Source organism: Telmatherina bonti (genome assembly GCF_933228915.1).
Source record: "Telmatherina bonti genome assembly, chromosome: 3".
Classification (NCBI taxonomy): domain Eukaryota; kingdom Metazoa; phylum Chordata; class Actinopteri; order Atheriniformes; family Telmatherinidae; genus Telmatherina; species Telmatherina bonti.
Genome location: NC_136621.1, coordinates 18054917 through 18127005, shown reverse-complemented (window position 1 = coordinate 18127005; position 72089 = coordinate 18054917). Strand labels below are relative to the sequence as shown.

General features: G+C 37.9%; 3 protein-coding genes across 3 annotated transcripts in view; all 3 read right to left on the bottom strand.

Moving 5' to 3' along the window:
* Window positions 1–15917: 15917 nt before the first annotated feature.
* On the bottom strand, window positions 15918–28574 carry dennd1c (DENN domain containing 1C). The gene is made up of 23 exons (XM_079238155.1): window positions 28434–28574; window positions 27443–27507; window positions 26792–26835; window positions 24553–24602; window positions 24310–24429; window positions 24154–24223; window positions 23986–24066; window positions 23827–23892; window positions 21737–21790; window positions 21510–21620; window positions 20907–21007; window positions 20770–20815; window positions 20563–20664; window positions 19620–19745; window positions 19421–19522; window positions 19028–19118; window positions 18897–18937; window positions 18765–18815; window positions 18630–18677; window positions 18437–18544; window positions 18137–18210; window positions 17290–17503; window positions 15918–17215 (listed from the first exon to the last, which is right to left on the bottom strand). Exons 1-23 carry the CDS (start codon window positions 28448–28450, stop codon window positions 16310–16312), a joined length of 2688 nt encoding a protein of 895 aa, XP_079094281.1. The 5' UTR covers window positions 28451–28574; the 3' UTR covers window positions 15918–16309.
* Window positions 28575–30813: 2239 nt separating this feature from the next.
* On the bottom strand, window positions 30814–33647 carry LOC306774452 (tubulin beta-4B chain-like). Its single transcript, XM_079264489.1, has 5 exons — window positions 33472–33647; window positions 32661–32769; window positions 32467–32577; window positions 32038–32282; window positions 30814–31952 (listed from the first exon to the last, which is right to left on the bottom strand). Exons 1-5 carry the CDS (start codon window positions 33526–33528, stop codon window positions 31140–31142), a joined length of 1335 nt encoding a protein of 444 aa, XP_079120615.1. The 5' UTR covers window positions 33529–33647; the 3' UTR covers window positions 30814–31139.
* A 33287-nt stretch (window positions 33648–66934) lies between these two features.
* The window catches only part of gcgrb (glucagon receptor b), a 23585-nt gene continuing 18430 nt past the window's right edge, over window positions 66935–72089 (bottom strand). Inside the window, exons 12-13 of the mRNA XM_079264622.1 lie at window positions 69910–69951; window positions 66935–69551 (exon numbers count right to left, since the gene is read on the bottom strand). Of these exons, the coding sequence (XP_079120748.1) occupies window positions 69138–69551; window positions 69910–69951 (456 nt within the window). The 3' untranslated portion in view covers window positions 66935–69137. The remainder of the gene's footprint in view (window positions 69552–69909; window positions 69952–72089) is intronic.

The following is a 72089-nucleotide window of genomic DNA, read 5'->3' as shown; positions in this document are numbered from 1 at the left end:
ATCTTTCGGGAGAATAACAAAACCAAAACGCTGTCAGATGCAACACGAAGACAGATGGTCAATATTCTGGTTGCAGAAATGACAGACTCATATGGGTAAGGTATAACTTACAATGACCAATGGAAACACATGGATTGGGTACTAATGTAATAAAATTTTGTTTTAAAAGGAGAATTCCGCCCATAAGTGTTCGAATCAGCTATGCACTGGAAATTGTGACCATTTTTCCCTATCTCCAAGATCCATACTCAAAAAATGGATTTGTAAGTCCAACTTTCTCGATCTGAATAGGAGACATAGCTTTAATACTTTTTTGTCAGTGTCAAATTTTTGTTCTTTTTAAAAAAAATATTTTTATGAATGTGTGTATATGTGTGTGTGTGTGTGTGTATGACTAGGAACATTATTACGATCCAGAAGCCAATACTGGCTATCTTGCTTGGAGACTCAAGACAGTCCAACGAAACACCACAGATGGCACTTGTTTGCGTTCCAGGCCTGATTACCTGGAAAGTCCAAGAACCCGACGAGATTCTCTCCTAATTGGTGAACAGCTCTCTGGTGAGGAGTGCAGAGAAGCTCTCTCTATAATTAGACACTCAAAAAAATCAACGATTAAAGAGAAGATGAGAGCCACTTTTGAGTACAGACAGAAGCTGGTTCATGACCAGGTTGCAGCGTCGTCAATCTTTGATGTCTTCCTTCGTTTCCTGGACACACCTGAATTGGTGAGGAAATGTGTAGAGTATTCCAAAATGTTACTGAAAAACTTAAATGATTCCAAGGAGCATAATTAAGTTGCTTATGGGCTTTGTTTATGTTCAAAGATTGACCAGGATTTTTCTATTATGTTTGGAGAAGAAGTATCTGGAAGGTTTCTTGCAAAGTGGCCATCCTATTTCAAGAACAAAGTCATTGCTGAAAGCCAGAATCTTCCATCAAGTCCCTATGTAGAAGAGTTGCATGCATCCATTGACCCTGAAGCTGAGGATTACTTGGGTAAATATGGACAGTTTTTTCATATCTATAACACCTTCAGTTTCATATCTAACCCCCTTTCCCCTGTTTTTTTGAAGGGTGGGATAGTGATCTATCAGCTCTCCTGCTGCTGTTGCATCTCCTGCCCCCTACATCAAAAGGCCATAAAAAGTCAGCCAAGATTAGCTCAGCACAGGCGGCAAACCGTCTTGTAAGATTTGTGAAGGTTTGTCAAGTTATTATTCTTCTTACCAAAATAATGCTGTTTGTGTGTTACTCTTGTATGTCAATACTTGTGTGTTAAAAGCAAAAAATGGGAACGTAATTAAGCATTTTTATCTTTGTCAAACTACAGGAAGGAGTCAGCCTGAGTACATTCTTGAAAAAAGTTGATGCAAGGCAACCCTTCCTTCTCTGTGTTGGCGACCAAAGGAAGGAAATCCAACGGTTCTTCATAGTGGTGGACCAGAAACCTGTCCCGTGCAGTGCTTTGACTTCAGTGGCTGCTTTTGATGGTCTATTCAAAGCACACTTTGTCTTTAGCCTCTCTTATGATGAAGCCCTCTCCAGTTTCTACACTTTCATCCAAACCACTGTGTATAACATCGATGTTGGAAACACAAAGGAAAGCCCACGAGTCAAGGAACTGAGAGCAAGACTTCTGCAAGACCACTAGCATGTCATCCTTTTCTAAGGTCAGAACTCGGTTAACAAAAACTGTCTAATGTTCTTATGTTTTGTTTGTAAAAAGCACCACAAAACATGTTCAGATGTTTGGAAACATTTAAAATTTCATCATGGTTTAGATCCACCAAAAAACTTGCGTTTAAAATGTGGAGAGGTAGGATGCGTTTCCTCTTTTTGTACTTACAGTGGCTTTAGAAGACATCTTATTACTGTTCATAGTAATCAGTTTAATGAAAATACAGAGACTAATCAGAAAGTAGCAACACAAAGTCCTTCTGGAGAAGATTTTTTGGTTGATCAGCCAACAACTTCAGCCTCTATGTTTTTGGCTCCCCCTGCTGTCACACAAAACCCTCTTGTTGGAATGTGTGGCTCAATTGTTGCTCATTTACAAGCTTCTGGTCTTCATGAAAATACAGTCCAAACAATTGTTTCTTCAATGGAGGAAGTTGTCAATGATGGGCATATGCAAGCATGTGAAGCAACACTCCAAACATTTTCTCCTGAAGCCAAGGAATCAGACATTTACAAGAAAATTGAGCTCACTTTAAACCAGTTTGATAATCCCTTTTCAGCATTTAACACAAAGAGACAGAAATATTATGATGAAAAGTGGGAAATTGTTGAGCCTAAAGCATTTGTTCTTGGTGTGAGAATGGATACACGTAGAGGTAGAACTTCAGGAGTTTATAGTCAAATTCCTGTCACTGACAAATACATGTATGTACCAATTTTAGGCACATTAAATTCAATTTTCAAAAATAATGACATAAGACAGGAATTCTTGCAAGAGAAATACAGAAAAAAGGAGACATACAGTGACATAAGTGATGGGTTATATTTCAAAAACCATCCCCTATTTCAAAACAGAAGTATGCTCTACAGATTTTGCTTTATTATGATGGTCTTGAAATGGCAAATCCATTAGGGTCAAAAAAGGGGGTCCACAAACTTGGCTGTGTTTATTTTACTTTAAAAAATGTTCCACCAAAGATTAACTCGTTGTTAATGAATGTACATTTAGCTGTTCTTTTCTACACAGAAGATTTAAAAAAGTATGGTTTTGAGGACATATTAATGCCTCTAATTGATGATTTAAAAAGTTTAGAAACAAAAGGAATCCAACTTCCATTCATTGAAGAACCATTGTTTGGCACTGTCATTCAGGTAACAGGTGAAAACCTCGCTTTAAATATTATTGTTAGGTTTTGTTGAATCATTTAGTGCAACACACTGGTGTAGGTTTTGTCTTACAAATAAGGAAGATATTCAGTCTGTTTTCACTGAGGATAATCCTAGCCTTGTTCTGTGTTCCAAAGAACTTATTGTTGAACATTGTGATGCTTTAAAAGAAGATCCTGCTCTTCCCTCCATTTATGGTGTCAAAAAATATTGTGTGCTCAATTCATTAGAATATTTTCATAGCAGTGACAATTATGCTGTTGATATAATGCACGATTTGTTGGAGGGGGTCGTACAGTATGAGCTTAAACTAGTTTTTCAGTACCTTATTAAAAATGGCTACATCTCCATGAACACATTACTAGACAGAATAAATCGTTTTAATTATGGTTACTTAGAACGTAAAAACAAACCAAGTGGGTTAAAAATTGATGACAACAACAAACACTTAGGTTTAAATGCCATTCAGTCTTGGTGTATTCTCCATAATACCCCCCCCCCCTTATCTTTGGTGACATAGTTGAAAGGGACAATAAGTACTGGAACATCTTGCTTCTTTTGTTGCAGATTGTTGATATTGTGTTTTATGTAACCCTTACAGATGGCATATGTTATTTGAAACATCTAATCTTAGACCACCATCATATGTTCAAAATCTTATTCCCTGATAGAAAATTAATTCCAAAGCACCACTTAATGATCCACTATCCCAGATGAATGAAAAAGATTGGCCCACTTATCCATATGTGGTGTATGTGATTTGAAGCAAAACACAATTTTTTTTTTTAAAAATCTGTAAAAAATTTCAAAAATCTTACAAAATCTCTGGTAAAACAACACCAGCGTCAATTGGCCTTTTACTATGAAAACTATTATTTTAAAAGATTTGAATTTGGTCCTTTGAAAACAAAGACTCTTGATAACCTAGAGGGGGGGAAATTTACTGTGTCATTTGTTAGATTTACATTCATCTTCAAATGTCTCAACAACAAATTGGGTAAAAAACTATGGTACTGAATACCAGCTTGGTCTTTTTATCTGTACTGGACCATCCCACGACCTACCACAGTTTAAAAAGATCTGTAATATTGTGATACATGAACAGCAGGCTTTTATAATAGGTTGTGCTGTCAACACATTGTACTTTGATGAGCACTTTCATGCATATTGTATAGAAGAGCTGAGTAATGAACATGCTGTGATTTGTATTGACCAGCTTACTTATTTTAGACCTTTCGATAAGCAATATTCTAATGAGAGTGAAAAAACATACATTGTCCCATACTCTTACATATATTAAACAATGTTTTGGAAATATTTGTGGTGCAGTTGAAATAAAAGTTTTTCAACAGAACATGGCCTCCTAATTTTAGTTTAGTGTTTTCTAAGTAATTTGTAGGAATTGTGCAAATTGGACAAGAGTTACTATACAATCTAGGGTTGATGATTATGTGTTCATGTACAAAGTATCCAGGATACTAAAAAGGAGTTATTTTACAGTTTTGTGTGGATTCATATGGACACTTCAGAAGTGTTAAAATCAACTCTGACAAAAATAATATGGGGGTGTTCATTTTATGGTATGAAACTCACTGAAGAGTTTAATAAACAACACTGACAGTGCTAACTTTTAACACTTTGCTCAAGTGTTGAGAAAGTTCAACACTGATCAGTGTTGGTAAGTGTTGGATTTTAACTACGGACAGAGTAAAATGCAACTCCATCTTGGTGTTAAGTGCTCAACAATGTCATAAGTGTTGTTTTGACACTTTGTGGTCTGGACACATATAGACACTTCTTAAGTGTTGAATTTGACTCCCATGGAGTTGGATTAACCCTGTTGAATTTGCTGTGTGGAAAACCATGAATCGGATTTCTTACTCTAAATCACCTGGTAACACTACGGTGGAAATTATTGTTAGAACATATAAAGGTCTTAGGAGACTTAAGTTGCTGTCGTTACACAAGCGCTGGTAACACTTAAGTGATCACAATCATTGACGAAAAATCAAAAGCATTTTCTTTTACACTTAAGAGGGAGATATGAAAATAGTAAGTGGTAAACTATTAAAAAATCTCAGTATTATTTCAAAAATAGATTTTTGCAAATGTAATGTTTTGTGCTTCATGTGTAAGTCATGTATATAAACACATGCATTTATACTTTTAGAGCTATGAATATTTCAGTATAAATTTTCAAGTACAGGAATAGGCTTTGGAGCGTCCCCAGTGTTGAACTCACTACTATGCCCTTGATACATAACAACACCGATTATTGAACAAATACATGGATTATCTACTTAAAATACTAGAACTGCAGTTCTTTCAGACAGCCTGACAGGAAGAAAATCAAGTTTATTTAGAAAGAGAACTGGGATTACAGGCAGTGGAACATAAAAATGATAATAGTGGGTAGACTACAACATAGCCACCCCCCCCCCCCCCCCCCCCCCCCCAGTCTTTGCAATAGGCAATGTCAAGACATGGAAATGAGCTTCTTAATTAAGGAGTAGGAAGAAGACACTTCTTTTCTCCTTCTCCTTCCTACTTCAGTCAGCAGTCTCGGAGGCAAACATCATGGGAAGCACACAGAAGAGGCAAACAACTGGACATATAGTTGTCAACCTTTATTTTCCATACTCAAAGAACCAACCCGACTGATTAAAACTGCCTGCTTATATAACCAAGCTTAACTGGACCATACCATTCCCCCAGGTTCCCAAAACAGCTATATACACATAAAACACAAATATATTTACATTAACATTTTAACAGAAACTATACATATATTTACATAGCCCTAACCACCCCAACAGTCATACTTAAATCCCCCTTCATTTACTCCACTGCTTCAGTTCTCTCCCCCTGGAACCATTAAAAGGTGCCTGAACACCTGTGGTGTCTTTTCTCCATTCCTCAGCCCTGGAAAGCAGAGACAATCAGAGGTAAGTAAAACATCAGTTTCTTGCACATCCTTCAGGAGCCTTAAATCTACTTTACCCATTACTCCTGTCCTATCTTTAAAGGGAAGCCTAATATGGATGACTCCAGGTTTCTTCACACAAACACCATGAACCAATAAAACAATACTATAAACTCTGTGTACTCATTTTACCACTTGTCTTACCAGTATAAAACATATTAAACCAATTTAACCAGTTACCCAAATGTTTGCTGTCGTTAATCCATAAGCCACAGTAGAGTCACAACATCTCATTGTGACAGTATGTATGTATATATATATATATATATATATATATATATATATATATATATGTGTGTGTCTATGTATGTATATAACATGTCATGTATAAAGTCATGTATACTTGTGTGTGTGACATCAGTCTTTACTGTGGCTGTTAGATGGACAGAAAGGTGATGATAAGTCAAGTCAAGGGTGTATTATGGGCAAAAGACCATAAAAACCGATGAGGCGCTGTGAAGAACCAAGCTGGCAAAGGAAGAGGAACACAGGTGGCTTCAAAAGAAAAGGGTTTTATTTGCATGACTCCACCTCTGTCCCTGATTGAAAATTGATCATTGAACACACACACACATATATATATATCATTCATTCATTCATTTTCCGAACCGCTTATTCCAATTCAGGGTCGCGGGGAAGCTGGAGCCTATCCCAGCTGGCTTTGGGCTATATATATATATATATATATATATATATATATATATATATATATATATATATATATATATATATATATATAATGCATGTAAATGTGTGTGTGTGATAGTTTAGTTTACATTGTAGTTGGTTTCATGTAATATTTACTGAATGTTTCGTGTGTTTTATGTGTGGTAATAAATTAATCATTACAAATATTTAATTATATTTGAAAAATGTAAAGAAAAAAGTTCGTTGTAGATCTTCATTATAAAGAGACACACACAATTTGTTTCCCATTCGCCAAATTATTTATTGTTTAGATATAAATGCAATCATGATCTGGGGAGTAACACATCATTGCCATCTTCTGCCTCTCATCAGCCTCACAGATGGTTCCTGGAGATGCTGCTGGTGGTTCTCCTTCTGGTTGTTCCCCAGCTGCCCTCCTGACATCTTCATCATCATCTGGCTCCTGTAGATCACCGCTGCTCATGCAGATGTTGTGGAGGACGGTGGATGTACTTCACCTCCTTCCAGAGCCTTTAGGAAGACGGACCTCCACCTGGTCTCTAGGATCCTGAAAGACCTCTCCACACACACCTGGCTTCTGACAGGCAGCAGTTGAAGCGAGCTTGCAGGTGGTTTCAGACAGGCTGCCTGAGGAGAGTCATGAGGAAGATGGACTGCAACAAGCAGGGGAGATTCAATAAAGGATTCAATAAAATGTTTTCTATAACAACTTTGCTGCATCACTGTGTCTGAGCATCTTCTTTACAGCATTACATTCCCTACATTATCATTTATAATCCGTTTCCTGTTGCCAAATGTGCACAGTATCAGAGTAAACACCAGTTAAAACACATGTTTAATGTAAAAGACATTTTTATACTGACAATATCTTTGCATATTTAAAAGCTGTTTTATTAGTGTTTTGATTTGCACTTTATTATACTAATAAGCATGAGGGAGACATGCAGAGACACATGACAGTCTGATGTTGCTTTGTATAGTTAAAAACTGAGCTAGATTACTCTTGTAGGCCATAATATATGATGATATGATACATAAAGTTATGTTTGCTGGATTTGTTCATTTATCTGTTACAAATATCTAAAAAGAATTTAGTGGGACGAACTGTGTCTGAAACGATAAGCCAATAATGAAGCGAGGCTGGCAAGGGGTACGCACTCTGGGCACGTATGCAGGCGGGTCATACATGTTAAAAATACATAAATATACCTACCAACTCATGTTCAGCCAATCAGAGGAGGATCCTTCGTCACCTTTAATGCGATGTAGTTTCATGAGAGAAGCGAATTCATTCTCGTAATTTAGTGCTTTGTTTTACTTTTGGCGGCAGAGGAATTGTGGTCAAATGTGAGTTTGTCACTACCGGTTAGTGCTAAACGTCCAGTGTTCCATTTGGGACAGCACTTACCCACCGTAGTACGCACTACAGAGAAAAGTGCGTAGTGCACACTACGCACTGCATTCCAGTGCACTAACGAATTGAGACACAGCCAGAACCTAAGTGTTAGCTTAATTATTCTTAACAAAACTACTAACAAAAGGTAAACCCAAACTTCTCAAAAATGGAAAAGAAAATGAACAAACATTTAAAGAAACTAAACTAAACTTTTAATCTCCCCCTCTGAAGCTGAGGTCTTCCCAAAGGCCTGTGGCAATTCCTGTTCACCGGCTTCCCTCCTGTACACACTCCTGCCCCCCAATGCCCATGCTAATCCTTCAGCAGCAGTAAAAAAATAGAAACAAGGTTAAACAAAACACAAAAAGTTGAAAATACAATGACTACTTAAATGTGCGTGCTAACAAAAAGAAACCAAAGCATTTAAACTAAGTTTAAATATAAAGAAAACTAAGTAACTGATAATGTGGTGCTTTTACCGCCTTTTTACACGTGTGGCCATTGGTCTGGCCATCACAGGTGCCCAGTTTAGAAAAGAAAGGAGAAGAGATAAACACTGAAAAGATAAAAGTGTGCATGTCTCTATGAGTGACGTTATTGTGCATGTAATGAAACAGTAACCTGTACACTATTTATCATCTTTTTGCTAAAATGTTGCTACTTTGCCACATAAGACGACTGTATTTGGTTTTTAGCTTTGCTGCAGCAAATCTTTAAATTTGAGGCATGAAGTCATGCAGGTTATTTCACCAAAAGGCTTGTTTGTGTTTGCAACACAAGAAGTGCAAGTTCACATGGGCCTATTAGTCTGGGAATTTAGTAAGCAATAATATGTCCTGACTGTAGAACTTTTAAGGATATACGTGGGTCTATGCTAACTTAAATAACTAATATAACATACATGTGATGTTAATATACATTGACATGACATCTTGTAAGCTTTATGTGATGCTAAAAGAAATTTTAGTGTGTTATGTTTAGTTTATAGGATGTTAATAAATGATCATTTGTTCATTATTATTGTTTTATTTTAATTGGGTAACTGATGCATGTTCAGTGTGACCTGATTTACATATTGTAACCTAATTGTAAATTCAGGGGTACTTCTGAAATATTTCAGAGCAGCTCCCACTGGGCAAATATGTCCAATATGTCACAGGAGTGTCTCTCTGGACTTGCAATCATCAATCATACAATTCCACAACAGATATCATATGATGATGTATGATGATTTTGCATCAAAGAAGGCCAGAAAAGTCAGCACTTTACACCTACCATTACATGTGGTCAAGCACTGCCTGATAGCAATCCAGTCACCCAAAACACATTTTAATGCCAGGTGTAAACAGTGTGAAAGACCCAGGCTGAAAAATCTGCTACAGTCTAAGTACTGAATTCAGAATATGTTAATTATTATTACAATTTTTTATTAGTTTATATTTGTGTGATGGTGGATTTGTGCATTTTATATTGGCAGTTACATCCTCTTTTTCATTTACCTATGTTATATAGCTATCTGTTAACTTTTGTATTTAACATATAACTTTTGTATCTCAAACAACATAAATAATATAAAATCCTTGTCTTGTGTTTGAGTTCGCCAATAAATGGTTCACTCAGGGCGCAAAACTAGGCAGGACCGCCTCTCTCAAATACAGAGATTAGCTCCTTAAAATACTAGAAGTGCCGTTCTTTCAGACAGACTGACGGAAAGAATATAAAGTTATTTTTAAAGAGAACTGGGAATGCAGGACTTAACAAAATTACAAATGTGACCAGATGCATTTTGAGTTCTGTGTCTAAATCTGTTTATATTTACTGTCTTGTAGAACCAGTGATGTTGCATCTAACACAGGCATCGGATCATTTTATAACAAAAATGTTTTTCCTTTAAGAAATTTATAAAATTAATGGAATGGAATGTTATGTTATGTCATTTTAAACTGTTTTTATGTGAACATTGTATTAATACTTATTTTAATTTACATTTTAATGCAATTTTCAGTTTCTTTATAATTAACTTTTATAAAGAAATAGTCTTGCCTTTTTATGACCTACTAGACTCTGTCCAATCCGCTGAATCCTTATCTACTTTCAAGAGCAAGCTAAAACCTCAGCACTTTAAGAAGCACTTAGTTTGACTCTTCGATTTGTCAGACTGAGTTGGAGAGATTTGTCCAGCTCTTTGTGGCAATTCAACACAGAATAAGATCACCCAAAACAATTTTATGGAATCAATTGTTTATCATATTTTAACAAAGGGAGAGAAAGGAACCTAAATGAATACATTTTAAATAAAAAATCACCACCTTTAGCACTACATGGCAACATCTGTGTCCAATTGGACTTGGAGCAGTCTAAATAGCACTTATCTACAATGTTCCCTCCGTTCTTTTATTTCTTGCTTGTGTTGCTCTCACTCTCCAGATGTAAGTCTCTTTGGAGAACAGCATCTGCTAAATGACATAGTTATTCTCATATGTATTCATACCCTTTCATTAAAGAAAAGGCTGAATTTACAACAGTCGCTTTAATAACTGGAGACTTAAAAAGGGAACAATAACTAAAAATTTGCAAAAATATAATTTAGTAATATAAGACACTGTTTTTTCATTTAATTGAGTTGAAGAAAGAAAAAAAACAAACAAACTACTTGGTCCTGGACAAATAAGAGCACTTTTCTGTTGAACAGTGGGACAAAATACCTGTCAACAGGTGCAGAAGTCTGACTGAGAGGAACAGAAAACACCTGACTTTATACTAAAGGATTGTTCAACAAAATATTACTTTTTGAGTGATGTAATATGTAATAAACAATTTTATTTGTTTGCTTTAAAAAAAAAAAAAAAAAAAAAAAATATATATATATATATATATATATATATATATATATTTTTTTTTTTTTTTTCTTTCTATTGAACCAGAATTAGAAAATAATGTAATGATTTTCATAAATGTTTTATTTATTATTACTTCAGTCATTTTCAGTATATATTTCAGGCAGCTGTTTTTTTTTTTGTTTGTTTTTTTTCCTTTTTTAATGAAACAGTATGAATAAATATGAGCACAACTGTATGATATCTTATCTGTGAGTATTTGTGTGCACAGAAGTGGGGGGAAAAAAACAATTACAGCAATCTTGATTATTTGATGGCACAAAAATAGAACATAAATAATTTCAGAGAGAGAGAGAGATAGAGAGAGAAAGCGAAGGGGTGGGAGGGGGTTTTGATTGGTGCAGAGAGGACACGTGATCTCTGTGAGTTCAGCCAGGTAAGCGCGAGAGCTACCAAATGAGCTGACACCTGGTTCACGGATTACAATCGTTTTGGTTCTTCCGAAGCGTTTCACCTTGAAGCAGGACTTCCCGCCTCGCCAGCCGTCTTACCTGAATGTCCAGCCGCCGACCTGCAACCCTAGCTGCCTCTCTTCGCCATTTTTTTTTTGTTTTGTTTTGTTTGTTTTGTTTTACCTGTGAGCGGTTTCACCTGTCAGTCCGCAGCAGCTGCAGTCTACTCACCTGTACTGACAACACACCGGTCTAACAGGTGAAGCAGGATCCGTGGCATTCCGCCGTGAGCGGAGACACGCATCCGCCTCCGGCAGTAGAAAACTGCGGTGGCGTTTGAGTGTCGATGTTTTGGTTGGATTTAGGAGAAAATCAGCCCTTTTTAGTCTGACGGCGTAAACAAACGCTTTGAGAAAAGGAATTTTCTTCATCATGTGAGCATATTTATGGTGAGTTCCTTTATGCCAAGCTGCTTTTCTTTCCAGGAACAACTTTATTTATTCCCTGTTGGTGTGAGATCAGAGTATGAAAGTCATTGTTAGCACTGGGGAATAATGTTTCATTCTAACATTTCTGATATTTGAGTTGCCTTCATTTTAGGACCAAATAACACATTGACTCCTTTGTGTTCAGAATACATTTTAAAAAAAAAAAAAAAAGCAAAATGCTTACTTTTTAAATTATTCATTCACAAAAAATTGACATTATTGATCTCCAATAATCTATGAATGTTATTTTGTACTGACTAGAATGCTAAAAGTGATAATTTACTCCACAATGACACAATGTTTAGAACTAAATTATCTAAACTCATCATTGTCATCTGTGCAGGACAGCTGTTACAAATATTTAGGTTTTTAAAAAGTTGGGTAGATGTCCAAGATGTATTCCACTTGTAAAGGCAGCTTGTGATCCACTACCTATTTGTTTAGAAAATCTAAATTCCTATGTTTTTTTAATCTCCCACTACTACTGCTGTCAGTATCTGAAGTTAACTAGTTGTTTGGCATTAATGCCCTGAAGTGCAAACTAACCAAACACACTCTGGTAAATGCATCATTTAGTGCAACACTTTATATTTATTTTAGTGTGTTTTGTCAAACAAGTAAAAACTTATTTTTGCTTCCCTTTCTGAACGTTTTGCCTTGTAGTATTTCTGTGTGAGCTGTTTTATATTGAGAGGTGTTTTGTGAAACAACAAAATGCTGAAGAGCAACCTGGCTTTTTCAAGTGTCTTTGTTGTTATTTTAACTAAGTCAAGGCCAAGACATAATGGCTCAGCATTTCAGCTGATAGTATCTTTATTTTGCTCGCACTGACCTGAAACCAGCACACCGGCATTGATGGTTATGTTGGTCTTGGCATTTGTGTCTCATCTCATCGCTCGCTTCTGGATTCAGTTTCAAATTTTTTGCAACTATTTCCTTTTTTATATCAGCATCACCTCCATTTTTTTTTTTTTTTTTTTTTTTAAAGAATACAATAATTCTTGATTTAAAACACAAACAAAAGAAATTTTGCTCTTTTTTTTTTTTCTTTTTTTTTTTTTTTTTTAAATTCACACCATGAAGGGCAGAACCTGTTCATAGGGGGAGGGGGCAGCTGACTATGCACACACTACCAATGCCATGGAGACACTAAGCGGCTTTAATCTATCTATTCTTTAGTGTTTCTCAGTTCAGTTTCAGGACATCAGCTTAAGACTTTTTAACGTCCCTTGCTGATACTTCATGGGCTGTTAATGTTAATGAAGCTTTTTATCAGCCTACAAACTGTAATGGCATCAATAAATTTCTCGTTTCTTCTGGCCCTTTTCTCAGATGCTGAACCACTACGTGCCTCAGTGATGCAGTTTTGTTTCAGGTGTAAGAAAACAGGTGTGATCGATACTTTCTGTTATCCACTCTGGTGAGTGCAGGGAGGGGGGGTGGGGGGCACAGGCAGACATTATAAACTCGCGCTGTTCAGTAAACTGCATGCTCACCATGAGAAGATATACCGAGTCATTTTCTCAGTTCAAACAGGACAAACACGTTTTTAGTCCCAGCAAGTCAAAAATTACAGTATACTCTTCACCATTCCAGCATTATGAGTAATTTTTTTTTAACTTTTTTTTTTTATTTTTATTTTTTTTAAATAGGTTTTAATTTTGTATTCATTTCCTGCAACATGATCAGATTCTGTGAAAGCTGCTGGCAGTAAAGTGTATTTAAGAAATGATTTGTGGCCAGATAATATGCATACTTACAGACTCATAACAAACTTATGTGTCAAAAGGATCCAGTCCAAACAAAAGTCTGCTTTAGTGAGCAACTCTGAGTCTTTTTCAAGTCAAGGTGATGTGATTTGAGTCCACGACTGTGGAAGTTACCTGAAACCTGTTTAGAGTGAAACTATTTCACTCTTTAACCTTTTTGTTTGATCAGCAGTTACACATTCACCGAGCCTTCGCGAACACCTGTCCAGTGTGTAATTTTTTGTTTTTTTTTTCCTCCCCTCGTCAGCCTTTTGTCACTATGACGATACAAGTGTTGAGTCCCCCCCTGGTGTCTGCGGTTTTCCCGACCCTGCTTTCCCTGCTCACCTTGGCGCTGCTGCTGTTGCTGTGTGTCATCCGAAAGAAAAGAAGGATGGAGGGGAAGTACAGGCCCAGTGCAGAAGAGAAGAAGCAGACGAGAACAGCAGCACCTGAAAAGCCCGGCCTGCGCCTCCCGCTACCCAAAGAAGAACGCCTCATATAGTAGGAGAGGATTGATGACTCGTCATCTTTGGTTTCCTTATTGCCCATCACTGGGATCATTTGTGGGTGTTTTTTTTTTTTTTTTGTTTTTTTGTTTTTTTTTTATTTGGTTTTTGCACCAGAAATGTTGAAGTCCGATGAACACTGTGCTGTTACTTTGGGTGGACGAAGGGACAACAGATGGATGAGACAGTTTCACACTGGAAGGTCTGCTGTCCTCCTTAAACAAGACGAGGAACATGAGCTGAAGTGCATTTTGTATTTGCATTTGAATAGATACATATATATATATATATATATATATTTTGCTATACTGTGTTTTGTTTTGTTTTTTGCATATTTATATCTGAAATTTATTTTTATATGCCCCACCAATAGTAAAAAAAAAAAAAAAAAAAAAAAAAAAAATTACTTAAAAAAATGAAATGCACTTATTCATGATGTTCTAAGGGACTGTTTCATCAGGTATGTATATATGATACACAGTGTTCTGTTGTTGAAACAAGATGCATGCAAAGCACTGCTCATCTCTTTCCCTTGTCTGAGTGTTGCAGCTTTAGAAGGAAAAGGCCTCAATGTGCAAAATATTTTAAATTTCATGAAAATGTTTCATTTTTGCCTTCAAAAACATGAATCTAAATAAAGTAACGGGCACAGATTATGTTAACTCACAGGTTAATTATTCATGTACAAGAAGTCTTAAACAGGTTGGATGAAACATGAGATGTGCATCATGAAGACGTCGTCGATTGTGTTGACTGGACGAATGAAGCTGTGAGGTCAGCTCAGTGAAAGGGATCTGGGTTATCGTCTACATAGTTAAGGAAAAGTGGAATAGTTTGCAAAAACAGTTGACAAGGTTAAATCCTCACCTTACAAATGTAGTGAGTTGAACGTACAGAAAGACTGAAGTGGAATTAATCAAATTAATGACATTAATATTAAATAAAAATGAATCTTTTTTTTTTTTAAATGCACAGTTGTCCATGACTTTGTTCTGGAGGGAGGGTGATGGCTGCTGGCAGGAATGGCTTCCTCTAGTTATGTCTTGCAGCTACTTAAAGAAGCTTCTCTCTGAACTGTTGTGTCCTCACCATGCTGAGTTGAGGGTCTGAAGGAATGCACGTATGTCCAGCATTCTTCTCCGTACGGCCATCTCCAGCAGATCAGGATCAGCACATAGCGCCGCCCCCCCCATTTGATCTGAATATGTATTTTATCTGAAGACCTTTTGAAATGACTGGAGTTTGGTTCTGAACGGCATTTAGCTTGAGTCAAAACTGAGATGTAGAAGTCTTTGTATCTTTCAGTATTTCTTTCTTTGGCGATGTTTTCCCTTTAAATAAAATCTTTTTTTTAAGTGATATGTACTTTTATTTTCTCAGTTGTCACCTTAGGCTGACTTAAGCTCGAGTCATCTGTGTTTGACTTGTGTCTTGATTTAATTGGTGGAAGTTTTCCTCTTTTGTGTTCTGTTATTTACTTCCAGCTTCCCTGTCATCTATCTATCCATCTATCCATCCATCCATCATCCATCCATCCATCCAAAAACAAGCAAAAATCCTTGTGTTCTTTTTGGATAAGCAGTGATAACAGATGGATCAGACAAATGGAAAATGCCCTTTTGAATACACATAAAATGTGCTTCATGCTCTTTGATTGTGAAAGAAGTTTACTTAAACTTCTTCTGAAACACAATACACTTAAAATATCAAGCTCTGAGAGACTCGGTTTTATAGTATATATAAATAATTGACACATGAAGTGTTGTGCACTTCAGTAATAAATGAAAACAAAAATAGGCCCAGTGTTGCAGCTTTTTCTGTCTCGTCTTGGAGTGTGAAGGTTGATAGAAAAAAGTCTCAGTGTGAAAGACGTTTAATATATCATAAAGGAAGCTGTTTATTCAAATTCTGGGAATATTTTCTGAAATCCCAACAGAATGTGTCAGTTTTTTTGGCAGGGGGGGGGGGACACTTGCTTGACAGTATATCACCAACACATTTACACTTGACAAGATATTCTCATCAATGGCAAACAGGATGTAGAGAAAAACACCTTCCTGCTGGTCCTGAATCTTTGTCAGTCATGCTGCTTACCGTAGACTAACTTCAAACGCAGTCGCCAAATTAATCTTGTACAACAAATTAAAATAAAGCTGTGAGATATTTTTCCTGTGATCATAGACATCCTGCTGCCATGGAAACAACAGCAAGCCTGAGAGCAAAGCAACCGGGCCAAGAGGTTTACCTCAATCTGCGATGCAGCGGTCAGTCAATCGGTTTTTTGATAAGCTTCTAACAATCGTGACGAATACGATTTAAATTTGGAGGCACAGATGAGATAAACTTCTTTTTTTAATGGTAGGAAAAGCTGCAAATTCGTTTAAGCTTCAAATCTCTTCTTCAGTTCAGACACTTTGCGTGGAGGGCAGTCGTCTTCCTGAGGCGTCTCCGAGCATTTCTTTCTCTCTGAGTCGTGTGGCGGGTGAGGTTGTGTCGCCAAGATCTTGGCCATGGGCCTGATCTGGAAGCCCTTGCTGGATGGTTCAGACTGGAATCGTTCTGCAGCAGATCGTACTTTAGGAGACGGTGAAGTGTGTCGTACCTCTTGCTCTTGTCTTTTCGCTGTGTTTTCACTGTTTTTCTCCTGACCTGCTGGTGGTTTAACATCAACTGCAAGCCTGTCAGGCTGCTGGAGAATGGCTGCAATTTCCCCTTGATCCTGCTGCTCAACCACAGACTTTGGATGATGGATATCCGGTTTTATGAATTTGATTAACAGGTTGTCAACCTCTTTACTTTTGTCTGCTTGGGTCTCTTGTGTCTCCTGTCCTGCAGACGCCTCTTCACTCTGACACTGTTTATCCTTACTATGGTCTTTCAAGCCTTCCTCCTCTCTCTGTTCCATCATGTCGTTCCCAGGAGCCTCCTCTAAGCTCGAGTTCCTTTCCTCATTTTCTGTAATTCTGCCCTCTTCTGGTTTTACTTCTTCCAATGTATCTCCATCATACATTTCTTTTCCTTCCTGCTTTCCATTTACTGCTACATTTACCTCTTGTTGAATTTCTCTGTCCTCTTTTTGTTCCCTGTCCTGTTGTCTTATTTCCCATGACGCATGCAGATCATCCATCCCCTCCTCTTCTGCCAGGCTTGTGTCCAAACACAGCGCGTCCGAGTCCTCTATCAGGTCTGACTGCTCCTCGGTGGTCTCCAGATTCCAGCTGTGGAGGCTGTCACTGCCGCTGATGGACAGTGACAGGCTTTCCTGGCTAGGGTTGCCGGGACAACGCTGAAAAGCAGCAAATTCACAGTTAACCCTTGGATTTGCATTTGTTAGTGTGTGTCTGTTTATCTGTGTCATACTTTTGTGATATAGTCGTGACTGTCCGGTCCAAACAGATCCAGACTGCGGGTGCCATACAGCAGGCCTCGTTCGTGGGAGCTACGCAAGCTCAGGGTGTCAAAGATCTCCCCAAGGAGATCCATCTCCTCTGGGTCACACAGAGGTGAATCATCTCTCTCCTCTTCATCCTTCTGGAGCTCAGAATCAGTTTGGGACACAGACTCGGACACTGTGCTGTTAACAAATGAGTAACAGAGAGGCTGATAATACCTTTATTTCTCTTTGCCTTTCCTATCTTCCATTTTATACAAAATGGTGACAAGGCTGATCAGATTCAGTAAATGAAGAGGATAATAGCAAAGTAGTTCAACTTGATTTAAGCAAACATAAGATTGTATAACAAGATTAAATTTAACCCATAAAGACCGAACCCATGAGAAAATGTTAAGATAGGTCCAACTTTTTAAATATGTGGTCTTTATTTGTCCCTTTGACAAAATGTAAAATAAAAAAGTTTTTACAATGTGATTTGGCAAATATTTTATGGTGTAATCTTCTTTCTTGGTGTCCATTAAGGGACAGAAGACAAAATTCAGACTGTGTTTCACAGGATTTTGAGAAAAGTTTGCGCAACAAAGTGATGCCAAATGTCTCAGAAACTGCGTGTAACGTAGATGTCATGCTGGGTTCTTATGGGTTAAGTCACATTTTATCCCGTATGCTATATATTGGTAGCTTCATTCGCTACAGTTTAGATTTCCATAGCAAAAAAAAACAACAAACAAAACCTCCCTGAATATTAAACACGTATACAAAATTGTAGATATTTCAGGAAAAATTAAAATGTAATTTTTCATCTCAGCTTACCTGTCCCATGGATCTTCAGGGTCTCTGGTGTTATCTGTGTCTCTGAGTCTCTGAACAGGTCGGCGGGGTCGTGACTGACACGAGGAAACACAGTGGAGAAAAGCAAAGACTTTAGGTTTTAAACGGTCAAGTGATACACAATTAATTAAAGAAGTTGAGCAATAGAAGGTACAAAAAGGGAACAAATTGCAGAATAAGAAGAACAGAATGGAAATGAACTTAGATTGCTTTTTTTTTTAAAAAACAAAAAACATTTAAGGTCAATCAGATGCACATTTTGCATGCGAATTAGGACTTTACCATCCCAAAGTGCTGCATGATTGGCAGGCGGTTCTGCAAGCTGTCAGATTGGGCTCGTCGGTGTGATACCGACCCACCTCTCTGGAGAGAGTATTCTTCATTTTGGTCCTGCATTAGTGCACAAAACAAAGTATTAAAGCCACTGCAGAATGTCCAACAATCACAGCTCTGACCCTCCAAAAAATGTGCCCACCTTGTTAATCAGCAGGTACTTCAAACCTGACTTGGTCAGACCTTTAGCCTTTAAAGACACAAGAGCATGTAAGTTACATCAAAACCATCTTGTGACATCCCAGTGACAACACCACAGTCTTTATTCTTTACTCACCCTTATGTTTGCTCTGGTTTTCATGTTATTGATTAAAGCTCCGCCCCCTTTCTGTCAAATAGGCAAATCCTTTGAGTTGGATTCTTCAGCATGACAGGAACAAATCCAACTGCTTGTCACAAAGAAACTTACCTTTAAATTACCAACTAATTGATGGTAGGACTTGCTTTTTCCTGAAAAAAAAAATGGTAAAGGAAAAATTAAAGAAAAGAGGACAATCTGTCAGTCAGCAAAAACAAGTCAACACATGTACAGATACAAACCTGCTGCAGAGTCACACAGTATTATCTCTTCCTCAAAAAGGTCATCTGGTTCCTTCCCTTTGTTTAAAATATCCAAGCGATCATCGATGAACTAAAACAGGTAGAGAAAAAAGTCCTTTTCACTCTCATGTAAGTCGCTTTGGATAAAAGTGTCTGCTAAATTACTGGAATAGAATAGAATAGTAGTTTTACTGAGATCATTAGATTAACCAGCAAGCGAGTGTAGTTTCAATCACAGAAAATCTTCAATACCACGTCTGAAATAACCAACATTTAGAATAATTGTGTACTAAACTGTGTACTTCAGTTGGAATCAGCAGCAACTATATTTCAGTCCATTTTTCACTTCTCTAGAGCAGTTGCAGCTTTTGTCCAGCAGAGGTCAGTGTTTACCTGTTTGAAAAACTGTAAATGAACGGCACTCTGCAGGAACTGCCTCATACTGGATGATTTGTGGTCAAGAAACAGCTCTTTACAGAAATATATTTCACCTTCCTGCAAAGAGAAACGAAGATAAATGAGCATCGGGCACATTTAGAATAAACAGTTATGTATTTCTCTTCTGCAGTAGGGGTTTCTATGAGTGACAGACCTTATGGCCCTGTAGTGCATCTCTGTAGCCTCCAAACAACAGAGCTTGAGCTTTCAGGAAGGCTCGGGAGACACCGGAGCCAGAAGACACCGCCTGACGCTTTAAACACACTTTCAGCCCCGACATCTGGACACATGTTTACATTTTCATCACTTCCATAAATCCAGAGGAGCTGCTGCTGCTATTTAGTGACAAACTCATTTGATGACTGTGTAGTTTGTCAGCTTATGTTCCTGACTTTTTCAGCTACACTGACTTTCAGAAACCTTCTCGGGAGGTTTCTTGCAGGGACAAAATCTGTTTTTTTCTGACACAACTTTGAGCCCCAGTGTTTTCCAGCCCACTGTTTGTATTTGTATTTGTTTGTAATGGCTTGTGGTACCATATATACTCCTGCGCTACCGGGCGGCTGTAGCTCAGGAGGAAGAGCAGTTGTCCTTCAACTGGAAAGTTGGGAGGTCAGTTCCAGGCTTCCCCTGACTACATGCTGAAGTGTCCTGGGGGAAGACACTGAACCCCAAGCTGCCCTCCGATGTGCCTATTGGGGTATGAGTGTGTTTTATGAGTGTGCGTATGGGTGAATGTGACAAGTAGTGTAAAGCGCTTTGAGTGGTCTGCATGACTAGAAAAGCGCTATATAAGTACAAGTCCATTTACCATATATACTGCTGCTGGGAAAGAGGCATGTAACACACTCAGATTGCAACATAATTTTTATGTGTAATGTCCTTATTCCTCACTATTTTCACATAAGAGTGTGGCAACACTTTGATTTTATAAATCGGCTCCTATGTGATGTCAGTAGCTAACTTTCACACCTTAAATTCTGACACGGATCATCAGAATAAGAACGACTATATGGCAGTGGTCATGCTTTCCTTACAACAAAAGGTAAGCGATTAATAAATAACAATGTAATTACAAACGCAAAGTGTATTTTTACCACATCTGAAGGTATCTGCTTGAGGTCGTCGAATGGGGTTTCAAGTGTGTTCGTGTCCACATTCAGAATTACGACCTCCTCCAGCCCACGACTCCGCACCCTCTAGCAGGCAAAACGCAGAGACAGTTTGATGACTGGTCAGTATACAAGGAAAAACCTGATTCGTTCAGAGATTGGTACTTTGGTTGATTCAGTTAGTGGGTTTACCTCAGACAGGCTGGTGTGGACCCCTATTAGATAAGGCATAGGTGCACTGTAACCATGAGAAGAAAAAAAAAAAAAAGCTATGAGTCCACTGTCTGCACACAGAGATAGGCAGATAGATAGGCAGTCAGACTTCTCACCAGCAGTAATCCAGTAGATGCGGAGGCAGGACTGGTATGAAGATGTGTTGCCAGTACATTGGATATAATGCAGCACTGAGTGCATGCACACATGCTGTCAGCTACACACACACAAAGAGAAAATGGCTTCAGTACAAAATGTGCACAATCAGGTTCAGTGTGTCAACACAATGAAAAGCTGTCTTCAGTGACAGATGGAGTGGTTACTGTCCTCGCTTGACTTAGATGAGATTTTATGGGTCCACCTACGTTAATAACATTTTAACTTTAAATTCAGCTCTGCGTTTGACCCATATCTTGATATATCTAGAAGCCCAAATTGTAGATTTACTGGAGAGCAGTAGGCTGCCGTGTTTCAGCACCTGGGTGGTAGTTCAGAAGGGGTTGGGGGCCTTTCTCAAGGGCCAATGGTGGTTCAGTTGTGTTGGTAAACCAGGGACTCAAACACAGGTCCTCCCACCTCTGAAACCACTCGGCTGCCACTTGCTATTTTAATCATGTAAAAAATAGTGGCAAGCTAAAAAAAAAAAAAAAGTACCAAGCGACAAGTACGCTTGTTCAAAGAGACACAAACACAGTATTACAGACAACAACAAAGCTTACCGTGCTCAGTTTGCTCGCGAAGATGAGGATCCGTCTCTCAAACAGCATGCTGGCGTACAGCTGAAGAAGGTTTCCAACATCCACTGCTACAATCAGCTCTGTCAAGTTCCTCTGATAAACCCACAGACACATGCAGACTAAGTTTGGTTGGACAAAATGTTTTGTTTATTTATCTATTTATTTTTTTTTTTAACATTTGACAGTTTAACGTAACTTAACATACGTACATTTTCAGGGATGGAAGGGAGACTTCTAGGATCTGGAGAAATGAAATATGGAACCTGCCCATGCAAATCAAATCAAAGATTATTTATAATGTAGCAGGAACTTTTAGGGGAAGTATTTTTGCCTTAAATTGCATGGATGTATTAGTATCTCCACATATGAGTGAATTAGAGTTTACAAAGTGAAAAATGCAGGATTTCATGCCACTATGAGCCGTCTTATTAAAACTGCTATTAGATTCAAACTCTTGCGTTAGTTCATTAGAGTGTTTAGCCACGTTATTTATACTCTCCGAAAGAACATTAAAAATTTTCGACATTATGTTTTTGGTTTATTTTGTACAAAATAGGTCTCATAGCGTCACACTGTAAATTGTAGCTTTGGCTCTGATAGAATATATTTAATTGCATTCAGCTGTTATTACCACTTTATAAATCAGATGAACAATGCTGTCAGTTTCTGTTTAAAGACAAAAACCAGTTGAAGGTTCGTTCAGCAAGTCACAATATAAACTTTGTACCTTTAGTTTGGTAGTTTAAAAATAGTTTAGATTAACCAGTACTTTTAAAATCCATTTTTGGTCAGTCCTTTACGTGACAAAAAATAATAAGGATTTCATGAAGAGCTAAAAAATGGATAAATAATCTTATATTTCAGTACATACAAGTGAGTTATAACAACAAAATGTAAAATAGTCATATTATAATTTCTTCCTCCTCCCTAGTGAGTGCCACCTTGTTGTGGTTAGGGGGCTCAGTGACCCCGAGAGCTACGCTGGCTGGAGATTCATCTCCTGGTAGGGCCACCCATGCCAGACAGGTTGAAGGGTAGAGGCCAGACTAAGAGCACTCACTGGTCCTCCAGGTTGGAGGTTTGAAAAGGGCTAACAACCCAATTCTGTAAAACAAAGCCTGTTACAGAAACCGCAACTGCGGCCCTTCGTTCCACAAGGAATCAAGCGGCATAAGAAGAAGAAGAATTTCTTCCTCCAAGGCAGTATATTGAGCAATATCGGCAATAATCCACCTTTCACTATAGTTTCAGTGTATAGGCAACGGGTTCTAGACGTATAAAATGCACTTTAGCCATTATCAGTTAACTGATGATTAAAATGAGTTATTTTAAATGACTTTTTGCAGTCTCATTTAATGGTTTAATTTTTATACCTCGTAAGAAAATTTTAACAAGTTCTATCAACAATTGATTCCATCAAACTGTGTATTTACAGTAATTATTTGTCACCCTGTGTTCAGAAACATCTATCAGGACAGCTTCTATGCCTTCACTCAGATTTTGATGGTCTGATATTGTGTTTAGCGAGGACCACACTTACACCAAGATCCCGCTTCAACGTTACAACGGCTACAAAGCAGCTGAAAGAGTCATGTAAAAAGTCTACGAAAACTAAGGCAAACTTGAATTCATCGTGCATATTTAATATGGAAACAAGATTCATGAAGTATCGCCTGTAACGTATAGAGTCTCAAGTCCGTACAGCTAACTCCACTTCATTAAGTCCATTTACATTCTACAGATGCAGTTTATTCTTGTTATTTGTGACTAATCCCAAAAAAACTTCAAATGAAATTAATTTGAGGCTACAAGTTTGCGTTTCTCTCTCTTTCTCTTTCTCTTTTTTCTTTTTTACTTTGTAAAGCCAACTTGTTCAGTTTTACAGTGACACTGAGTACTTAAATCATTTGACTTTAAATACATTTTCTAACCTGCTTTACCAATTTCTTATTTTGGAATGAAACTCTGCAAATGCAACAATATAGGAATACAACCAGCTGTAGCTTTGAGTCACACTGAACCATTTCCCAGCAGACAAAACACCGTCTGTTATATCAGGAATGTTAAGTGTTATTCAGGGAACACATGAAGGTCATTGTTTTTCACACAATGTGACAGCTTGTAAGTGCGAAATGCTTTACATTTGGCGTAAACATTTAAGGAGTGACAAAGTTTTAGTCCACACACATTAGCTTTAGCAGCTAAGCACACACAGCTGTGGATTTCCAGCAGGAGCAGGAGTTAGTCTGTATCTGTTCAGCTGTGACTCCAGACCACATGAGCTCCTGGAGGAACTCACCCCCTTTTGCCCCTCTGGGTGCCTAACAGGACAGGACACCTTTGTGCTGACCAACAGCTCCTCTCCCTCAGAAAAAAAAACACAAAACGCAAACCTCTGACAGAAAAAGTGCAAAATCAAGAGTGCCTCCTGGTTCTTATTGGCTAATTCGATATTTACCATCTGCAGAGTGACCGATCCATCTGCCAGCGGGATGGGCTGTTTGTAGAGTGCAGACAGGAGCCCTTTCATCTCATTGGTCTGTTCAAGACATTTTGTGTTTATGTTAGCTTTTATGTGCAAGGATGTATAAATTAAGGAGAACTTAGATTCTATACTCGATCTTACCTGTCCCTTTGTGAGGTAATCAGCCAAGTTGTTGAGAAGTTTGTAAAACACTTCGAACCACGGAAGATAACTGGAATCAAAGTTTTGAAAGATGGAGTCATAAGGAAAGATACTATAGATGCAAAGAAAGATCAAATTACACACACACAACTTTACCTGAGAATACAAAGGCAGTTGTGTGTGCTGTTGTTGAGACGACAGAAGCCAAAGCGCTGGCATCCCTCAAGGTCAGTCAGGACAAAAGTAAAGTGCTGGACAGAAAACCCATCCCTCACTCTGAGTAGATTAATGCAGTGAAAAGTAAACACATAAAAAAAAAACTTGCTGGATCACTTCATTTCTGATGAGTAGTCGGCTATGTTAGGTAGTATCTTCTGTTAGTATGTTAGTAGTACTCACCTTTGTATGTCATACGGGAAACAGAACCTGGGTAATGTTTGAGAAGACTCCTGAAAAATGAGGTGAAATCATTTTTGTGAAAATGTTCAAAACAAAAAGGTTCTTGCTCGTGGCCCAATGAAACTTTGCCTTACCAGGTTTTGGTGCAATAAGTTCACACATGTAAATATGATTTCTCAAAAAGTCAGAAGAACTGATTTTCATTGTTTCCACTGGCCAAATATATTTTAATTAAATTATAGAAATAGTCAATTTTATAGCAGCAACACATTTACAAGAATCTGGAGGGACACAAAGAAGTAGGGCAGTGACGATATGCTTTTGTCCCAATTCGATTAAATTCTGATTTTTCTGGGGGCCGATTCGATTCAAATTGCGATTCTCACAATTCTTCAATATTGCTGATTGTTGTAGATTAAAAACAAAAAGAAATGAATGAAACTTTTTTTTAATTTCAATTGGGGGGGGGGGGGGGGGCAACTCAGTAGCCAGACCATCATTCTGCTTCTATAATGCCCAAGAAGACAAGTAAAGAGATCAATAAAACCAATAAGAATGACAACAATTTCAAAGTGGATTAATTTTATTTAATTGAAAAAAATTGAATTCTTAACAAAAAAAATCATTTTTAAAATTGTGAAACAAAGAGTCCAGATTTTTTTATTAGATTTTCCCACCCCTACAAAGAAGGACAGAAAAGTTTATAGGATTCCGAAATAGCAGCATTTTAAGACTCCAAAATAAGAAAACCAATCGGTGATGGGTAAGGGTGTCTTTATTGGGTGTAAAAGCAGGATTCGCTATTGCTCAAATTTTCTAGTCCAGGATGGGCTGCCTCTTATCACTTTATGCCGAATTTGATTAAATAATAATCGAAAGGGTTCAATAAGAAACTTTATTGCAATATTGTAAATGTCTTTGGTCTGTCACTATTTACAGAGCATAATATTGTGAATAGTCACAGAATGTGAGTGTATGAAAACTTTTGTCTGCTGTAAAAAATAAAAAAAAAATAAATAAATAAATAAACAGGCCTTTGAGCCTTCATCTCTTAGTCTCCACCTCTGCAACCACAAATGTAACCTTAAGCTGTATTACAAAAGGAATAAGTCATGTATCAGCTGTGGAAATACCAAACCAATTTCTACTCAAATGTACTTGTCACAGATAGACAGAGATGGCAGACATGTTGAGTCCACATTTCAGCTGCTTTTGAAGAAAAAAATGGACATCCAGCAAGATGAAACTATTCAGGTTTTCTTTTTTCTTCTTCTTTTCTTTTTTTTTTTGTTTTGTATGTTTTGGGAGGGAGGGGGGGGGGGGGGGGGGGGGGGGGGGATTAAAAATGGAAAATCCAGCTTTTGAATGGATGTGATCACAACAGTGACCATGGCTTGGAAAACTTGTGTGTCAGTGTGTATGATAGCAACATTAATTCAAAACAGTGTTCTGGAATTTTGGAATAATAAATGCTACCATTTTTTGGGAGGTCTGCAGGACAAAGATGGATCTTTTCACTTGACCATAAACCTGAGGTAGTTTCCTACAGTACAAATCTCTTTGCTACTCGACATTAACTTATGATTATAAAGTGAAGAATTAAAAGGCAAAGATTATGAACTGCTGACCAGCTTAAATGTTTGGGGTTTTTTGTGTTTGTTTATTCTGTGTGTGCATGTGTGTGTTTTGTTCACGTATGCAACTCCAACAATGTTAAATGTTTAAACTGCACAACTGAGATGAAACTGATGGAACAAAGCGGTCAAAATACCTCGAACTATTCTGTTTTGTGTGTTTCTGGTAAAACTTTAAAAGTTTTTAAAAGTTGTATTTAATTTTGGAAAAACAAAACTGTCTGAAAGTAAAGATGCTACAAGTTGTTTCCTGGGACTTGTGTCCGTTAAATTAAAGTTAAAACAAAACTAGAAAATCCCAGATTTAAGTATTTAATGTATTCATTTTATTTATTTATTTATTATACATTTCTTGACTTTCCTGGAGTTTGTATAATTGCCGTTTAGTGGGTATAGCATTTTTAAATGGTCACTAATTTAGTTTAGCATGCTAACATGCTAATGTTTGCTTTAAGTATAAAAACCAAAGAATGGCTGTTTTTCAGTAAATAAAAAGTTTTACCTTATGATGGCCTCATCTTTATATAGTTAGGTGACTGAACCTAATCTTTTTAATACACTTTACAAGTGTTATATTGTGTGTTTTCAAGAGAAAGTGTAGCTACCTCATCATTAAAGTCCTCTGGAAACTGAAAAAGCAGCTCAGGATCTGTAACATCAAAACGAAAGAATAAATCAACACCAATAGCAAAGTATTATCACTTTACAGCAAAGCTTTAAGTGTTTATTTAAGTTACAATGAATGAAAAATACAATTTATGAAGCAGAAAATTATTACATTGTCATAGTTTACTTATTTGACTTATTCAACAATAACATACTCCCTTAGCATTCATGCACTACTAAAGCAGCGATGTGGTTTTTCTGATCACATGACAGGAAGCAGCACAGCAAAAACACCTTCACACACTATAAGCAAGACACTTTAGTTTTACCAAACTAATAATGAACTGTTTATTATCCAAAGCCAGTTTAAAGGTCTGTTCTGGTGTGTCCAGTGCATTGTATCTTGTTTAGAGAATAATGTTATGCAATAGTTTATGGTGTCATGGAGGAACATGGAAAGAAGAAGGTGGACTGAGGCACTAAAAACTTTTGTGGCTGACAAAACAACTTATAAATCGAAATTATTCTGTAGGAAGTGATACACATCTATTTCTCCAAGAATGATTACAAATACACTCAGGAAACATTTTTCCATATAGAAACCACTTTTGATATCAGTGATCTGCGGTGAAAGAGGAAATAGACCTCACCTTTGTCTCTGGCCACAGGACATGTCGCTTCAAAGAACCAGTTGAAAGTTCGCTCGGGGTCTTGTCTGACAGGAAAGAAATTCAGAACATCAAGATGAGATGATCTTTGGTCACTAGGATCTGAAATTCAGTGGCATTCCACTTATAATCTAATAAACCCTAAAAGTTTTTATCCTGATTTAATATAAAACATGTGCTGACATTGCTGATGGGATTTTTCTGGAGTTGATACAATGTTACGTGTTTATCCTTTAGTTTTAAATAAAGCCTGTGTCCCCTGGCTGGATTAGCTGTCTGAAGATAACAGAGCATGTTTTAACTCTACGTCTGGAGTCGATGGATACTTCACTTCTGTCTGATTATTCTCAGCATGTACCTGACTGATCTGATCAGGCTGATATTTCTTTTTTTTTTTTTTTTTAACATAAAATAATCATTTTATGAGTTATATAGATTGTGACAGCATTGAACAAGAGGAGTTTGAAGGATTACTTAGACTTATAATTTTGGTTAGATATGCTAATGCCACCATTTGCTTTGGTGTCTGAGCCAACAAAAACTAAGCACAAGAGCTGTGAAAATTCACCAGAATAGTGTGAAAAATAAATCTCCCGAGTCACTTTCCACTCTTAGACAGATGTTTTGTAACACCTCCTGACAAATTCTGATGTACTCAAATGTTGCAGATGAACTCAGCAGAAGTCAGAATTTGTGGCAATGTAGGAAGTTGAGTCTATAGACGAATTAATGCAATGTTAAAGCTGGTCATTTGCATTATCTGTAAGACAGACAACCAGTTTTGACTTAATTTAGACAAGAACGGATCTACTATAAATTGTATGGCAGCAGATAAAGGGCAGCAGAGTTGCTGCAGGAAACTTCCTGTGCAGTTGTGAGAGGAAGTAATAAAACCCACAAGAACTGAGAACTGACTGACAGGCAGAGTGCTGATGGTTCAGGTCGAGTAGATACAGTAGCACAACTGACTTACTTTAGTCTGGAGCCCATCTTGACCGAATGTGACTGTTTCCATGTGTTTGTCCAGGAGGACAGGAGTCTTCAGCAGGTTCTCCTGGTGACAGCCATGCCTCAGAGGAAGCAGTGTTATAGATGAAGGCAGACAACAGCAGCAGTCTGCAGAGTCAGCGCTGGAGTGGCAGAACACTTCCTGATCTATGTCAATATGTGTGTCAGTGTGTAAATGACGTTTATTATGAGACAACTTCTTGATGAAGACACGTACTTCTCTTAAATGTTTGTTTCCTCTATTTTTTTTTCTCTTAGCTTTACTATTTTTAAACATGCAGCCGTTAGGTTCATAAATAAGTCTAACTTTATGTATCTGCAGAAAGATAGTTTTTAAATCATAGCACTTTTTTTTAACAAAGAAATCTAGTTTTTTTCTTTCTTTGAACTAGTTTTATGCAGCATCCCAACAGCGTAGCACAGTGTTTAAACTATTAACCCATTTATAAGGCAGGAATATCAATGGATCTGCCATTCAGAAACTAGTATGACCTGATTTATGCAGTGAATCATGTTAGTGTTCAAGCATATATGTGTCAACATCCTGTTCATAGACGTGCACCAACCGTAGTTCTCATACTGCCTCTTTGTGGTGCTGAGGCCAAACTGCATGGAGAAAATCTCCATTCTGCCACTGTTCTCCACTGCTTTTCTTTATTTCACACAGAGCTTATAGATTTTGTAAAAAAGATATCAGGAAGATTTCAGATGAGCTTTAAAGATACATCATCTTCTTATTATCAAAATTCTAACTAATCACACAGGAATGGGAAAAATAAAATGAACAAAAACAGAAAAAAGATTAATAATATAGCCTAACATTTTTTAAAACTGGATAGGAAGAAGCATTAGCTTGTTTAATGCTAGCTAATGTCCACTATTATTTATATTTAATATAGGCCTCCACCTAAATGACAGCCATTTACCTTCCTCAGCTCAGTTCCACCATCATCATCCCCTCTGCCACCCATCCGCTTCAACCTGAGCTCTCCCCGCCTCTTCAAGAAGAAAACAAATGATATGAGGAGACTATATCATGGACGGTTGTCGTGTCCGAGGTTACTGTGCAGAACAGTTAGCAATCCCTCTTCACAAGCTCATTTATGCGAGTCTAGATGGAAAAATCTGTCTCATGTGAGTGGTTAAACTGGGGTGACTGGTGGAGCAGAATGACTACTGATGGCTGGTTTTGACATCTCATAATTGAAATACTTTGGAGCTGCTCCTTCTTAGAAGTATCAGACTAGAAATTGAGAATTTTGAACCAATGTGGTTTTCCTCTCAGGAATAGATAGAAATAGAAAATGTGGATCCCTGCAAGCTGTACTGGGCAAAATACTGGCAATCGATAAAATAGATTCCCTGGTTGAAGGAATCACACTATCTTTCTGTGTTAGCATGCTAGCAGAGGTAGGAGTAGGAGGTTGTGATGCTAAATGTGGACATAAACACACAAACTGTATTTGACAACCTGATGCAAACACCTTCAGATGTGATAAAAATACATTTTCTGCTTGCAAATGTGTGAAGGTTTATACTTATCTTCAGGTGTTAGGAAAGTAACCACAGTTTTCATGCTCTTTGGTGATGCGTATCAGAATTTAAAGTGTTATTTATTGGCTACACGAGGCCAAGAGGATGTCACCTATAGGAGCCTATTTGCAGCGTCAAATAAGGTTTAAAAAGATAAAAACATTTCTATTGAAAGCTAATAGAATTAGTTTTGATACAGTAAAATGTTGTCATTTACCTTTGATGTTGTTGCGCTCTCTTTACATTAGTTTATTGTAAAGGTGAGCATGTGTGAATTTGTGTACTGCAAGATTTTCATGTTTCCATTGACATCCAAACAAACATATTCAAGCAGCAAATTCCTTTCTGATCTACACTGTAACATCAAATGGATTTAAATGTTCTGAGGGCAATGTTGAGCTGCAGCTAAACAGACTCTCAGAAAATTGAATTTTTTATTTTTTTTAAAAATTTTTTTAGGGATTCTGCAGTTGTGGGAGCAGAGATTCAGGCCGCTGACTTATGAAGCATAATCTAACCCCAGCATGAGCAAAGCTTTAAATATTTTACTTTACATTGGTGGTCTGGAGATTCTTTGCAGTTTTCATATCAACCCCATCATCTGTGGATGTCTTACTTTTCCATTAATGTCAATTTAACTGAAAATCTAATGCACATAAGGAGTTCATTTTATTTGGGTAGCTTTACTGTTCAGAAAAGGAAAACCCCCCCCCCCCCCCCCAAAAAAAAAAAAAAACCCCACCAAACAGATTTTTCTGCAATTCATTTATTTCAATCAAAGCCAAATTAGACAAATGACAAAATTGGTCCAGATGTGGAACTTTTTAATCTGATGGAGATTTATGAAAACAAACACTGATAAAAGACCACAATCACACTTGTGTTAGCTACCTCTACATGAGCTCTACAATGGGAGGAGCAGTTTAGTGTTCAGTGTGTGGGCCCTACTCCGGCCTACTAAGAGAAGAGGAGGCAGAGGGAGAGACAAAGACCTGGGAAGGAGAAAAGCATTGAAACAAGAAAAATTAAACACATTTGGAAAATAAAAGAATAAAATCGAGAGCAGAGTAGGGCTGGAATAAGTGGATGGATGGAGTCATGGATGGTTGCAGATGAGAAATGGTGACGGAGTTTAGCCTCAGGCCACCTCCTCCTCGCCCTCCTCCTCAAACTCCCCTTCCTCGGCTGTTGCGTCCTGGTACTGCTGGTACTCGGATACCAAGTCGTTCATGTTGCTCTCCGCCTCAGTGAACTCCATCTCATCCATACCCTCGCCGGTGTACCAGTGGAGGAAGGCCTTACGACGGAACATGGCGGTGAACTGCTCAGAGATGCGCTTGAACAGCTCCTGTATAGCCGTGCTGTTGCCGATGAAGGTGGCGGCCATCTTGAGCCCGCGAGGCGGGATGTCACACACGGCCGTCTTCACGTTGTTGGGGATCCACTCCACAAAGTAGCTGCTGTTCTTGTTTTGCACGTTCAGCATCTGCTCGTCCACCTCCTTCATGGACATGCGGCCGCGGAACACGGCGGCCACGGTCAGGTAGCGGCCGTGGCGTGGGTCACAGGCCGCCATCATGTTCTTGGCATCGAACATCTGCTGAGTGAGTTCGGGCACGGAGAGAGCTCTGTACTGCTGGCTGCCCCTGCTGGTGAGCGGTGCGAAGCCGGGCATGAAGAAGTGCAGGCGAGGGAAGGGGACCATGTTTACAGCCAGTTTGCGGAGGTCGGCGTTGAGCTGACCGGGGAAGCGCAGGCAAGTCGTTACTCCGCTCATGGTGGCGGACACCAGGTGGTTGAGGTCGCCATAAGTGGGTGTGGTGAGTTTGAGGGTACGGAAGCAGATGTCGTATAAAGCCTCGTTGTCGATGCAGTAAGTCTCGTCTGTGTTCTCAACCAGCTGGTGGACGGACAGAGTGGCGTTGTAGGGCTCCACCACGGTGTCCGACACCTGGAGACACAACATGGAGACTTCAGAGAAACCTAAAATCCATAACAAAAAACCACCATGCTGAAACATTGAGACGTCACTGTACCTTAGGGGAGGGCACCACACTGAAGGTGTTCATGATACGATCGGGGTACTCCTCTCGGATCTTGCTGATGAGTAGAGTTCCCATACCAGAGCCGGTACCGCCGCCCAGGGAGTGTGTGAGCTGAAAACCCTGAAGGCAGTCACAGCTCTCAGCCTCTTTCCTCACAACATCCAGGACTGAGTCCACCAGCTCAGCTCCCTCTGTGTAGTGACCCTTTGCCCAATTGTTACCTGCTCCACTCTGGCCTGTAAGGAGGAGTTAAATGTGAGAATCTGCACACAAGGGAGTTTTTTTTTTTTTTTTTTTTTTTTTTAAAATAAATCAGCTGACAAAACAACTGTCAATTAAACCTCTGACAGAACACATAACACAATCTGCCATTTTCCTATGTGATAAACCTAATGCGCTCAAGTATTTCTGATCCAATACCAAAGACAAAGTTGTCAGGTCTGAAAATCTGTCCAAATGGGCCAGAGCGAACAGAGTCCATGGTGCCTGGTTCCAGATCCACCAAGATGGCCCTCGGCACATACTTTCCACCTACAACACAAGACGTGTATGAATATTTTCAGAAAAAAATAAAATTAAACAGATGACAATGTGCCAGTTAAAAAGGTCCTGACCTGAAGCCTCGTTGTAGTAGACATTGATTCTGTCCAGCTGCAGATCGCTGTCACCGTGGTAGGTTCCCGTTGGGTCGATGCCATGCTCATCACTGATCACCTCCCAGAACTAGATATATCGGTGGATTAGGGAGATTAGCCATGATGAAACACATGACACAAACATAATTAAGACATTTCTAGCGACATATAAACTGACCAGCTAACATTCAGATCATTAACTGATTGATGAAGCAACAGAGCTGCAGCTAAAATCCCCCTTTTTTCTTCTTACATATCAAAATATGTATTGTTACAGCTAAAAACATGACTAAATGTATGGTAAAGTGGCACGTCTGCGCGTTCCAGTGCATTCTGTGTGGTGAGCCACACCCCTCTCTTAATGGTCCCCCACGCGCGTGCAGGCACGCGTGCACAGTGTCGCCTTTTTTATTTTATTTTATTTTTTTAGTTAATTTTAAAATTGCCTAATATCTAGTCCTGAAGCTGCACGCTTTTAGTCATGTCCTGCTCACTGCCGTGCGGCTCAGTCTGGGTGTGATGGTACGTTTAAATGGCATCGAGCGACAGCAGCGGGGATGTCTCGGCCTGCCACCGCCCATCCTGGAGGATGCTTTTAAACGCTGCCATCTCCACTGCCTTACACAACCATTTCCATTCCACTAGCTGACCTCCTTTTGGATTTCCTGTGGACTGCGTGATCTCATAGACGCCTTGTCGGCTGCAGCAAGACCTAACTCGCGTTTAGTTACATAAAAGCTGCTAACAGGTTGATAAAAACGCCCCCGAGTCCGTCTGAAGAGTCTCATACCTTCGCTCCAATCTGGTTCCCGCACTGCCCGGCCTGCAGGTGCACTATCTCACGCATGTTGTCGCTGCGGTGAAAGGGAGCAACGGAAAAAAGCTGAAAACAGATTGAAGTGTTGTTGGGTTTTTTTTGTTTTTTGTTTTAGGCTGTTCTGGCCCTGCTGGCTGAGTCTGGCTAAATGGCGGAGGACTTGTGGCTGCGTTGTAAGCTCCCTATGTCTCGCCCTTTTATAGTTCGCGGCTGCGCTGTTCCTACCGGTGCTGCAGCATGACGTCATCTCCATGGCAACGGGAACCGGGCACAGCCGGAACAATCAGCGTGTCTGGCAGGCTGACTGAAGAGGACAAGAGGTAGATAGATGCGCGTTTGTGGAGTTTTATGACGAAAAGAAAGCAGATATGTTCTGTAAGTGAACGAGAAGGAGTATTTCCTTTAAAAAAAAAAAAAAATGGTGCTGGTAGCTACTGGCTCTGAACCAGCCCTTAGTGGAAAAAAGCTGTGCCTTAACTGCCAGCCACCATTAATACAATGTAACCACAATGTGATGGTCAAACTTCATTGGTGAAAAAAAATACTGTTGCACTTAACAACCAGACTGCAACATGTAGATTGTGTGTTTGAGATAATGTTTTCATTGAATTAATAATTTCCCAGATAAGAAGCAATGAAATTACTAGATCTATTTGGATCTTGGGACTTATACATTTAGAGCTATGTTTAATGAATTAAGCAAGGCATTACTGGGCTGATGTCATATTGTAGATAAAGTACATCTGGAAAGTATTCACAGCTTTTTGCTTTGTCCACATTTTACAGCCTTATTCCAAAATGGGGAAAAATTGGTTTTACTCAAAACTTTACACAATAGTATCCCCATAATAACAGTGTGAAAGTATTTTTGAATATAAAGCCACAAGATTGATACATCTATCCGTGAGCAGTTCAAACAGTTCAATCTTTGTCTTAGCAGACCCGAGAATTTTGTTTCTCCTTTGAGTCCTTCAGGTGTCTTTTGGCCAGCTCCAGGTGGGCTGCCATTTACTTTTAAATGGGTAGCCAGGTAGGACTGGCCTCCTCCACCATGCAGGCTTGATTGGTGGATTGCTGCAGAGATGCTCACCCTTCTGGAAAGTTGTCTCTCTACAGAGGACCGCAAGAGCTCCGACTATCAGGTTCTTGGTCACCTTCCTGACTAGGGTCCCCCCCTAGATCACTCCTTTTATATGACTCACCAGCTCTGTGAAGACTCCCGATGATTCTGAAGTTGTTCCATTAACAAACAATGTAGCCAACCATCGGAACCTTCAAAGCTGGTGACATTTTTCTGGACCCTTTCTCCAGATTTGTACCTCGAGACATTCCTGTCTCGGAGGTCTACAGTCAGTTCCTTTGACTTGACACTTTGTTTTTGCTCTGACATGCACTGACATGACTTTATGCAGATAGATGTGTGCCCTTCCAAAGCACACCCAATCAACCAAGTTTACCAAATGTGGACTCAAATTAAGCTGTAGAAACATCTCAAAGATGATCTATTGGATATGCCTGAGCTCAATTTAGGCTTTATGGCAAAGGCTCTGAATAGTTATGTATATGTGATTTCCCTTTTGTATTTTTAATAAATTTGCATGCCTTAAATAAATATTTCTCGTCATTATGGTGTGTCTTGTGTGTAGAATCTGGAGAAATAAAATTAGCTTACTTAATTTGGAAGGAGACTGCAAGATAACATGTGTCAGTGCTTTCAAGACACATGGATAAAGCCTTATAAGACACATCAGACCTCACATTTCAAGTAACAGAACAGTGTACTTAATTTTTTCCACCATATTAGATTCAAAACCAGCTTTTTGAAGAGTTATTGTGTGGTATGCATAGTTGAAAAGGTGCAAAATAAATGAAGAGGAGCGAAAGCAGAACCTGACATGGACATTTTGAATGTGTTTAAAGTCTGGTTCAGATGAAGTGATGCATCATCATGGTCTTCACACTGTGCTCTCATATGCCTCCTCCTTAAAGATAAAAATGAGAATGACAGTATCTAATGACTACTTTAATAATCCAAGAGAGAAACTTCTGCATTAGAGGGCACATTTAAATAGTTGGATACTGTATTTCACATTCTTTTGCCGAATGTAGTACTGAGGTTGACCTGCACGTTGGGCAGAAGATGTGAAGGGGGAATGGTGCTGCATCGTCCTCCCTAAGACCATCACCATCAGAGAACCAACTCCACATTTCTGTGTGATGTGACTGGCTTCATGGATAAGTTTGAATCTGTTGGTTTTAGCCACCTTGAGTTTGCTGAATGCATCACACAACGGCAGAAAGACCACCACAGACTCCGAAAATACCCTAAGCATCGTCCAGGAAATGTTGACGGACATCCTCCTCCTTGTCAAGTTGAGCTGCAGACGGTTCTGCAAAAAAAAATTATGATCATTCTCCCGTGAAAATTAACATATGATCAATCTCAGGTTATCATGATAATAAATAGTCAAATGACATTATAAAAAAAAAGATAAAATATCAACATCACCTCAAATGAGTTCAATACCAGACAATTATTTCAGACTTTGTTGAGCCTTTTTCTTTGGTTGGTGTTCTGCTCATCAGGTATGAATGAACCTCTCAGTCAGCTCTATTTGATGTTATCAATTAAGAGTTTTCAAATTAGACTCATGCACAGTGAATATTTTTATTTTCACATTTTGGGTTAAATATCTAAATTCAGGGAAATCCTCCCTTCTAAACAAAAAAAATGATAATGGGAAAAAAAGGTTTATTGAGCTTCTAACTTGTTTCTACATGCGATTCTGCATGACAAGCAGGCTGCATTGTAGAGCTTCCATGTGAACAATGTTTTTTGTCCCAGTTGTGTTTTTTGTATTTATATAGATGAAAACAAGTACACTACGTTGTGGCATATCTTGTTTTTGTGTATGCTGGTTCTCTGCCAAGACTTACTGGAATGTTTTATGGAAATGAACATTTATTAATTTCACTTCTACTTCCAAATTTTGTATCTCTGTCACCAATTTAACTAAATTAGTCTTGATCTGACATGTAGCTGGAAAAGCAGTCAAAAATGTTGACTGAAGTCTACATAATTTCCATATTACAGTATCTATGCAAATTTCAGGTGGCTATGTTTTGTTTGTTGACTCAAAATACTATTGACAGAAGTGTGTGTGATGAAAATCACACACGCTTCTCTACAATGTTCAAATTTCCGCAGAAATGATCAAGGACATGACATCAGTGGTCCTCAGTGGAAATACTCTGGCCCCAGATGTTCAGCTATTCGCCAATTTTCACTTATAAGGAAGCAGCTTCTTATTTTGTTTGTGCTGTTGCCCATAGAAACAGGACGTTTGAGAACAGTGGTTGGAAGGAAATGAAGGTTAAAGGTGAGAGTGATCATCTAGAAATGGCATGCATTCCTCTGCTATTTTATGCAGCACGGACAGTTTTCCAAAGACAACATCAGGCATAGGTGAAGAAGAAGAACAGTCTAATCAGAACTATTATATTGTCTGTGACTTTTGAGGAGTCTCTGTAATAAAGAAATGAATATTGTAGTTTTCTTTGTTTGATACACACTATCTCAGCTTTGCCTCTGATGACCCTCGACCACATCTATGAGCCACGTGTCAATAAATGCTCGGAGCAGCCAGAAGCTAAGGTCTATGGAACCAAAGCATAATGATAACATTGGCTTGTGGGTAGATGTGTTCTGAGTTTATCCTAATTTCTCCTGAGTTACTCTGAATCTCTACCATCTTTCATTTTCACATGTAGTGAAATAAATGATTTGAAAAGCAAATTACATATTTTTAACTTTTTCTATTGATTGTAAATACACTGAAAATTATCTAAAAAATAGTTAAAAGGTCATCACAGTTTGGCTCTTCGCTGCCAGGCTTGCAATTTCTTCAATTGGTCAACAGTTGTAGTTCTCAAAGGAGCTATTCTTTGAATGTTGGTTGTCTTTTGTTCCATTTTCTGTCAAGAGGATCCCAGCTTCAGTAATGTTAGGCTCCAGGCAGGATTCATCACTTCATACAATAAGAATCAACCCATTTTGTGTAATTTTGCAGCATTCACAACAGCAGGTGCTGGTCTCCCTCTACAGATCAACAGATAGTATCCTGGTCAGTTGTGTCTGTGTGGTTAAGAAGCATGCTCGGGAGCTAATGCAGAAAAAACAGCTTTGAAGAGGTTGATTAAGACTGCAGAAAACTGACACTGCACTTTTCCCTCTTTGGAGGACAACTCTGTCCCAATGTGTCTCAATAGGGCAAGAATCCTAGAAGATTGATCACACACAAACGGCTCTCTCTGCTGCCCTCTGGTGGAGATGCAGACGACTAACAGACATGAAAAACAGTTTTTACGTCATTAGACCTGTGAACTAAGCAGCATCTATTCATTACTCTTGAACTGTTGACAGCTTTCGTTGATGTATTCTATTATTGTATCTGATTTTAACCTGATTTATTCTGTTTGAATCTTTGTCATTGTTATCTGTTTTTTTTTTTTAAATTTATTTTTTTAATTTTTTAATTTTTTTAATCTAATGCGGTTGTCTTTTGACTTGTGTTAAACCTAAGTACCAAGTATTGCCGCAGGAGCATTAAAATATAATTTAACCATGTCATACAGTGACAATAAAGACATTCTGTCCTATTCTATTTGAAAGAACCTTGTGATATCTGATCAATAAAGGCAGCTGACACAAATCATCACCCCTAAATCGCACACATTTTTTTTAATGTATTATGTTTATGAACAAAATTTACACTATTTATGTACTGCAAATTCCCTCTCATGGGAATTTGATGGGAAGTTTTATTTGATTTTGTCTTTCGGCATAGAACTTTTAAGAATGGCTGCCAAACCAGCCCTCTTTCCTCACTTGTAGCTCACTGCAGAATATTTAACACATATTTTTACTCAACTTTTACATATTAGATCACAGAAACTTTTGTTAATGTTTCTAGGATTTAATTATAAAACTACTTGAAAAATAAAATATACCCCAAAGTTGCACTTTATTGGTTACCATATGATTTTTTCCCTTCTTTTATTTATCCCTGTAATAAAAAATCACCTCCACAAGGGGGTGGTAGATATCTTCCAGTTTAACTCATCAAACTTTGATATCTATGTTCATATTTGGGAAAGTACTTTGACGTCACAAGGCACAATTTCTCTGGTAGATTTGCAAATAATAATTCATGATGAAAGCAGGAGCCTCTTGAGGACGGGAGCTGAATGATGATGATGGATTGATCGGCATGCAGAAAAAAAAAAAAAATTTCTTTTATTTCACAGATATATTACAGCAAAACTCAGTCAAAGTAACACACAACCATATCTTAAATGTGCTGACTTTTGGACTTTGGGAGATCAGAAAGATACTGAAGCAATGGTAACTATGGAAACAGGCATCCTTTGATTTGATTAGCTGTGGAGGAAGTTGCTATAAACTACAAAAATTTTGTTTGTTCTGATTATGTCTTAATCGACCAGAAGTGCAATAACCATTTAACCACTGACCTTGAGGTTATTCCTTGTCAAGAGCGTGTTTATAAAGTTAACAGCAGAGGAAAACGTTCCCTGTTCCAAAAGAAAGGACTCTGGGAATCACATGGTGTTGTGTGTTAACAGATGCAGTTTATATGAAAAGTTTTAGCCACCTACAGTTTAATGACGACTGAATCAAAGTGAGGAATATTAGTCTGACTAACAAGTCTAAATTTGGATGATGAAATATGTAAAACTTGTTATAAGATAAACTTCTAAAGTCCACTGAGTAGTTATGGATTTAGTAAAATTCAGTGTCTGATACTACATAGCTGTGATCCACAGCCTAAAACGCCCCACCCTTCCTAATCCTGCCAGAGAACAGTTCTGCATCTTGACAGTTTGCTTTTTTCTTCTTCTATTGTCTTTTCTTCTCTGTTGTGTTTTTTATAGATCCACTAACTGACAGAAAGACAGCCAGAGAAACGAGAACAGAGGCTGTACATTGAGGAGCTAACAGGAAACAGATGACAGCTGAGAAACCATTCATGATTTCTATTAAAATTTTGAGCTGTTTATAAAGTATATGGAATTTAACATGTTAAAAAAAACAAAACAAAAAAAAAAACAAGCTAAAATCTTGCGTGTTTCAGGATAAACTAAAAATTTGTAGTTAAGAAAAATAAAATGCTTACAAACAAGAACCAGCTCCTAGTTTGGGTTTGGGTGGCAGACCCCCTCTCGACCTTTAAGATCAAGCTTGAAGCTATAGTTGATACTTTTGCTAAAAGACTTTCATTTTTACTCTGGGTGAAGTGTTCCCTCGTCCTGATAGTAGTCTATACATTTTGTAATCATAACCAAGAAGAAATATAGTTAGACCCTACAGTTTACTGTATACCTGTAAAAATTCTGACCAATCAAAACGTCTGGACCTAAATGCAGTTGTTCATTTCTTATATTTTGCATTCTTCTTCTCCCGGCTCCTCTCCTTTCCCTCCTGCAGCGCATACCTGATAGCCACACCCTGCATATAAACAGTGTGTTAGGATGAAAATACAAAGTAGTGAAGAACAAACGCAGTGCAATCTGTTGCTTTTTCTGAAACTAGCTATTTATTATGAATTGGCTTGAACTGATGTGTCTGTAAAGTGCCTGAGATGACATTGCTGTTAAGTGGTGCTTCACAAATTAAGCTGAATTGAATTGAATTGAATTGGATTGAATTCAATTGAATTGATAAAAAAATTTGATGTTACATTGATATTGCATCATGAACGTGAGTAGAAACATGTAATGGTCATGTTATAATTATAAGCTATAAAAACATGAAATATGACTCCGTATACTGAAGACTGTAAAGGACCAAGTTTCTGATGTGTGAAAATGTGTAACATAGTTTGTTTATTATTTTATGACTGGATTCCACAAGTTGATCCTACACAGTGGGATGAAGAGAGAGCTGAGGCCTCTCTTGCACACAGGTATTATTGAATGATCCTGTTGTTGTTAGTTTCCTTTGCCTTTTGGTGGCAACATGTGCAATGTGACAACTTGTGTTTCTGTAAAGGACATTATGAGCTGTGGTCATTCTTGTAGCCCAGACCACATTTTTAAATTAAAAACTAGTGCCTTCATGTTGGTTATTAATATTCTAAATTAATATTAACATTCTAAACAAGAGACAATAAACACCTCCAACTACTGCAGAGTCTTGCAGGCCTGAATACAGATTAGACAGTTATCACATTGCACTAAATAGCTAGAAGTTAAGTTTGCATCTGCTTGTTTTAAATAGCGAAAAAAAAATCTTAATATCAGCATAAATGGTGAACATGAAATCTGGGTACACATGTTTGTTTTCTATTAAAGTGACTGATAGACATGACCCACCAGCATTTTATCCTCAACTGCTCAACACAGCTGGACATGGTTGTGACATGTATCTGTCAAAACAATTTTTCTGCATGACATCAAGAAACTGACTCTTCATAGCTTATTTTCATTTCATGTTCTGCAGTTGTAAACATATTTATTTAAATGGGGTTTTATTGAAAATGTGTTCAGTGCTCCTCAGTGTAATAATTCAAATCCTTCACTCCAAACAAGAAGACATAAAAGTTGACCAGGAGTATCTTGAGAGCAGTTGCATGAAACTTCAAAAACAAATTCATTCATGTCATGATTGACATTATAGCAGATAAACAGTATTTTTATACGTATACCATGTCATCTATACACTTGAATTATGTTGAAAGATGAATGAGGTCAATATGGTGCTAAATAAACTCATTTAAACAATTATTAAGCTTCTGGACTAGAAGTATAAAATTTTCTACAATGGATCTCTTTTGACTTGTTTTTCAGAACAAGTCAAGAGCATTAAACAAACCTTATAATTGGCAATATTAAGGAATTGTAAAACGTGTATTAAAACATGTTATGCTTTCATTTTCAAATAACCATAAATAATATGCTGAGCATTTTTCATTTTTGTAATTTCATGCAGTCTTCTTTTTATTTTACTGTCTAAATTCTAAATAAGCCAGTTTTTGAAATGGAAATGAAAAAGTGAGATTTGTTTATTTATTTTGTGTCATTTTTTTGCTGACTGTGAAAAGAGGCAGACATGTATATTTTCTTCAGACATGGTAGCATCATTCCTAACACACTGTATGTTCATAAATTCTTGTTTGACCATCTGTTTCCTTCACTAAGTACTCCTGATTGCCAGAAATGTTCTACTGAATGGCCAGCAGCCAAAACCTCTTACCGTGTTCTTATGTAATCCGTTTATATTGTATATAAACAAGCTGAAAATCTTTGCGGGACGGATTTCATGTACCACTTACCCTTTCTTCACCTTCAGCAGCACATGATGAAAACTTCTGCTTAAGATAAACAAGAGATCGTTTGCAATAAAACAAGCCTTTGTAAAGTTTCTGTCTTCATGATAAGAGTTTGTATGATGAATAAATCATGTTACATATGTGGTGATTAATTTTGGTCTTCTACCTGCCACATGCTTGGTTTAATTTTATGTTCAGTCAGATTTCTACTTGGAAAATATTTCCATATGCTTACCTTGTTTTGCCTGTGTGTGTGTTTCGGTGTGTACGTGTGAGTCCAATCAAAGTGCTGAGTCTCCTCCTGATCTAGCCAGATGGTTTTATGACTCTTATTAATGAGTTGGAATAGAAATGCCAACTCTTGCATAAAAAGACAAACTGCTGGTGAAGAGTTCACCTCCATATAACATTTAGACATCCGTGAAAAGTATCAGTGCGTGTGTGTGTGTGTGTGTGTGTGGGGGGGGGGGGGGGGGGTTTGCACGTGTGGTTGGTTTGATGGTCACAGTGGTGATGTAGGAGACAAGGGAAGGGAAATAGGAGCTGGGGCGTTACTAGTTTGGTTGAATGCTTTGCATGTATAACATGAGGTAAGTCCCCAGAGATGGAAAATATGTGCTTCACATTTTCATGTGTATTTTGTATTTTGTATATTTTATATTTGTGGCAGAAACAGTGTTTTACGTAGGTGTGTGTGGGTGGGTTAGTCAGTAATTGTGCCAATTTTCATTTCAGGCATTCTGAATCCTGTAAAACCAGCAAGAAAAAAACATTAAAAATGAAAAAAAAAGGTCAATAAAAATGAGAGAGAGAAGTATTTAAAGAAATAGAATAAAAATTAAATAACGGATAATTCAATTCAAATCAGCTTTATCGCGCCACTTCACTACAATATTGTCTCAGGGTACATTGCAGACACATAAAATTCAAGCCAATTCATAAATAGCCTTGTTAATAGAAACCAACTGATTTAATCGAATCATGACTTCCATCCAATCCCCCATCCTGAACATGCGTGAGGCGACAGTGGGAAGGAAAACTCCCTTCTAATAGGAAGAAAAACCTCCAGCAGAACCCGGCTCAGGGAGGGCTGCCATCTGCCTCGACTGGTTGGTGTGGAGAGAAAAGGCAAGACAGATCAACATGTACAGCAGCGATTATTCAGGAAGACCTGCGAAAAAAGGAGAAAAATGTTCAAGATGGCAGTTCTGTCATCTATTTATCCATTGGGGGAAAGGAGCAAGGTACTACTCAGTGCATCAGGAGATCCCTGTGGCTGCATAACTAATGAATGGTGAGACTATCCCCAACTGTAAGAGCTATAAGAGCATAACCTGGACAGTTGGGCCCATACATGCAGATTCAAAGTCAGGAGATGCTCATCCCTATGGCTGCATAACTAATGGATGGCTAGACTACCTCTAACTATAAAAGCATAACCTGGACAGTTGGGCTCCGCACATGCAAATCAAATCAAACTTTTTTTCTTGAGCACTTTTCAGGCCGCTGGCAATAATAACTGCTTTACAAGATAAAACCAAGTCATAAAGATTAAAACACACAGTTAACAAGACATTTGAAATATTGTCTCCCTGGATACTGTCTCTTTAACTGTACACAGGTATAATCAATAAAACAGATTAAGTGATAATCATCTGACTTGATGTTGATGTGAGGAAACTATATCTAGGGATACCTAGGGATCCATCCAGACCAGAAGCCAGTCCTCGCATCCTCACAGGGGCCGCCTCTACAGCAAATGCCCAATAGCCAAAGGCCCACCCCACAGCCGTGAAGCTGCAGTGCTGGACCCCGCGCCACCTCTGATTTTAAAAGGGCCATCGTGGCTCGGAGGCCTGTTCTTTTTACACCTGTTTTTATTTTATTCATTTTATGTTTTAACATGCTCTGGCCACCTGACACATAAAATGAAAATAAGTAAAAAAAAAAAAAACTTAAAAAAAAAACCCAATTAAATAAATAAGTAACTAAAGTAAAATAAATAAACAAATAAAATAAAATAAAGTAAATTCAGTTTAATGCCAAGCTAAAAAGGTGTGTCTTGAGCCTCTTAAAAACATCCTGGATTTAACAGGGAGCCGGTGTCGAGAGGCTAAAACTGGCAACAGTTTTCATCAGAACCCTCGCTGCAGCATTTTGGTCAGCTGGAGACTTTTCAGGGCATATTTGGGGCCACCCATAAATAGGGAATTGCAGTAATCCAGTGTTGAAGTAATAAAGGCATGGACTAGTTTTTGTACATCTTTCTGAGGCTCTGAACCTTGGATCTGACCCTGAACCCGATCTGATCCCCGACCCAGTCACACTGAAGTCCACTCTTCTCCGTTTTGGTGGCTTTCCTGGTATTGTCCTATTCCCCAGATATTCAAGATCATTTCCAGTGTTAAATATATTCACTTTCAATTTATTTATCACTGGTCTTTGCTTTGAGTCCAAACATTCATTCACATCTTACAAGTTTCTAAGTGGAAAACAGTCCCTTTTAAATGGCTAAGAAGAGAAACCAAACAGGTGGTAAACCCTGCATTTCCACCACTGTAGATGTTGTGCATATTGCATTTAGCAGTAGCTCTAAGTAATAGTTCCAGACAATGCATGGCCTCGAATGAGAAGCATAAATTGGACTGACAAACACTGTGTCAAAGGAATACAAAAAAATTGTGTGTTTATGTATGAAGCCATGTGAGGCTGACATTGACAACTGAAGCGAGCTAGCAGAACAACTTGGCTTGAAATTATTGCTGACAATAATATGACACTTGTTGGTAACATGACACTGTGTTTCTACTGAAAACTAAAATAGTCAGACTCTGTGCAGCAAACGTTAAAGGAGAAACATTGTTTTACTTGAATTCCCAAAGAGACACAGGAAGTCCTGTGTATATGTATTACGTATATTCTTATTACCTTAGTTTGTTCCAATGCATCTTCTGTAGTTTCTGCTCTGTTTACCACTGGGGGATTCTGCTCAAACGTAGACAAGGAGGGAAAAAGAAGAAATCAAACCTGACATTGTCCCATTCCACAAGCAGCACCCTCTCACAAACACAGCATCCTGCTGCATTTACTGTGATTTCTGGCAACTTCATCAATTTCTTCCTCTCTTCATCATCACAACAATTTGTCAGCTGCTCCACCTGAGAAACTTAGATGTTGGACTTAGTTTATGCAAATATTAAAAATGCTCACAGTTGTCTGCCCTGCCTTAGGAAGATCACACCATGATCTGGTTCTTCTCACCTCCACAAGACCAGCACCAAGCAATCATCACAGAGACCATTAAAACCTGGTCTAATGGAGTCGTAGACGCTCCAAGAGGGTGCTTTTAGGCCCTGGATCACCATTCGTCCGTCCGTCCGTCTGTCCGTTCGTTCGTTCATTCATACATTCATACATTCATTCTAACTGCTTAATCCAATGAAGGGTCACAGGGAAGCTGGAGCCTATCCCAGCCCCTGAATCACCAGTGATATGAAAATAAAAAATATTCTTTGGGGATGGAGACCAGCAGTTATTAAAGACAACAGAAAAACAACTATAAACAAAGATTAAGAGGAGTGAGGAGGATGGCAGGAAAAAGAAAGCAGCTCCAGCTCAATAAGACTAGAGATTTGTGGCCAGGAATGAAAACACCGGTTTAAGGTTAAAGGAGATCAGACTGATGGAAGTCAGCCAATGAACTGAGCGTGCTCTTTGATGGGTTCTGTTCAGCCCCCCCCCCCTCCAGCCCAACAGACCACACATCCTGCATGAGCCCACAGCTTTCTGTTTACACCTCCACTTAGTCAACCTGAAATTCAGCCATGGGCCTTAACAGACACATCTTCCTCCACATCTGACCATACTGAGACTTCCTTTGCTTCCACCTCCAGCTTGTCTGTCTTCTGGAGTCAGGCGGGGAATCACCTGGAAAAACTGAATTGGAGCCAGTCCATACTGGCACCTGCTCAGACCAACTTCACATTATGGATTCTTCAGCCCAAGTCAGAAAATTCCTACTTGGGTGGAAGAGTAATAATATTAATGATAATAATTGTTTTAACAATTCCTGTTCTGTAGAAAACATCCGGCTTTATTCCAGTACCTAAAAGATCCAACTATCTTCATTAAAAAAAATTACAGATCAGTTGTCCTAACATCTCACATCATGAAAGTCTTTGAGGCGCACCTAAATAAGCAGGTAAACACCTTTCATGTTCCATTACAGTGTGCTTATTTTAATGGGTTTATCATCTACCTGCTTTAGAGAGCCCAGTCTCATTCTGACCAATCAGGCATCACTTTGGGATCACATTCTTTGATTTCTCAAATGCTTGTAATACAATTCAGCTGCTATGTTATGTTAAATTCCAAGTGGACACCTTCACAACCACCTGGATTTATGACTAACAGACTGCAGTTTGTAAGACTGAAAGGTTGTGTGTCTGAGTCTGACTTCATACATCTGACTTTCAAGTCCTGTCATCTGCAGAAACCCTCTCATAACTCTGCACTTGTGGGGTGTATCAGTGATGAAAAAGAAACAATCATTTCATCTTGAACACTAACAAAACAAAAGAGATTCTTGTTACCTGAAGGAGGAACACGAGAGAAAGCACTGTTTACATCTTGGAAGAAGATTTTCCAGAAAAGACGCAGCATAAACAGCTGAAGAAAATGGACGAGTCTTCACGTCCTCTACACAACATGGCGAAGAAACATCTGAGTGTGTTCAGTAGAACTTTTCTTTTCCAGTTTGTTCAATCTAATGGTGTTGCTGATTCCAGCTGCTTCCTCAACACATAACAGAAAAGCCTGCTTGAGACGAGGGACTGGCAAAAACAATCTGCAACATCCTGGTCAACACAGAGATCTGAGCTTTCTAAGGAAGAAGAACCTGCCCATCTTTTGTACAGCATACATGTAAAGTTTCCAGTCCTGTTTGTTGTTGATGGTCACTCCACAGTTTCTATGAGTCTCAAAAAACGTATCCTCCCTCCAGGATCCTCTGCACCTATGAAAACATCCTCTTCTTTTGTAAGTCTACGATTTTCTCTTTGACCGCAATCACATTATGATGCAGGAGATTCCTAACTATCCTCTCCACAAAGTTAACAGTCGGAGTTATAAGGCCGTGGAAGACTGTAGAGAAAGTAAGTCCTGGACAAATTTTGACTTTTTGTGAAACACATTTTTTCATGGTCTTTAGTGTGTATTTTAAAGTTTGTAATCAGATTGCGTTGCACTTGGAAGCTGCAGAGTAAAATAAATAAACCTGACTGATCTCAGCAATATTAGCTACTTTAAACAACCTCCATCTATTAATTCATTACTGCATTTAATTTACAACATTTAATGCAGTAGATTTTTTTGTGGTCCATTTCAGTAACTGCTCTCAAAAAGTGTTCCTTATTATTCTCTTGCATCCTTTGTAACCCTGTCCTCACAACTTGAATACCTACAGCAACAAAGGAGTAAGTGTGAGTGTGAATGGTTATTAATCTCTCTGTGTGGCCTTGTGGACTGGTGACCTGTCCAGGGTGGACCCTGCTTCTCGCCAATGATTGCTGGGACAGGCTCCAGCTTCCCACAACCCTGACCTGGATTAAGTGATTAAGAAAACGGATGGATTGCATTTAAAACAAACCCTTCAACCACTATATTCCTCACTTCCTATCTTCTTTGCATTGTCAGGGGTGTTAAAGTGTTGTGTGTACAAGCATAATTACTCTGCAGGAACTTTTATAACCAGTGCTTTTTATTTTTGAGAGTTACTTAGAGCAGAGCTGGGAAAAAGACAATAGAGAGATAAATTCACACTTGCATGTATATGGCCCGCAGGTAAATGTACACTCATACTGTTATGTAGTCATCCATCATACTGCAAAAAAAAAAAAAAAAAAGAGGCAAAAAATAACACTAAAATTAACCCATTATCATAATTATAGCCACTAGGAAAGCAAAAGCACAATATTAACATTCAAATGTTAAGCCAAATGCAACAAGGTGGAATTAAATGCATGAGGAAACAGGCCTTGAAAGAGCAGTTTGAATAGAATCCACTTTTTCTCCTTCTTTCAGAAACTTATAAAAACATCTCAAAGTATTAGCAACAGAAATCTACTATCTGTTACTGTCCAGAGGTACAGTAGCAAAGATTGCCATACACACACACATGCCCATCAGAAATGCACACACACGTATCTTAAATCTCCCAAGCCCAGACGTCAGAATAGCATTCTTCTTTTATCTATGCTCATGCGTTTTAAATATTCATTGGGTTATCATACCCAGCAGCATCACACTCTAAGAGAAAACCCCAACATAGAGGCTTCAAAAAAGCATTGAATACCATGTGAAATGGTTTATTTAAAAAGTCTATTCAACAACTTGATTATTATCTAATATTTTAGGTTGATGCTTTATTTTGTTCTCTATGAGATTCTGCACAATGTTTTTTCTGAATTTTTCTGGTATCTAGGAAGTATCTGGTCAAGAAGTTCCACTTTACTAAAATCCAACTATCTTTAAAGCACAATGCAAGACATCCTCTGAAGCATTCAGACCTTTACTTCTTTTAAACACCTTGGTAACAATAGAGCCTTACCTTTTTTCTGTATGTTTCTTTCTTTCTTTCTTTTTTTTTTTTAAAGAATAATCTGCTTTCCTTGATAAAGTTTTGCAACTCTTCTTTTCCTTTTTCTTTTTATTGTGCATCATGAATGACATACTGGCCTTCACTGGGTTTATATCCAGTTTCTGATTGAGTTACTCAAGGACTTTGACAGTTTTGTCTTGCTGCTGTTTCTGTATTTTCTTTGCATTTTCATCACGTTATTTTCTTGCTGAAAAGTAATTCTTTTACTCCTGATCTCAAGAAATGTACCACTCAGACTTTACCCAGAAGTTTCTCTTACACTCATCTTTCACTCTGTCCTGGCTAGTTGCCCAGTTTCTTCAAAAGAAAAACATTCCCATAGCATGATGCTGCCATCACCATGTTTAACAGAAGGAAACTGTTCTGTTTTGGGTTCATTTACTTTGTATCACACTTTATTTAGGATATTGTTTCATGTGAAGTCCCTCACATGGCAGGAACAGCTGACGAGTTTAAATACTGAAAGAAACCTTTGCATTTCTTCACACTGGAAGCCAAAGACATAGAACAACAGGTACATGAGTGTAAATTAAGGTTGTATGTTATGTTGTTTGAGGTGTTTAGAAGAACAGGTGTTCTAGGATGAGATTTGTCTTCAAGAGACTCTTGATGGTGAAGATGAGTGCTCTCACTCTTACAGAGGACTTTTCTTCTTATGGCACTGGAGTTGCCCTTAATCAAACTCCCAGTGGGCTGTCATGTGCATTTAAGTGAAAAATGGCTTCTCTCTGGCTGCTCTGCCTTAAAGGCATGATTGGTGGAGTGCTGCATCAGTGTTTTTCCTTCTGTCAGGTTCTCCACAATGGATTTCTGTTCAGTGGAAGTCTGGATGTTATTTGCAATGCCTACTGGGTTATTGAGGACCTGTCTAAATGATGCATGATTTTTCTGCTTAATCAGTTTTGCTCATCAGTCTGATCCAGGAAATGTGGTGATTCCAAATATTTCCAATATTAAAATTCCTTTCTGGAATTTTTATGTTTTCTTCCCATCTTTTCTTACAACTTTATGAACATTTTTCCATCTCTTGGCTTTGTTTATAACTATAAACCATCAACTTGTACAGACAAGGCTAGCAGAATAATTTTGTTAGTAAATAATCATTTTAACTCAAATCATAGAGAAATTTTCCAAAAATATGTTTTTTTCTTTTGCCTAATCATGAGGGATATCACGCATTTTTTTGTTCCTAAACTCTCATTCTTCATGAAATTGTTCATCTCCTGAACAGGGAAATTTCCAGCACACACACACACACACACACACACACACACACACACACACACAAACAAAAGTGCATACCACTACAAAGGTTGTAATTGCATAAGATGAAAGCAGTGTTAACCAAGTCATCATTTTTATCTCTGAAAAAAAGATAGTAAGATATTAAGAAGCAAATAAAAAAAATCTACAGAGGAATTTAAAAAATATTAAAGTAATATATATATATACATATATATATATGTATATATATCTTCGATGGACTGGAGAGCTGTCCAGGGTGTACCCTGCCTGTCGCCCAAAGCCGGCTGGGATAGGCTACAGCTTCCCCGCGACCCTGAATTGGAATAAGCGGTTCGGAAAATGAATGAATGAATGAATGAATATATATATATATATATATATATATATATATATATATATATATATATATATACACTACTCACAAAAAGTTAGGGATATTTGGCTTTCAGGTGAAATTTATGGAAAATGCAATATGTTCATGCTACAGTGATATAATATCATAAAAGTAAGACATTTAAGTAGAAGGATGCACTACTGATTTCCTCATCTCAAAAAATTCATTCAACACAAAAGGTAACAACAATGGTAGTTACACCACAACAAAAAATTTGAACGTCTCAATATCTCATCATGTGCCCTTGAGCATCAATTACAGCTTGACAACGATGTCTCATGCTGTTCACAAGGCAACTTATTGCCTGCTGAGGCATGGCATCCCACTCTTCTTGAAGGGCAGCCCTCAGGTCATTGAGGTTCTGGGGTGCAGGGTCTCGAGCCTCTACACGACGGCTCAGCTGATCCCACAGGTTTTCAATGGGATTCAGGTCTGGAGAGAGTGCAGGCCATTCCATTTGAGGTACACCAGTCTCCAACAGCCGTTCCCTGATGATGCGGCCTCGATGAGCAGGAGCATTGTCTTCCATGAAGATGAAATTAGGCCTGTGCTGTTCATGTAGGGGCACAATCACTGGATTAATGATGTTATTCAGGTAGTATGGGCTTGTCACTGTACCATTCACAAAGTGTAGGGCAGTTCTGTACCAAGTGGACACCCCTGCCCACACTGTAACACCGCCACCACCAAAAGCTCGCCTGGTGACAACAGTGGCTGATGCATAGCACTCTCCCTGACGTCTCCAACATCGTTGCCGGCCATCATTTCTGCTCAGTGTGAATCGACTTTCATCAGAGAACAGCACTGAGGCCCACTGGTTCCTCGTCCAGCGTAAATGCTCCCTGGCCCATGCAAGACGATGATGCCTGTGCCTGGTGGTGTGGTCAGGTACCCGTGCAGGTTGTCTAGCACGCAGACCACGCTGATGTAAACGGTTTCGAATGGTCTGACGTGACACTTGGGTGCCTCTCACCTCTCTTAAACGTGCCTGGAGTTGAGTGGCATTCATCATCCGGTTTCTCAGGGCAGTGTTCACAATGTAGCGGTCATCAGCACGGGATGTGGCCAAAGGACGTCCACTTCTAGGCCTTTCTGTGACTCTTCCAGTCTCTCCATATCTCTGTTGCAACCTGCTGATGACACTCTGTGACACTCCAGGCTCAGTGGCCACTTCTGTCTGAGAACGTCCTGTTTGAAGCATCGCAATGGCAAGGGACTGTTGTTCCATTGTTAGGTGTCGTCTTGGTCTCATGATGTCAAAATGTGAACAGCATGATGAGGACAACTGTTTAAACACCAGCTCTAATTGAACCAGGACATTTATTGGTCAATTCAAGGATCACACACCTGCCATGATTTTTGCCGTTAAGCTCCTTGTTAGAGAACAGCAACTTGTGCAAAATTTATTGAAACATTTAACAGTTGGACATGTGCATTTAAAAGCTTAGAGAAGATCACATTAAGTTCACATGTACAGGTTTGAATGCATTTTAGGCTTGTTGTGTAGACAATGACTGAAAAATGCTGTTACATGTGCGGTATATTCACTCAGTGAAGCAGCATGCGGCAGCCATACATATGAATAAATTGTACAGTTCAGCCTTTAATCTTTCTCTTAATGAAGAAGTGCAAAGAAAAAGTGCTTCGAGCTTTTTCCTTTCTTTACTTTATGTTTTCAGATATTGAGTGCCTTTCGGTTAAATGGAGGCAACAGTTACAAGTGTTTAAAGCTGAGGAAGGGGATAATACTGTTTCAGACAAAAGCCTCCAACAAGTAAAACGAGAGGTGATGAAAAGGTTTATGCTGCATTAGCCACTGGCACTAAAACCGGTCTTCAGGACTTTAATGGCTCAGATAAAAGATTCACGCTGTTTTTCTTCTTAATTACTTTCTTGTAGGGCAACTCAGCAATACTTTCAGCTTTCTATGGTCTTTGTATAGATAAATTTGAACTTTTTTCCTGTTGCAGTGACTAAAGAGAACAATTAAACCTTATTAATTTCCTTCTGGCTGGACTTTATGTAAACAGTACTTGTTAAATACTTTTTATCACTCTTCAAATGCTGAGAAACTTAAAAGACATGGAGATTAACATTAAGTCCCTCTTAATAGATTGCCACAAAAACACACTTTAAATCTTTGGATATCCAATAGCCCCCCCCCCCCAACTGGCACAGCCTGATGTGTGACCACCACTGACTTTCTGCCTTTTCTGGTTAAGGGTCAGTTGCTGACAAGGATGCTGAATACCATGTAAATAAGTGTCTCTACCAGTCACTTCCTCACAGTTCATTTCCAAACAGTTTTGATATTTTATATGAAATACTGAATTACTGTTTGCCTTGAAGTCTCATATGAATTACATTGCAGCCTGTTTTAGAAAAGACATGTAACTTATCTCATCTCTGTAGGCAATACTAGGAGTTAACGCAAAGCAATCTAATATAACCGGGGTACATAGAATTCCTAATTAAAACTGTATATCATAAAACACGGGTTTTCACAGCCCTGATAATCTTATCTAGGCCATGAACTTTGTATATGCAAGAATCTGAGCTCAGTCTGCTGAAATTCAGATTTTATCCATGCTAAATATGCATTTGCATTTCAAAATCTGAATGATCCTAAATCCACATATAGAGGAAAATGTTGTGAGATAAGTACTGGATAACGAAACAAACACACACACACACACACACACACACACACACACACGCACACACACACGCACACACAACACTCGTGCAGACATGAGAGCTTTTTCTTTCAACTACTTTCAAACTTTCAAATAGTGGAAAGTTTTCACTATTTGCACCCAGCACCTAGAAGACTAGACAACCATAAAAAGCCGAATGGGGTAAATTGTTAGAACAATTTATCATATATGAAACCTGAGCAAATGCTGCAGGGTCTCTGTGGATTTGTTTTGTTTTTCTTAACTTACTGCTATTTATACAAATCAAAGCATGAGAAAGCAGATATGAAGGGATTTTATATAAAGTGAAGCTCTTCATGGGAGTTACTGATTATCAAAAAAATGTCAGGATTAAAATCAGAAAAATGTTTTCTGCGTTTAGAGAGTTTTTTGTTGATACTGATGCAACAGTGTAAATTACCAGGTCCTGACAAATCAGCATTAATAAACAGGTGTTTGTTTGACCTACAAGGGCCCTGAACAGAGACTTTTCACTTCTAAAGAATGAAACAGAATTATTTATTTTGTTTGTGGCTTCATATTTTTATGAAGCTGGGGGATTTGCACAAGACCAGAATTTTAAAACACAGCTCAGTTCAAGTTAGATCATAGTTTTTATGGAGTGAGTCTCTTCACCTTGAATGATGAAGCATCTTTGGAAACTAATCGTCATTGTCCATCATGAAAAGACAAGGGAGGATGGACCCGAATGTACTGTAGGACAATGAGACAGGAAGCAGGAAGACATCTGAACAGATGTTCCAGAGGTCAATCTAAAAAGTAAAAAAAAAGAAAAACATGACAGAAAAACAGGGACAGAGAATAACCTGGCAAAGAATGAAGGAAAGCAGGCAGAAGATAGACTGAGAGAAAATTGACAAATGAGCAAATTAAAATACGTTTCCAACAAAAATCACATCAGAACTGAAACCCAAAGATCCTGAAAATGTCCTTCCATGACATGTCGCCGAGCTAAAATGAAAATGTTGTTGGACATTTCACTCTCAAAAGTCATCCTGTGTACAGTTGACAGTGTCAAAATATCGCTAAAAAAAACACATGCAGCTATTACAATGCCTCTTTATAATGTCTGGCTGAAATGTTCAGATTGCTTGGACTTGGAAAATATTAGCTTATTTTAAATTTTATGACGGCAACACATCTCAAAAAGGTTTGGACTGATGGTTAGCATTATGTAGCATTCACTCTTCTTTTAACATCTGGGAAGTGAGGAGACCAGCTTTTAGGAGACAAATGTCTCCTTGTCTGATGCAGGATTCCAGCTTTTAACAAACCAGACCTTCAATGCTGCATGTCTTTGCTTCATAAGACCCCAAATGTTTTTTCTATTTGTGAAGGTCAGGAGCTGGACTCTTCCTCTGTGAATCCACACTGTTGTGACAGATTTGGTCTTGCTGAAATCTGCAAAGCCTTCCTTAAAAGAGATTTCTAGATGTGAGCAGACCTTGTTCCAAAACATCCATGTAGTTTCCAGCATTAATGCAGTCTTGACAGATGGGAAAGCTGCCGACGTCATGGGCACTAATGCAACATTTGTGGATTTCAGGGTGAACTTTTGTTCACCGGCAGTGATTTCTGGAAGTGCTCCCCAGCCCATGCCGCAATTTCAAGAACAGAAAAATCTTGTCTTTATTTTAAATGCAGTTGTGCTTGAGGGCTTGAGGATTGTGAGCGTCCAGTTTTGACCTTTGGCCTCGTCCCATGTGTACAAAGATAGACTCTGAATTATTGATGATATTATAAGTTGTAGATGGTGGATCTTCAAAGTCGTTGCTGAGGCACATTTTTCTGAAATTGTTCCACAATTCTGAGATAAACTTTGCCAAAGATTCATGAATCTCTGCCCTTCTTCGCACATGAGAGGCTCTGCCTGTCTTAGGTCACATTCACACTAACCTTTTTCGAATTCCTTCTGCTTCAGATCAAAGCAGTGGACTCAGTCCACCTACAAATAAAGGAGGCAGATTATAGAGCGAAGTGCATTGTGGGTTCAGTGCAAGGACTAACAATGCACAATTACCCTGTGTGTAAATACAACCAAAACGGCTCTGGATGGGAGACATAGCTGATGGGCAGACATGGAAGAGTTTTGTAAAAGTTCTAATGAAAATCTGATCAACTGGTGGAGAGTGTAACATTATATTTAAAAGGTCCAATTCATTAAGGAAGTGCAGCGTGAGTCCAATCTCTTTCCACATAATGACACACCCACCCCCAACTCAGCCGAGTGCCCAATCAGACCAAGTCTAGTGGACTATCCTCACATGAAGGGACCCTACACTGCCCCATTTCTGTTTCCAATTGACATAATCAGCTGACAAATGATCCTCCAGTTGCTTTTGATATGTGCAAATTTCTTTTCAACCTCTTGGTAGCCCTGACATTATTTAAAATGAGACAATATTTGCTATGAAACGATAAAATGGATCAGTTTAAATACATATGTTGTTCATGTTCAGCTGGGAATTACATATGGTTTCTGAGAAAAAGTTTCCATCCATCCATCCGTCTGTCCATCCATCCATCCATCATCCATCCACCTGTCCATCCATCCATCAGTCCATCCGTCCATCCATCCATCCATCCATCCATTCATCCATCCATCATCCATCCACCTGTCTGTCCATCCATCCATTCATCCATCCATCCATCCATCCATCGTATACCATTAATTGCAGTGCTGGTTTGAGTGGGAGCTGGATACTTTTTTCCGTTGCTTTCAGATGACAGGTGTGGTATACTCCATCACAAGGCAAACACAAAGAGACAAACAACCACTCGCATTACTGATAAAGTCAAAGAAAAAAGTAAAGAGATTAATGTCCGTGCAAGAAGATGCATCTTTTACGTTTTAAGTAGAAATGCATGCAGGTTAAACATAAACAGAGTATTGCAGTTACGGCAGTCTTGTCAAATTATCCCAAGGTGATTTCTCTTCAGGTGTTCTTGCAGAGCACTCATGCTGGAATAATAAATCATTTCCATCAAACTGCTCTCATAAAGCACCCTACTCTTGTGACTTTGTGAGAAAAAAAATTTCAAAGATCATGTGGCGAGTATAAGTTCGGCTGGATGAGTGGGTGCTGTTTGTACTGAGACTGCCTGTGGGTTGTCTCTCTCGTATTTTAAAGGCCACTAGAATCCAAAAGACATCTAAAAATACCCTCTGCAGCTTGTTATCTCAGGGAATGAGTTCTTGACCATCTTGAATGTGTTATCAGCAACTTCAGCAGCACTGATTAAGAGCAAATTAATGTGATCCCAACTCATTTAAAACCCAGGCTATGAAAAACTGGGGAGAAAAGTCTGATAATTTTTTTTATCTGAAGTCTTTATTTGGTCCATTTTCTTTTTTAAATTGACCTTCTTTTTTTTTTTTTTTTTTTTTTTTTTTGCAAAGTTCATCATTTATTACTGTGTGATAGGTTAAAATTATTGTAGTGTAGTCTTGTGCTTCCTGATATCCATTAGGTAGCAAGAAACATCGATCAGATTGTTTAAAACGGGGTTTTGAGCAAAGTTGTTGCAGCATAAAATGATGCTGCAAAAGTTCTCAGAAACTGTATGTATCAAATATGATTTGTTTGGCTTTATAGGGTTAATGTTTCTGTTTTACAAAACCAGAAAAACTTCTAAAACTGTCCAAATATCAGTAAGCTGAATACCAGCATTAGGAAATGCACTTGAGGGGTTTGTAAAGCAGTTCAGTGCCTCTGAGTAAAAATGTAAGAGCATTTAAAGGGAAGCTGCAGGCCAGGTGTTAGAGACAGAAGCTGTCTTAATAAAACACAACACTTTTTTTTTTCATTAATTTCTCAGGCATTTCAGCTTTTATGCACATCTTTGTTTGGATAATTAGCTGTTCCCATGGTTAGGTGCCTCAGGTCTCATGAGTTGCAGTGCTAGTTTTAAACACATCCTCTTTTCATTCAAATTCAGATCCTGTAGTCGTGTAAATTTGTGGGAAAAATGCAGCTCATCTACTTTGACAAGGATGTTAGGGACAGATAAATAACAATGACTCAACTCTGCCAGGTCGGATAGAAGTCATTTCTTGATGAAGGACATAGCGTAGGTACATTTTTGGCAGAGGGACTGACACATTATTCATGGTAATGAAAGTCTGGGACGATTGTGAAAGAAATCACCGTGTGTCCCTGTCCTCTTCTGTTGCTGTTACATATATTTAAACTAAATTAGCCATCAGTCATCTGCATTCTTCAGCAGCTGCTCAACTTGTGAGAACAGTGCTGTTTAAGCATGTTAAACTTCTGTTTATTGCTCTTTAGGGATCTCAAGGAGGTAAGAGAACAGAGATGATGGGAAGTTTACAGAGAGCAGCCAAACCACTGTGCAAGTGTTATAAATTAAACATGGTATCATTAGGTCTACAGGTCAAACTACTTCACATAGAGCCAAGATGAATGATACACACATGGATAATAAATTTTATTCAAGGGTATATATATATATATATACATATATATATATATATATATATATATATATATATATATATATATATATATATATATATATATATATATATATATATATATAATATATATATATATATATATATATATATATATATATATATATATATATATATATATATATATATATATATATATATATATATAAATATACACACACACCCCACCCCTCCCTTCTCCCCAGGGTGGGTGGCTGTTCATCTCTCAAGCCACAGTATCTTAGCTGTTCCTAGGACTCCACAGAAATGGCTGATGTTTCACCAGGTATTGGTTGGAGTCACCTAACATGCATGTCTTTGGACGGTGGGAGGAAGCCGGAGTACCCGGAGAGAACCCACGCATACACGGGGAGAACATGCAAACTCCACACAGAAAGGCCACTGACCAAACCTTTCCCCAGCCAAGGATCGAACCAGTGACCTTCTTGCATCAGTAAGAGTCATCAAAGTGACTCATTATGAGCATTTTCTTTCAAAATGGAGACAGACTTTCCCTCTTTGGATATAAAACAAATTCTTTAAATCCACTTTCTGTCTATTACACTGATGTGCACTGGCTGCTGCATTTTTGTCAGTGTGCCCCAGGGCAGCTGTGGCTATACATCTAGCTTATCATCACAAAGTTTGACTGAGAAGTGAATGAATACTGGATTTGATGGAAAGCACTGATGGTGCCTTGAAAAAGCACTTTATAAATCTAATCCATCAATATTATTACTGTGTTGTATAAACAAAAACCAATTATTCATTATTGTGTTTGCAAGTAATGTATAATTACTTCTCAGTGTTTTGGGCAGTTGTTATAACGATTCGACAGTGAGGTGTTACCCAGCTTTAAAATCTTATTGTTTTCTTCTTTTAAATAAATGTCAGCTGAGCTCATTTCAGATTCAGGCAAATAAAAGACGGGCGACACTCTGCTTTCATCTCTGGATGCATGCACAACAAAAATAATATCAAGCAGAAAAAAACATCCGGTTTTGCATTTGATTAACTTTGGTATGAAGTGTTTTTTTTCTGCAGCAGGAATAACCTTTAGAAAAATATACAAGGATCAATTATTTATTGCCAGAGCTTTGTTCAGTTCAGAAAATAGACTCTTGCCTTATAACTTGTAAATGTATATATATATTTTAAAATTTTGTCTTACTTATGACATTTTTCAGCCCCACTTGGAGAGATGGATAGTCTTCCCCAGCTGGTCTCATCAATAAATCCATGTACATATTCCGTACAATAAAAAAGTGTAGCACAGACTGCTTTACATTTAAAGCAAGAGTAAGATATTATAGTTTTATAGTATCGATGCACCTTTTGCCCGTTTTCATTTTTGAAGGAAAACCCTTTTAACTGTTTTGCTGCTACAGACTGCGAGACACATTTTTGCTCTTGCTGATTTACTGAAATCTGGTTTGCATGTGTTTTGGAAAATGTTTCTGTAAAACCAAAGTATATCCAGTGTCTGTACCTCTGGAACAACATCAAGCTAATTTACTGTGCTGAACTCCACCGTTGTCACAGATCTTTTTTGGACTTCATACACATGATATCTTAAAGGTGGAGTATGTAAGATTTTCAATATTTTCAAAATAAATTAACTAATAAAATAACTACAATAATAATTAGAAAGTTTTTTGAACATGTAAGTTCCAGTCTGTCCATATTTGATGCGTTATTAAATTACAAGTTTAATTAATGTCAAATGACAAAAAGCACTTTTTTTTTTACTGGTAGGCAAACATTTAAGAAGGGTCTTTGTCATTAATTAAAATTGTAATTTAACAACACATTAAATATGAACAGACTGGAACCTACATGTTTAAAAAAAAAAACTATCTAATTATGATTGTAGTTATTTTTTTCGTTAATTTATTTTGAAAATATTGAAAATCTTACATACTCCACCCTTAAGTAGAAGTTGTCTGTGTTGGGAAGTGAAAGGTTTCATCTCCGCCTTTTGAGGATGACCTTTAACGATGACCTGCAGCTTGCTCTGGATCGATTTACAGGTGAATGGGAAGTGGTCTAGATGAATATAAACTCCATGTTTGAGGCGGTGGTTCTTGATTGAATATGGGTGGAGTGCTCCTACTGCTGGATCAGTGTAAAGTCTCACCTCAAGTGAAGGGATTTACAATCAGTATCTCTGGGTCTCAATCATGAGTGATGGTTAATTGGATATAAGATATTGACAAGGAATTGGTGCTGTGTCAGCAATAATGAAAGTGTTGCACCAATCAGTAACCATAGCCAAAGCCTATGACAGCCATAACAGTATATGTGTGTAGGTGTGTGTGTGTGTGTGTGTGTGTGTGTGTACAAGTGTTTAATTATATTTTCAGTGAGTAACAAAAAAAAACAACAAAAAAAACCCCAAAAAACTACAAGATCATTTTCTTAAAATCATAAGAAACTGATGAAACCACGACGACAGATTGTCTCTGTCCGCGTACCTGTTGAACAACTGAACACAAAGGAAATGACAGCTATGATGTTAACAGTGTTTTTTCCTCTTCCTTCATGTTTTCATGTCTGTAAACCTCACCCAGCCTCGGTCTGTTGTAGGACTTAAGTATTTTTCACAATAGACTTGTCACATCTGATTGATGTCTGCTCCATGTAGCTTCTGAAGGTACTTTTGTCCTGATCCCAAAATAGCAATGTCAGACTTCATGTAGTGTTTGTATAAGACTTATCATCCTGTTTTAACTCACAGGAAGTCAGGGGCTTTAACCAAACAGAGAGAAAGAAGTATATTAAAAATAATCTGTCTTGGACACACACACAAAGCACAGACGTGCATAAGCAATAAGTATTTTCACTTCAAGCCTGATTTTAGCCATTAAAGGTCTAGAGTCTATAAAGGGATAAGAAGATTTTGCTCATTCTGACAGTATTATATATATTTAATAATTCATCTAAAAATCAAGCTGACTTTTGCTGCTGACCTTTGATTTTTGAGTGTGTGAATACTGCACCAGTATATGCAAGGATAAATAGAATGGTTTTCCTTCTTTCATATACGCAGTTATCTCAAACTGTAGCTGTGAATTTGTGTTTGTTTATGTTAGCTCTGTGATGGACAGGACCCTGCAGGGTGTACTCCATCTCAGACCTCTCACCTCTCTGCAGGACTGACCAGGTGCAATTATCAATAGATGTTTTCTTAGCTAGCTGCATCTACACACAGATGGTTTTATCAGTTCATTCTACAGCGGATGTTTTTGGGCTGCATGGAAAACTTTAACTATAATATCTTTTTACTGATCTTCTGTGTATAATGTATCTTCCATAATGCTCCCTGAAGATTTGAAGCATCACAAGTGCTTATTTGGGACATTAGCCAGTCCCAGCAGTTTGAATAATATGACAGTCTTTCAAATAAATGTTTTGTGCATTGGTAGAGTCGGTGAAATACACATTATTTTCTATGTTTTGTAATACATGCACTGTTTTTTCCCCTTTTCTTTTAAATTAACAAAAAGTCACGTTCTGGTTGCTATTCCAAACATAAATAAAAAAATGTATTATTATTTTTGTCTGTAAACACTGCAAACTGAAACAGACTTTAGCAATTTTTTTTATTAGTCATTTATAGTATGAAAAGTTTACATCCAAAATAAGGAATTCATTGTAGTTTCCACTCACAAATCTTTCACATTTCTTAAAATTGGCATTTTACAATGCCAATTTTAAAAAGTTTAAGATGCCACGTTTAAAGATATCAATGGCCATTAAAAGAAGATTTCAATATATCATGAAGTCTGTGCTTCTGTTGGTATGCATTGATAATGAAGTTATTAAATAACTTAGTTTTATTATCTTAAAATGAGCAATTTCCAACACCTGAAAAGGCACATGTCACAGTTTTAAGTACCCACCTGAAGTAGAGGTATTGCTGCACCTGAGAGACCAGAGATGGTTTTGTTGGGAAGAATTAACCACTAATGGCCACCATCCATTCACAGCTGCATGCTTGGCATATGAAGTCATTCCCATGTCCTTTACCACAAGCTCTTGGTAATTCTTATAAAACTGTGTTGCTGAATGCCTGCAACACTCTGTAGCTCTGCAGATTTGACAGTAGCCCTCCAGTCTTCTTAGCAGCTTTTACTTTCTTCTTTCATTTGTTTCTTTTCTGCCGTGTTGTTTGCCAAACCAGATAAAGATGCTTTCAGTTCAGGCATTTTCAATGGTGCTTCGGTAAAACATGTACCTGAACCCTCTTTCTCCTAGAACTGCCGATGATCACTTGTCATTGATCAGTCCCAATGAAGTCACTTTGCATTGTTTTGAGGGACAGATTCTGTGTTATAAACAGGTTGTTAAGCGCTCCACCTCTGTTCAGTCGACTGACTCATCGTTCCCGGTAATAAGGACAGAAGCAGGAGGGATGTCAATAGACTTAAAAATTGTTAGTGTTTGAACAAAAACAAAAACCTTCAGCACACATCGTTGTGCTGATGCGTCAATGAAGTTAAGCCGAGTCATATTTTTGTATCTTCCTCCATCATATATTGTCCTTTTGGTTAGGATCAGTCATCATTATCCACATTTGACAAACAGAGAAATATGTGTATCTTTGCATTTTCAAATAATTATGTTTCTTTATTTAATGCATCAAAGATATTTAGCAACTACTGTTGAAAAAGTGAGTAAAATCCAAGGTAAGCAGAATCTGAATAAAAACAAGGCTCCAGTAGCTTACCTGAGAAAAAAGCAGGTGTTTACAGGTCCAGTAAGGGATTTCCATGCCTTCACCTGCTGCATGAGGATGTTGTCAGTTGCTTGCGAGTAAATGCACCAGAATAAAGCTTGCAGCTTTTGCTGCTATTTTGTAATAATGGTCTGGACAGAATGTTAGAAACTGTTGCCAGAGGACGCGTTTTCACAGAACAGCAGTATTTTATCCTCTGGAATGACTCTAGGTTGGCAGGCATCAACAATGTCAATGGAGAATCACATCTGCAAAATGTTATTCCATACCAATAGCTTTGTACCAACATCCCGTTGCACATATGAAGACTGCTGTGTTGCTCATCGTGTGTCTCAGCTCTTAAGACAAGATGTATCTGCCTGAGAAACTTCAGCTAGTTCACAAGCTCATGAAACTTAGCTGTATATTTACATGAAGAGATCAACAAAAAGCAAACTAAAGCAATAGACAAACACCACATGGAGCTCTGTAAGTGCACTAGAACATCTATCAGCATTGTTTCCATGTTACCAAAGTCCCAACTGCAATGGATAAGGACAACAGAGGGTCTCTAGAACATGTGTTGTCGTCTGGACCCTGTAAAAGAGGGGCCATCATGAAAACTGTGTATGGAAATGTAAATTGTATTGAAGATATTTGTGGCTTCAGGCAGTAAAATAAAATAAAAAGGTGGAAACATGCTAACCTTCTCTTCACTCCACTTGTGAGACTCCTCCACTTGCAGTGCTGTTTCCAAAACTGCTTTGCATCGCGCTTATCAGTCACCAACAAGCCTGCAGCGGAAACTGTTTTCTGAAAGTACCCAGCTATCATCATTGAATACAGCCGTTTCATGTTTCAGTGTCAATCAAAGCAAAGTAAGGCTATGTAACTGGACAGGACGCCGTGTAAAGCTAAAGACTTTTTATGTTTATAGGGCAAGTGACTATTTTTGATCACTTCCACAATCGTCCTACTTTACGTCACCACGGCTTTTTGCACGTATGTAGAATGACGAAACTTGACCTAACCAATCAGCGGAGCTCAAGCTCGTTATAGTTCGCGCCATTGTGCCATTCGACCAATCAGCTGGTATTTGTTACGCGCCAAGCATCAGTGTTTTCCCAGAAACTGAAAAAGTCGGTTCCACAGCTCGATCCTCTGCATATTAAATGTCAGATCTCTAAAACTAACCGTGGGAATTTTATGAAATTTTCATATTACATAGTTAAGAAGTAGTGCTACACAACACCATACGTAAGACTTTTTATATCAAACAAACATTATAAGTTCAGAAAAAATATGACAGTCTTGCCAAATGTTTATAGGATATGTCACAACAATTTAGTAAAATATATAACCCACTTGTAGAAATTATATAGCTGAAGTGCATAAGCAGATTTTTGGATAGTTTTAGCATCACGTTTTGTAACACTTCAGTGTTATTTTATATAAAAAATACAGTTTTAATTTTAACATTTTATCTTTTTTTTATTCAATATTCTTAATTTATTCATAGTGTCATTTTTATTATCAGTGCTTTTTAGTATACAGTTGATTATAGTTTATACTCATAGTTATATTTAAAGGATATAACAAATAAAACAAATAGAACTAAATTATTCTACATTATCTAATGTTCTATCGTGTATCTTTATTTGCAAATACATTATTATGTTATAGATAATAAAATGTATAATTTATGCAAAATTGGTATATTTCTATCATTTTAATTATTCCTGTTATTTATAACTTATTATGCTAATGTATAGTAATATTTTATTTTAAATGTATTTAATTTTTTAATTCATTTGTGTTTCATAATGTTCTATGATGTTCTTAAGTGTGTGAAACTTGTTATTGTTTCTTTTTTTTATCATTTTGTTTTTTGTTTGTTGTTTGTTTTGTTTGTTTGTTTGTTTGTTTGTTTTTTTATCATTTTGTTCCATAATTATACTTTCTTTTACCAGAATAGGGCAAGTGACTATTTTTGATCACTTCGTTTTCTTTCATTTTCAGCATGAAACTAAAATTTTTATAGAAATCGAAAAACAGAATGGGGATCTTGTTACATACTACAAGGACACATTGAGGTTAAATTTTTTTATTTCAATGTATTTCATTGAGTGCCCTATAAAAGGTTAAGCAGGCTTTTAGAGCGATGTGTTTAGACAGCTATTTCATGTTTTTATGTTTGTGTTTGTGGATTGGTGACTCTGTACTATTATTCTTATTTGACTTTTCATGCAATTTGGCAATGTCTTACTGTGAAGCACTTTGTGATTCATTCTGTAAAAAGTGCTTTATAAATACATTTACTTGCATACAAAAACAATATTAACCAATTTGTCACATACAGCTTGTTTGCTTTGAACAGGTTTGTGCCACAATGTACAAGCTAATATTTTCCCTGCATAAACATGATTTTCTTCTATAGTTTCATGTTATACTGTTAAACTGTACCATCTTTTATATTAAAATAAAACATGAAATGTAAATGAAACTGTTCTGGTTTCTACCTCCTTCTGTGATGGACTAGAAACTGTTGAATTCATACTAATTATTAGGGCTGTGATGATCTTCTGTTGTCCCAATTTAATTTGATTCTGAATTTTTGGGTGCCGATTTGATTTAAATTGCGACTCTCACAATTCTTCAATAATGCTAATTTTTGTAGATTAAAAACAAAGTTGGAAAAAAACTTCAGTTAGGAAAAAAAACAACAACACAGTAGCCAGACCATCATTCTGCAGCTATAATGCCCAAGATGACAAGTAAAACGATCAATTAAAACAAAAAAATGGAAAGGAAAAAAAAGTATAATGGCCTATTTTTATTTATTCGAAAAAAAAATCAATGTTTTAACAAAAACATTTATTTTCAAATTTTGAAGCAAAAAAATCCAAATATTCAATTTTTCGATAAGAGTTTTCCACCCCAACTAATTATACATTTGATTTGTGGCATCTTAGAGCTAATTACTTCAAAGTGAACTTAAAGACATGCAGTAAGTCTGGCTGCTTTATTACTTTGAGCTGGCAAATCACACCGTTATGTGTGTGGCATCAGTTTCAGGAAAAAATATTCCAAGTGAGGTCATCAATCCCAAATTTTACTTTATGTTTGTTAAATTACCTCACACACAGCTAAACCACTAAACTGCTGACAGACGAGACAAGCAAGATGAATCGTCTGACAACAATTCAATGCTTTGTTTGAGACCTTGAGTACTAGCATTTTATGTGGATTCCAGGTGACTACCCACACATACTACCCAACAAAATACTACGCAACAAAGAGCAACCTCTACGGCGATTTCATTTTGGCCTCTCATAGCCTCCCTGGGCTGTACAGTTTACTCTACCAAACCGTAAACCTACACAGGAGAAACTCGTGAAACATGACTAGGAGCCAGAGGTGCTGACCCCACCTCCAAACTTTCTAAATGTCAGTGTGATTGACTACATGTGAGATGCACTAGAACAAGTCCAACCCCCAGAGACCTGCACCACAACCCACAGAAACCAGAAGCTTGTATGCTGAAGCCCTGCGGCTTGATGCATAAAACTCTGTATATGGATAAAACAAAGTCTGCACAAATACAGAAAGTTAAATAAACATTCTTGTTATTTGTTTTCCATTTACAATTCGCCATGAAATACTTTAATTGTTCTAAGAGTATGCACATGTGGGCTGAAGAATACGGGGAAAATATGATTTGATTTAAAATCAACATGTTATGGGCTTGAAAAAGCACAATCAATATTTGTTCATGTGGTTTGGTCTCTGATGGCACAGGAGGCCTCCACTGTCTTTGTGTCCACACATAAATGATTCAGTTGTTTATTGGAACTACACTATAGAGACATTATTATGACGCTTTACAGTTTATATGCACCCTGGGTTTTAACCCTTGGCCCCGTGATAAAGTGGAAGTCCAGGGTGTTTTACAGGACCATGAATATGATCAGGTGGATATAAAAAGATAATATGGATATGGGTGAATGTTTTTTTTTTCCTTCATCCAACAAACCAATTGGATGTAGCTAAGGAATAATTACACTGCATCCAGTTATTAAACCTGCATAGAATATTTACAAAAAGCCAAATAATTAACATTCTTCATCATCAAATTCTTTCCTTTAAACTTCTGAGTTAGTGAATATGTAACAATTTGACATTGTTTAACTAATTTGAAATTAATTATCATCTGTCATAAATTTCTTTTAAGTTATTTATTACTGAATTCTTCAATATTGGATTCTGATACTCTCAATTGACCCATATTGCAGGATTTCCACATTTTATGTAGATTGAGATTTTAATCTTCATGCAACACCACTGCACTATAAAAGTATTTTATAGTATAAGACATGTTCATTGTAAACACCAATCCAAACCTTTAATCTCAGCTGCAGCTATATGTTCCTATGCAGGCAGAACTGTTCAGTATGTGCTGTGGAAGTCACATGATTCCCCTGAGAGGGACTTGCAGCCATTCTGAGCTAATATGGTATTCTCCGACGGTCTCGTTGTGCCAAGCAGTGATTTGCCTGTAGTGGTTTAAATTCTGTTATATGTAAATGCACACAGTTAGACAATTTTTTTCCAGACAGGTCCACATACTGGTGCACATCTGTGCGTAACTTCTACATAATTCTGCAGCTGAAAGCATCTTACATCCTGCACAACAACACACAAATGAATCATAATTATTTCACAGTGCAGTAATGTCCTGTGAAAACGTGCTGATAGCCAGTCCACTGAGTCGCTGTGCACGCAGATATGATGAAAAATCAGTGCAAAGTAATATTCATGCATGCGTTCACACAGAAGAATTTATTTATCTGATGGATATTTTTCAGCTAAAGTTGAAACACAAACTTTTAACATTTTTTGACTTACAACAAAATGTGAATTAAGTTCAGCAACTTGACAAACTTACCTGTCAGTGAACTGAGGAAGGACAACCATTTTTAAAAGATGATATGTACAGAGCTGTTCTTTGCTGACAGAATTCATTATAACGCGCTCCACACAGACATTTAAGACAGTCATTTGACTTTTATACAGAACATTTTGCGCTTGCTTTGTTTCTGACAATCACAATATTTTTTTTTTTAGTGAAAAGACTGGATCTGACAATTACAAGCAGTCATTTCTATAAGTTATTATTCATTTAATTTTTGAAACGCCTCATCTGCAAGCAAAATCAAAGAACAATAATCCTTTCCACCTACCTGTCACAGACTATCATAATCAATCCTTCTACCAGTATTTACAAAGAATGCGTTGCACACTTCAACACTTGACCTGTTGCTTCAGTCAAAAAGTCACTTCACACTTTCTTGTGACGATTCTTGCCGCTTCCAGTTATTCCTCATGAGAAAAATGATTAAAAAAGGTTCTAAAAGATGCATTTGGGTTTCTTTCTCATGGAACCTAAATCCTGACTCAATTTATAAGAGAACAAAATCAAAGCAAAAATTCAATCTAAAGAATTTATCCATTAAAGAAGATTATCGTGCTCTTTTAAACAAAAATAAATATTGGACACATTATCCTTACAGACAAAGAGGACTTCCTTCTTCAAATTTTATGCTATATTTTCTTATTCTATTGTTTATTTCATTTTCCTTTTTTTCCTTTTAATGTTAAAATGTTTTTTAAATGCTTTCTCTACACCCAGCAGCAATGCTTCAATGTTTTGGGTAAAACACCCAGTTTTGTATATTAAATGAGCAACACAAATAAGCTTTCTTTACCTTTCTCATCTGTGCATATTGTACATCACTGCATGTGAAACGGGGTGCAGATGTGTGGATGACAACAACTTACTCAGAGATCTCAATCTCTAGTCTCTAAGGGTCACTGTCCTGCAGGTTGTAAGTGCTTCCCTGCTCCAGTGCACCTGATTAAAATGGATTCTGCAGTTTTATGTGAAGTTCTGCACAGTGACCAATACATTTAAAGTTCAAGTGTGATGAAGCAGGGAAACATGTAAAACCTGCGCACAATGGCCATTAAGGGCTGGAGTTTGACATCCTTGAAGTAACTGATGAAGGTGATCCCGAGCTACTTTCACTGAAACACACCACGAACTGAATTTCATACAACACACAGTTAACAACGCTCATTCACATTTAGAGTCATCGCTCTGCTTCTGCATGAGGGCAAATCAAAAACATTACTAATCAAGTTAATGCTATGAATATATGTATCTCTAATTACATATATACAACATAATAATTTAACCTTCTTTAACTGTATTATCAATGTAAATTCAGTCAAAGTTTGCTTATCATAACAGGATAGGAGATTTTATACAAAAAGGACATAAAAGGCATGAAAAATGGATTTGATTAACAAATGTAAATCCTTTGATATTTTATCAATATTTCCTTTGGCGTCATTTTTTTTTTTTTTTTAACACAATCATTTACACATAATAAAGTTTTCTTGAAGATGTGAGCGTCCGTCTTCACGGCTGTCTTAGTGTGGCAAACATTAAAGCTCATCATCGAGTGGCACGATTCACTGGTCTTCTAAATCCCTCCGTTGAAACCTCGGTGAATAAAACGCAGAGGGTGATAAATGCTGCACTTCTGTGTCATAAAATCACTGAATGAGTACCACATAGAAGTGCCCACTGCTAGGAACACACACAACGCAAGCATGTCTCACTATGGCAACAGCAGCAAAGGTTTAATGCTGCAGTGGTGCCCCCTCATACAGGATGCGCACACACACACACACACACACACACACACACACACACACACACACACACAGACGCTAAAAAGCACCACTTATATTTTAAATGATTTACTCATTCACACTATCTTGGTTTTTGTTTTTTTTCCTCAGTTCCAAAACCAATAAATATTAGTTTGCAGGTGGGAGATTAAGAGAGATTTCTATTATTGTATGCAGCAGTAAAAATCATGAAATGTGCAGTTTTTTTTGCTTGTTTTTTTTTTCTTCCCACATCTTTTTCCTCTCGGCTTGTCTTGTTGGCCATGGTGAACAATGATCTCAAGCACAACGCACAATCACAAAGTGTTTTTGTGGTCCGGTATGTCTTAGTTAGACACTGGTTTCCTCTCCTCCATGTAGATATCTGCAGTACTGCACCTGTTCCTCCAAACACACTCCGTCGGTAGAGCTGATGTGACCACCTCTCTGTGGTCTGAAAGATAACTGCAGGGTTTGTCTGCTCTTGGTGGGTCTGCTTTTTCCTGTTCCGTTGCTGTAGGACACGACCAGTCTGCGGTTCTCCTCAGGTGCAGTGGCGCAGGATGAGCCGCTGTTGGCTTTGTTGAGGCGAGGTGAGTCACTGCTTGGCTCGCTGGCGTTGTTGTCATGGAGATCGGGCAGATTGCCAGTGGCGATACTGCCGCTCTTAATGTGCGGGGTGTGGCTGTGGGTGTGGCGGTACTCTTCATCAATATCCTTCCCCAGTTTCCATCTCTTCCACTTTTTCAGCATCTCTGACTGCACCTGAGAGAAGGTCGGACAGGAAAGAGAGAGAGAGAGAGAGAGAGACAGAGAGAGAGAGAGAGAGAGAGAGAGAGACAGAGAGAGAGCAGATATCTATAATGTCAATTAAATAAGACAGAAAGCACTTCATTAGATCGATTGTAGCCAAAGACCAAGATTTGCAGATTGCTATTGTTGGATTTGGCCTGTAACCGAGATTAAAATGGAATTTGAGAGATTAAACTTCTGGAGATAAAAAAAGAAAAAATAAATGTTTGCAACAGGAGCACTGAGAATGAAAAATGTATATTTTCAAAAGGAAATAGGAAGCAACTTCAACAATAGCAAAGATGAAATGTTTTAAATCAAACTGCCTCACCTCCTTATTGACAAAGCAGTATAGGATAGCAACCAGCAGGCCCTGAAATGAGAAATTAACACAAAAAGTACAACTTTTCATTACTTCCAACTAATAACCAAACATATAACATGACCCAACTTTCCACATGTAGCTGCATATTTATTATGTTTATCAGGGAGGTTTAAACAGGGCCGCGCACAAGCAGCTTTTTCTTTTGAACATCACTGTTATATGGAGGCCTTATTGATGCGTAATTACATCATGAAAAGAGAGTTGCAGCTGCGCCTCTCCAGGTGAGAGGAGTTTACACGGTCAGTCTGTGCCTGGGTGGGCTCTTTGTGTTTGCTCTGTGATAGTAGAAGTCGAAGACATCATTCATTCTTCTAAATATCAGCAAATCCAGTTCACAAAGTTTTCCGATGTTTTTGGGTTCAACACACCTGATTCAAATTAAAGGCTTAATACCAAGCTTCTGCAGAATGTGACAACACACTGTTGAAGATACATTTAATGTGAATCCTGTGTGTTAGAGCAGGTAAGCATGTGAAAACGGCAGGAGAGCGGAGCTCGAGTCTGGTATTGTGTCAGGGATTGCTCCACTTGTGTGGCTCTGGTAAAAAGAAAAGGGAGAAAAAGCAAACTGGACTATATTCAACAGCTAATTCTAACAGCTTAAACAAAACACTCCTGCACTACTTTTCTAAAAACATTTTATGTCTTGACAGAAATGTTTTCAATTCCGACTGATTCAGAGACTTTCAGGCTTAAAAGTTAGAGTCGGAGCAGTTTTACTATGAGGCATAGTCGTACTTGCATCGCTGATCTGCTCATCAATGCAGCAGACCATTTGGGTGACTATTCCCTTTGAATTGTTTCACTATGATTAGCTCTGAACTCAGTTGGCTCAACCTGGCCATCATGTTAGCTTTGGTGATTTGGTTTGGTGATTTAAGGTGGAGAGAATAGGGAGATAGCTAATACCCACTTCCTCTGTTTTAGCTGAGCTTTTCTATTTTTTAGTTTAATATAGTCTTTCAGTACTGTCTAAAACTGTCCCCGATTCAAAATGTGATGATTATAATTCTCAAAAGAAGGTCCCAAATCCTCAAGAGGTGGACAACTGCAGAGCACAGGAGAACCAGCTCTTCATACGCGTAACATTTAAAACTCAGTCCTGACTGTTCTCCCAGGCAGTTTCACAGCTTGAATGAGGTGACAAAAGAATGCAGAAGAGTGTTGGCCAGAAGAGTAAACAACTCTCAAGGTCTGAATACATGAACGACAGCTTATAAGAATGGAACTCCCCACGGATCAGTCAGAGCTGAAAAAACCAAAAACCAAACAAAACAACACAAACTGATGACATCAGATGAGAGAAGACAAACCCGATGAACCAAGAAAAGGAAGTTACCTTCTATATAAACACTTTGCTGGCTTTCCTGGATGCATTGCTTTGCAGAATAAAACTATGAATGAATCAGAATATGTTTTTCATTAAAATCAATGCACACTTTGTGAGTTGTCCGCTTCTCAATTTGAATGACTCAAGTCCAAAATTTTGAGACACATCAATGTGTTTGTCCAGCACTTGCTTTATGTCACTGTATTGGTATATATCTCGACGTGTAAGATAAACCCAGTACTGTTGTGTACACTCAACATATGGTAATATTTTTGGAATTCTACAAGAGTTTTATTCATATTATTAAGTGTATTCTGTTTTATTACACTTATGATTTCGAAAAGTATATTTAGGTGCAAACTTGAAGAAAACTGACTTTGCCTTAAAAATAGTCATGTACAAAAGGTCTTATTCTTTACTTTAGTTTATGTTAATGTGAACGTTCAGTTCAGAAACAGTTCTGCCCAGCGTCTTGTGTCAGCGTGAACCCTGCAGCTGCGCTTGTGCGCTGATGACATCACCGCATGTGCTCACTCCTGAGAGTCGGCACAGCGTGGCTAATTGTTCACGGTTGCTAAAGGGCTGCAAGGGTTGTAGACCCACACAAAATAATGTTTTCATTCACCAACAGCTCCCTACAAGTTAGTGCGTCACTGACAAGTGAGGCCATTGGTTCTGTGTGTGGGTTCAGGTTTAATATGGAAGAAAATACTTGTCTTTTAGTTAAGTTGTAACTCAAGCTAATAAGCTAAGTGACAGTCTACTGCTGTGAAATTAAGATTGGCTAATACTGCCT

Bases quoted from the DNA above. Each gene is read 5' to 3' on its own strand.
- dennd1c (XM_079238155.1), bottom strand. The intron at 19,119-19,420 runs GTAAACACTGAC...TACCTGTTTTAG, and splicing joins ATTTACAGTTTTTCAAACAG to TTCATCGATGATCGCTTGGA. The intron at 18,211-18,436 runs GTAAAGTCCTAA...TCCTCGTGTCAG, and splicing joins TCATGCAGCACTTTGGGATG to TCACGACCCCGCCGACCTGT.
- LOC306774452 (XM_079264489.1), bottom strand. From the start codon at position 33,528: ATGCGTGAGATAGTGCACCTGCAGGCCGGGCAGTGCGGGAACCAGATT. The intron at 32,283-32,466 runs GTATTGGATCAG...TCCTCCTTACAG, and splicing joins ACCTGACAACTTTGTCTTTG to GCCAGAGTGGAGCAGGTAAC. The intron at 31,953-32,037 runs GTACAGTGACGT...TTGTGTCTCCAG, and splicing joins GTGTGGTGCCCTCCCCTAAG to GTGTCGGACACCGTGGTGGA.